The sequence below is a fragment of the Macrobrachium nipponense genome, chromosome 48 (genome assembly GCF_015104395.2).
Source record: "Macrobrachium nipponense isolate FS-2020 chromosome 48, ASM1510439v2, whole genome shotgun sequence".
Classification (NCBI taxonomy): domain Eukaryota; kingdom Metazoa; phylum Arthropoda; class Malacostraca; order Decapoda; family Palaemonidae; genus Macrobrachium; species Macrobrachium nipponense.
This window is the reverse complement of record NC_087223.1, coordinates 7,972,391-8,040,705: the sequence shown is the minus strand read 5'-3', so window position 1 is coordinate 8,040,705 and position 68,315 is coordinate 7,972,391. Positions and strand designations below refer to the sequence as shown.

The window sequence follows — 68,315 nt, the reverse complement described above, 5'->3', positions numbered from 1 at the left end:
TTATACTTATCAGCATTTCTTTGTTGTAATTTCAGGTGAGTGAAAGCCAAAGAGGCTTGTGTTACAGTATAAAATACTGTCTCACGTAGGTCATGCTAAGTGGGAAGTAAAATGCAGAATGAAATACAAATCATCCTGTTGCTGAATAACCACTGGTTCCATGCAACGGAAAAAGACCATACAAACAAACAAAATATGCAAGTCATGCTGAAGTAGACAGAAGAGGGATGCAGGAAAGGATCTCCGCTGTTGTCATGAAGATTTATGTTTGTTGTTTTGCCATTTTTATGAAGTCTACCAAACCATACACCGGAGTTTTCCTCGTATGACAGTTGCATGCTTACCTAACCACCCTGGGCAAGATTATTCTCCAGTTATGGTGAGTGAAGTGAAGTTTGTTCCGACACGGCATACAAACCTTCGGTCCTTTTACAATAGGAAGATACTAGCGGCAGCTGGATAGGTCGTAAGCTTTCGAACAAGGGGTTCGGTAGTTAACTGCTTGTCCGACAGGCGCGCGCGCGCGACTGGGAGGTAAACAAATCACTTTTGCTTTCGGCCTCACAGTGGATGGACGTGTGTGTTCGCTCTCTGCCCGCTGCTCGTCGTTTGCTTTCTTGTTTGTTTGTAATTGTGTATGAAAGATTGTAAGTACAGTATTCTCTCTTTTCATATTAATTACGCTGAATTCATTAATGATGGAATCTCCGCGCCTCGCTACCCCAAGGAGACTTTGCCCGGGTACCGAAGGGCGCAAATGTGGGAAATTCAGATCTTTCCCCGAGATAGACCCTCATGTTTTGTGTGCTCGGTGCCGGGGGCGCGAATGCACCCGGGCCGAGCCCTGTGATGTTTGTATGAACTGGTCGGAAGGCGCAGTGGACATTGTATGAGGGCAGGAAGAAGCGAAGGCCTGCAAAGGAGTCGTCGGAAAGCTCTCCCGCGACTCCTTTGGTGACGGACACTTCGTCTTCTTTCCTGCCGCCCGCTCAACTTCCACGTCTCGCGCCTTCCCCTTCGGGGGCGGTGTCTAGGTCCTTCTCCCTCTCCCGATGTGTTCATTGGTGGAGGAGCGGCGCTAGATACCCCGACGTAGAGTTGTACTCTGGGTCCTCTATCCGCTCGTCTTCGCGCGAGCGGGTAGAGGATCCTCCTAATCACCCGACTTTGCCTCCTCAGGTGCGGTTGCCGTGAAGGATGACCTCGGACAGGTGTGGGCGTCGTTGGGACTGCAGGGCGTGCCGAGTGTCCAGGGGGCTGCTCTATCATCTCGCTGGCTCCGTGGCGGTTACGCACGCTACGGTCACAACCACCACCACGACCCTGACAACACCTGGCTACGCGTCACCTCTCACCTGGTGTACACCCAGCACGCGGTCTCTGTGACACCCACAACATCGGTGCAGGGGCCAGTCGCCGTAACTCGGGGGAGTGTGATGCCGCCACCTGGGTTTGCCGTGTTGCCACGACCGGACTTCATGTGCCCGAAGAGCTCGCCCCTGGACCTCCCACCGGTGCCGATGATGTCTGTGCCGCTGGTTAGACCATCTGTACCGTCCACACAGCCTGCCGTACCTGCCGTGACCACCGCTGCTGTTCCTGTTCCTGCTCCTGCCGTCTCGACTGCCGTTCCTGTGATGCTCACACCTGCTGATGTTGTCCCTGTTCCTGGCGCTCGCTGCTCCCGATGCTGGTCTGTTCGGACAGGTACGTCCGGTGGGCCCTGTTGCTTCGGCAACAGCAGCCCTGGCTCCGTCCTGGATGACAGATCTGGACGTCGGTCCTGGAGGAGGTTGACGAAGAAGAAGAAGAAGAGGAGGAAGGTGTCGCGTCGTCTTCATCGTCTTCTTCGTCGTCGTCGTCGTCTGCCGCCTCTTCCCCTTCTTCTTCTAAGGCTCCCCCGCCACTAAGAAGAAGAAGGTCGCCTCCCCCCCCCCTAAGAGTCTCCTTCGGGAGCTTCTAAGGGCCCGTCTCGCTCTGGTGCGGAACGGGGGGTTCTTCCGCTGGTCGCCCACTGCTCCTTTGGGAGGCAAAAGGAAGGCCTTCTGGAGCAGGACCCGTTCCCTTATTCTCCCCGCAAGGTAAGAAGACCTACGGGGGCCAGAGGGGTGCCGGCTAACACCGGCACTTCCTCACCTGCTGTTAGTGGTTCGGCCACCGGCAGCAGGATCCGTCTCGGCCGCTCGTTCGCGAGAGGTACCGAGTGTACGGTCGCCTACCAGCGACCGTGCAGCCAGGAACCAGACCTCTGAGTCCGCTCAGCGTCAGGTTCACGGCACGGAGCGGAAGACTGGTGACAGCCGCTCACGCGACTCTCACCAGACCAGCTCTCGCTCTCACGGCGAGCGGCTGGCTACCCGGGCGGACGTGACGGTCCACGACCGGCCACGGGACTGGGAGGAGGCTGGGAAGAGGTCCCCCCGTTCGCCGGCACCAGCCACGGCTGGTACCAGCGAACTGACGCACCGTGAGGATATGCACCGGTCTCACCGTGACAGTGGAGCTCGCCGGTCGCCTGACCGTCGCTCTCACAGAGAGCGATCGGGTACGGCGACCAGCACCAGCTCCTCTGACACACGAGACCGGGGCCGCTGTTCTCGGTCCAGCCGTTCTCCACAGAGAGACGGCTCGACTAGGTCTGCAGCTCGATCGCCACCGCGGGTTGGCGATCGCCTGCAGTCCTCCAAGCCCGCTGGTTCTGCCAGTGAGCGAGGTGGAGAGAGCGTCAGGTCTGCCTCATACCCAATACCTTCACCTCCTCGGGTTACAACCGGGAGGGGCGATGGTATTGAGGAGTGATCGTGAGGGGTGCGCCCCTCAGGATCCCCCGCCACGTCGTCGTACGTACCAGGCTCGGTTCTCGGACCAGCCAGGTCGTACGCACAGGTGGTTGGAGGAGACCCAGAGGGGGCTGTCGCTGCTCCTCTCCTTGAGGGAGGAGGGTCTCGGGCGGTACTCCTGTTCGAGGGACTGGACGGTCCGACTCCACAGGATGCTATCACACCCGAGATCCAGAGGAACTTTGCCGAGGTTATTGCGCTGATTCGTCAGCACAACGACCTCGGGGGGAAGGATCGCCGCTCCCACCATCCGAGCCCACGTCCCGGCTCGAGTCGTTCTGGGGCCCGAAGAGGGAACCCAGACCGACGGTGGGTTTGCCGCGTTCCGAGCTTGCGGACTCAGTGCTGGACCAGGTTGAATCGCTTGTCTCCGGACAAGACGGTTCGCTCAAGTCTGGCAGGTCGAGCAAGCTGCTTCCACCTCCTCTGCTACGACAGCGGCGGTTTTACGTGCCATCTGAAGACCCGATGCCGCCCAAACAGGTGAACCCGGAGTTAGCTAGGCTGACTCCGGGTGTGTCTCTGCAACAGCTTCCTGTCCGAGAACCTGTGGTTCTCGCAGCAAGAGGCACGGCGGCCTGGATCTACCGCCATGGCAGCTTTCCAGGCCGTCTCCTGGCTAGATCGTGGTCCCTCACAGTATCTAAGGTCGCAGCCAACTCCGGGGGAATTTCTCCCGAAGAGGACTCGGCCTTCAGGAGACTTTGCCAGTCTGGGGGAAGAGCCATCTCCTTCCTTGCCCACCAGACGGTGAACCTGTGGGCCAACCTGGTTCTCCGACGAAGGGACGCGTGTCCTTACTCGGGTTTCCAGGGCGCCGGGCGTGAGGCGGCGTTGGGGCTTCGAAACGGACCTCTACGGAGTTCCAAGTCTCTCTTCCCAGGAGAGATGGTGGACGCTGCGGTGGACAGACGGCGCACTGAAGACAGTGACCGTCTGGTTCACCAGGCAGTCTCGAAGGCTTCTGGGCAGCCTCGGACTGCGGCCAAGTCTAAGAGCTCGGCTAGCGCTTCCTCGGCTGCTAAGACGGTTGCTGCGTCGAAGCCCCGAGAATGACTCTGTCTTCTTCAACTTCTGGCAAGGGGGGCCGTAACCAGCCCTCCTCCCAGCCCTCCTCATCCCGTGGAGGCTCTGGGAAGAAGTCGAAGAAAGGGGGGAAACGCTAGGGACGGCGTTCCCCCTCACCTGCTGCCGGAAGTGGGGGGGGGGGTGCCTGGCCAGCCATTGGGCAACTTGGCAGCGCTACGGCGCCGAGACCTGGATTGTAGACTGTCCTTCGGGAGGGATATCTATTACCCTTCGAATCTCGGCCACCCCTCACCTCCAACCCGGTCCCCACAGCAGTCGTACGTCCCCGGGTCACCGAAGGGACGTAGCACTCAGACAGGAGATCAAGACCATGCCTGAGCAAGAGAGCTGTAGAGATCGTCACGGATCAGTCACCGGGCTTTTACAGTCGACTCTTCCTGGTGGAAAAGTCTACGGGAGGCTGGCGCCCGGTGTGATGATCTCTCTCCCCTGAACCGGTTTGTTCGCCAGACCCGGTTCACGATGGAGACGGCACGCTCAGTGCTCGACTCCATCAGGGAGAACGATTTCATGCTTTCAGTGGACTTGAAGGATGCGTATTTCCATACCCATTCATCAGTCCTCCAGAAAGTACCTCCGCTTCATCCTCGACGGGACGGTGTACCAGTTCAGGGCACTGTGCTTCGGTCTCTCAACCGCCCCACAGGTGTTCACGCGAGTGTTCACTCTGGTGTCTGCTTGGGCCCATTCGCACGGGATATACGTCTGATGATATCTCGACGATTGGTTAGGTCCTGGCGAGCTCCCGCTCGCAGTTGCTACAGGACAGGGATCGACTGCTCGAGTCTGTCGCGATCTGGGGATCGTTGTGAACTTCGAGAAGTCCGATCTCGAGCCCAAGCAGAGGATGAAGTACCTGGGTATGCTGATCGACACGGTAGCAGGGCGAGTCTTCCCCGCGGACTCGCGGATCAGCAGATTCAGAGAGGCAGCCAACCAGTTCCTGTCTCGGCAGAACAGGTAGCTCAGCGATGGCAAGTCGTGATCGGACACCTGTCGTCACTCGAGAAGTTAGTCCCTCACGGGCGTCTTCACCTGCGGTCTCTTCAATGGAGACTAAAGGAGAGTTTGGTCACAGCGACGGATCCCCCCAAGCTTTCCAGTGTCACTGACACAGGAGGTGAGGCAGGACCTAGCCTGGTGGCTCGACGACAGGAACCTCTTAAGAGGAGTGCCTCTGCGCACTCCCCCCCCGGACATGCAGCTGTTCTCAGACGCATCGACCGAGGGATGGGGCGCACACCTGGAGGAGTTGCTGACTTCAGGAGTGTGGGACGAGAACGACAAGCACCTTCACATCAATGTACTGGAACTCAAGGCAGCGTTCCTCGCTCTCCAAGAGTTTCAGGACCGCTTGATGGGACACTCAGTGGTGTTGATGTGCGACAACACCACGGTGGTGGCTTACGTCAACAAACAGGGGGGCCTAGGTGTCTCTCCCGTTGTACCAGTTGACACGGCAGGTGCACGAGTGGGCTCAGGCACACTCAATAGAGCTGTCGGCACGCTACATTCCAGGGAAGAGGAATGTAGTAGCAGACACGCTCAGCCGTCGGGATCAGGTGATAGGGACCGAATGGTCTCTTACACAGGACGTGGCGGAAAGGCTCTTCGACCTGTGGGGGCGACCAGTCGTGGATCTGTTCGCCACCCGGCACAACAGGAAGCTCCAGGTGTTCTTCTCGGCCGTGACCGGACCCATGGGCAGCTGCAGAGGACGCTCTTCAACACCCGTGGGACAACCTCTTCGTCTATGCCTTTCCCCCGTTCAGCCTGATTCGCAAGGTGATCAGTCGAGCGCTGGTCACCGAATCTCAGGATGATCCTGGTGGCTCCCAAATGCCACAGGCCATTTGGTATCCGGACCTGCTGGCTCTTCTCGCAGGAGAACCGAGAGAGATTCCCCTTGGCACAACCTTCTCGCCCAGCCACACGTCGAGCGGTACCACCGAGCAGTCCAGTCCCTACGTCTTCACGGCTGGCTGTTATCCACCATCTCTTGCGAACGAGAGGCTTTTTCTCGTAGGCGCAGCAACAGAGATGGCTGGAAAACGTCCGTCAGTCCTCTGCAGCTGTGTACCAGGGGAAGTGGGGCCGTCTTCTGTGGTTGGTGTCGTAGACGGGGTCTAATCTCCTCTCAGAGCCACTTCTTCAGCAGGTAGCGGATTTCCTCGTTTTTCTTCGCCGAGAGAAGCTCCTATCAGTCCCCACAGTGAAAGGATACAGAGCCGCCTTGGCGCTCGTCCTGAAACTGAGGGGGTTGGACATCTCGAACTCGTTCGAGATCTCCTTGCTGATGAGGAGCTTCGAGAGGTCTTGCCCACCCAGGGAACTCAGGCCCCCTGCGTGGGACGTGACTCTCGTCCTTAGGAGTCTGACTCGAAACACCGTTCGAGCCACTCAGAGAGTCGTCAGACAGGGATCTGACCCTCAAGACCCTCTTCTTGACTGGCCCTGGCATCGGCGAAGAGAGTAGGGGAACTTCATGGTTTTCCTCATATGTGTACGACACTCCAGGGGCGGGGATGGGGATCCGTGACGCTCGATTTCGTCCCGAACTTCGTTGCGAAGACTCAGAAACCGTCAGTCCCTGATGACAGGTTCGAGTCATTCACGATTCCCTCCCCATATTGGACTTCACGATAATGATGCGGATGAGATGCTGCTTTGTCCTGTGAGGGCGCTACGGCGCTATCTGAAGAGAACTCGTCACCTCAGGCCTGAGTGTCGACGCCTCTTCGTTAGCACCGGGTCACCAAGAAAGAAGTATCCAGAACACTCTTTCATTCTGGCTGCGTGAGGTCATCAGGAGGGCGTATGAGGCTGATGGTAGTGACGACATCCGTACGTCCCGTCCGAGAGCTCACGAAGTCAGAAGTATTGGCCCCTCGTTGGCGTTTCGCAAGAACTTCTCCGTGGCGCAGGTCCTGAAGGCAGGGGTCTGGTCTAACCAGACGACCTTTACGTCCTTTCTTACCTTCGGGATATGCCCCACAGGTCCTTGGATACCTTTTCCTTGGGACCCGTGGTGGCTGCTCAACAAGTTGTGTAGCTAACCCAGACCCTCGCAGGCTGAACAGCATCGAGTCCTGGTGTGACTGTGTGGATGGATGTGTGAGTGAGTGAGTGACTGGCTCTCTCTTCCCATCTTTTCCTTCCCCTCTACCTGTGGGCAGAGGGCCATGGTCGTCACTACGCTGGATGAGGACGAGATGCAGGTGAGCTATATGACAGAGCCCCATCCTATCCCTTTCACTAGGGATAGGCAGCAGAATATCCACCACTTCCTTCTGCAAGGGGGGAAGTGGATGCCTACAAGAGTCAAACCCATGACTTTATATTTGCTCCTGTACAGGAACAAGTTTCTTGCATTGCTGGTACGAAGAGATGCGCATGCCCCTCTCTTAGTACTCGGTCCAGAGGTCTGACCATTGATCCTGCGGTGCACACCCCGATCAATCGGACAGAGGCTTGGATCCCTCCCTCGCTCTTACGACCAGGGAGGCTTCCAAGGTTGGGCGAACACCAGTCTGTTCACAAAAGACTCAGATTCCACCCACCAAGAAGTGAGTCTTCCTATTGTAAAAGGACCGAAGGTTTGTATGCCGTGTCGGAACAAATGACAATTTGTCCAAAATTGCATTTTTCCTAACTATACAAACCTGAGGTCCTTTAACAATAGCCCCTCCCACCTCATGCCACCCCTCACTCTGCAGTTTTGCTTGGGCCAAAAGCAAAAGTGATTTGGTTTACCTCCCAGTCGCGCGCGCGCGCCTGTCGGACAAGCAGTTAACTACCGAACCCCTTGTTCGAAAGCTTACGACCTATCCAGCTGCCGCTAGTATCTTCCTATTGTAAAAGGACCTCAGGTTTGTATAGTTAGGAAAAATGCAATTTTGGACAAATTGTCATTTTTGTTTTTTGTGTTGTTTTTTCCCTTTGTATTGCACCAAACTTAAAAGATAGGATGGTTATACCTGTTTGATGGTAAGTAGAGGCTCCACTTAAGGATGGTGTACTTTTCAATAAGACAGTTAGCTAGATCCCATACGATAGTCTGATTTATGAAATATATATATTGTGGTTATCATTTATCATAACTATTTTCATTGCATAACTTCAACCTAGTCCTGTGTTATGTTCATAGAACTCTCATATGCCTGACATAAAGGAATCAGTTTTTAAATGAGTGTTGTGGAAAGGGGATGAATAATTTTGGAGAAGCTCGATATCCTGGTGAGAATAGAGCAAAGAAAATGCTGTTATTCTTAAGCCATCTGTTCTAACCTCACATGGTGTGTTATACGCATTGAAAAAGAATACAGGACAAAAAAAGCCTCAGTAATTTTTCTTAGACAGTGACTCCCAAGGTTTGTGGCATGTTTAGTACAAGCCCGTTGGGGATCTTTTTTTTTTTTTTTTTTTTTTTTACCGTATGTATCTACCTTTGTGGAGTGCTAATAGTACAAGCTCGTGTTGGGATTACTGTAAATGCATAAACAAAAGACTGTAAATATCATAAAAATAATGACCCCTCAGAAATATTGTAACATTTTTCCTTGTGGCTTTACGTCACCATAAATTTATCTTTTTGTCCCAGCCAAAACCGTGACCTTTTTCATTTTCCCTCCTTGTGACATATTTCCGACCCATTGAAAAATGGTGTTTGCATCGACCAATTTCGGCTTATATCTCCCCCGACATTTTAGTGCTTTATTTTACGTCAATTCATGCTTATTTTCCTCCATTTTCTGTTCAACCTTTCCTACTAATACTTCCAAGAACTACCTTCTCGTTTTCTGGCTCATCATCTTGCTGTTTTCACTGCCAATACTTGACACTGAACGGAATATATATTTGATCTGACCCCCATTACCCTATGAATTCCCTGTGGTTGGTTTAAACTGATAAGAAGAACCAAAATTCGAAGATAATAACCAAATATTTTCAGTGCCAGGTCATCTGACCAAATTTTTGAGAGTCAATTCAAAGTTCCATTTTTAGCCGGGACAGGAGACCTTTCATCCAAAAGCTTCGTGGTTATCGTGGATTTAGAACCGTGCATTATTTTATGAATGGCATTAACCACTGGACTCGGGAATTTGAAAGAAAAATATAATTCTAATGATACTATGGCCGTTCGTCAGTAAGATAAATACAAGAGTTCCATCAAATTAGGTTTTCTAATACAGTTTTCTTAATAGAAAACGAACGAAAGTGGTATTTGATGAGTAACTCTTATATCTTGATAAACTAGCCAGTCTCATCTTTAAAAGTTATTGGAAAAGGAGTGTTGATTATTTAAGAGTAATGACGAATATTGCGAGTCTTTATTCAGTAAATAGTTATAATTATGAATTCTGAGCCATTTATGAGTCCTTTAGCGTAGTGACAGTTTATAATTCTGAATTATAAAGGAGTCTTTTAGTTTAGCGAATATCTATAATTACGAGTTCTTAAATATATACGGATTTTTATCTTCGTGACTATTGATAATCGTTAACTCTGAACTATATATATATATATATAATATATATATATAATATATATACTATATATATATCCTTATATATATATATATATATATATATATATATATATATATATATCTATATATATATATATATATATATAACTATATATATATATATATAGATACATATACCTATATATATATATATATATATATATATATATATATAATAATATATAGAGGTATAAGCCCACGAAGGAAAGATACACAACGGAGTAGCTACTCCGTTGTTTATCTTTCCTTTGTGGCTTATACCTTTATTTATGCATTTATCACGTTCCAAACTTTCGTGATTCAGTTATCCCAATACATACATACACACACACACACACACACACACACATATATATATATATATATGAATAATATATCTATATTATATGGTAAATCTGTAGCAATTAGTTTATATTTAAAATTGTGAATTCTGAACTATATATATGAGTCATTTAGCCATTATTGTTTTATTGTCGTTATATTTGTTTCAGTTTTATTTGTTTTCCTGTTAAGTTTCAGAGTACTAGTACATAATATCTTTAATATTTTTTATGGATATTTATAAATATAGACTTAAATGAGAAACTTTCTGACTATTTATAATATATAATTCCGGATCTTAATGAATGTCAAAATGTCACTTATTCCTGATTATAAGATTTATGTGAGTGATAATTCTTCAGGAAATCTATTGCAAGCCTTTATACGGACTATGGTTCAAAATCCACTACAATCTGTGGGGTGTCAATGGCCAAAACTTATTATTTTGAACATAAATTAATAAATCATTTTTTAATTATTTATTTTTAGTAAAAATTTCAGTTATTAAAAATTAATGTTTGTGGTTCAGAACCTACAAGAATCAGGAGGCTCTTGGTATTTGATTGCCCCTTCTGACGGCCTTTAAGAAGAATAACAGGTATAGAACTAATTTATTGTACGAGAGAGAGAAGAGAGAGAGAGAGAGAGAGAGAGAGAGAGAGAGAGAGCTTTTATTAGGAGGGACAGAAGCTCACACACACACATAGAGAGAGAGAGAGAGAGAGAGCTTTTATTAGTGGAGACAGAAGCACAAGAGAGAGAGAGAGAGAGAGAGAGAGAGAGAGTTTTTATTAGTAGAGACAGAAGCACAGAGAAACTACACACAGAGAGAGAGAGAGAGAGAGAGAGAGAGAGACCGACGAGAGTAGAGAGACGAGAGAGAGAGAGAGATGGAGAGAAGAAGAGAGGAGGAGGCTTTTTATTAGTAGAGACAGAAGCACAGAGAAACTACAGAGAGAGGGGAGGGCGAGAGAGGATGGAAAAGGAAAAAGAGAGAGCGAGAGAGAGAGAGAGAGAGAGAGAGAGAGAGAAAGCTTTAAGGAGGGAAAGAAGACAGAGGGAGAAAAACTACAGGAGATGGGGAAAAAGGGAAGAGAGGAGAGAGGAGAGAGAGCAGAGGAGAGAGAGAGAGAAAGAGACCTTACAGACCTTACGTCTTGTTCGGGTTGCCCCAGGTCCCTCAATGTGAGGCACCTCTAATGTCTACCAGAGAGTTGCTAGTACATCTTCCGGTATATTTTGCATCTTCCAATCTTGGATGGTCTGGGATGCAGCTGAGATATTTGTCAAGCTTATTCTTAAACATATCTATGCTCACTCCTGATATATTCCTCAGATGAGCTGGCAACGCATTGAATAGACGCTGCATTATCAATGCTGGTGCGTAGTGGATTAATGTCCTGTGTGTTTTCCTTAGTTTTCCTGGTATAGTTTTGGGCACTATTAATCTACCTCTGGTTGCTCTTTCTGATATTTTTAGCTCCATGATGTTTTCGGCAATTCCTTCTTTCTGTTTCTATGTCTGAATTATCATGTAGCGTTTTCTTCTCCTTTCTAGACTATATAATTGAAAAAATTGTAGTCTTCCCAGTAGTCAAGGTCCTTAATTTCTTCTATTCTAGCTGTAAAGGACCTTTGTACACTCTCTATTTGTGCAATATCCTTTTGGTAGTGTGGGTACCATATCATATTGCAATATTCAATTGAACTACGTACATACGTTTTATAAAGCATTATCATGTGTTCAGCTTTTCTTGTTTTGAAGTGCTGTAGCAACATACCCATTTTTGCTTTGCATTTTGCCAATAGAATTGCCATTTGATCATTGCATAACATGTTCCTATTCAACATCACACCAAGGTCTTTAACTGTTTCCTTATTTGTGATTGTCTCATTATTAGGTCCCCTATATGCATATAGCTTTCCTTCTCTGTCTCCATAATTTATTGATTCAAATTTATCAGAGTTAAATACCATCCTATTTACCTCTGCCGAATCATATACTTTGTTAAGGTCTCTTTGTAGCGCGTTCCTATCATCATCACAAGTAATTTCTCTACTTATTCTTGTGTCATCGGCGAAACTACTCACTACCGAGTCCTTAACATTACTGTCTATGTCTGCAATCATAATAACAAACAGTAATGCAGCTAACACCGTACCTTGTGGCACACTGGATATTACCTTAGCTTCATCCTATTTCTCATCGTTTGCAATAACTATCTGTTTTCTGTTGTGTAAAAATTTTTTTATCCATCTTCCTGCTTTGTCCACTATATTATGTTGTCTAATTTTCTTCGCTAATATATTACGGTCTACCTCGTCAAAAGCTTTTGCAAAGTCTAAGTAAACCACATCTGTTTCTTTTCCGTTTATCATATTTTTATATGTTCTCACGGTGGACTAACAGTTAGGTTTATGTACTTTTTCCAGGAATAAAACCCTATTGTCCAATATTAAACAAATTATTTTTTATTAAATGTTTCATAATATTTTTCTTCATTACCCTTTCATACACTTTCATAATATGTGATGTTAGACTCACAGGCCTATAATTACTTGTCTCTAATCTTGATCCACTTTTGAAAGTAGGGGTAATATATGCTAATTTCTGCTCATCATAAATCTTGCCTGTACCTACACTTTGTCTTAATAATATTGCAAAAAGCTTTGCGATAGAACGAACTACTTTCTTTAACAAAATGGCAGGGACACCATCTGGTCCGGCCGTTGATCCATTTTTAATTTCATTAATAGCCTACACAATATCAGCTTCATTAATAACTATGTCTGATAAATATTCACTATTTTCGTCCCTTATTTCTGTATCATTATTTTCATTATCAATTCTATGGGTAAATTCTCTTATATATCTTTCTGCCAATATATTGCATATTTCCTTCTTTTCATTTGTTAATTTTCCTTCATTTCTTAGAGAGGCTATTTCTATTATTTTTTTATTCATCTTTTTCGCATATGAGTACAATAGTTTGGGGGTTTGCTTGATATTTACTAGAGTATTTTCTTCCAAGTCCCGTTTTTCATTTTCTTTTGATTGTATAATCTTTTGTTCTGCATTTTCTATCTTACTTTTTAGTTCCATCAATTTCCATGAATTCTATTCTTTTGCAAAACCTTTTTTCCAATTTCTGATTTTCTGGAAAAAGATCCTTCTGTCTCTTGGTATGCATGACTGATGTTTACTTTTCTTCTTCGGTATATATTTATCCACTATTTTCTCTAATATTTTATATAATATATCCATATTTACCTGTATATCATCACTTACGAATATGTTATCCCAATGTTTGTTTAATTCTTCATTTATTTCTGACCATTTTATATTTTTACTGTAGAAGTTGTATTTTCCATATCCTTCCCACGTTTTCATCTCTTGCTTATCTCTGTTTTCACTTGCTTTGGAATGGACTGTTAATTCTATGACATTAAGGTCTGAAATACCCGCATTATAAACTATTATTTCTTTTACATAATTTACCTCGTTCACAAATACTAGGTCTAAAGTATTTTCTTTTCTTGTTGGCAGGTGATTTATTTGTTGAATGTTGTATTCTAGTAGCATATCTAATAGCTTTTCGAATTGCCTCTTATCTTCTGCACTACTATTACTCTCTTTTTTATATGTATAAATACAACCACATTCTCCTATTCGTTCTTTCCAGTCTACGAAAGGAAAGTTAAAGTCTTCGGATAGGAGAATAGTCCAGTCCTTGTGATTTCTACATATATCATCCAATTTTTCTATTATTGTGTCAAACTCTTTAGTATTAGGGGGTCTATATATTACGATGTTCACTACCTTTTCAGATTCAGATTCTACCGCTATTAGTTCACATTCTGAGTTACTATATTTCTAATATATTTTTCCTTGATTTATGTCTCTCCCACATATAGCGGTCCCCCCTTGATTCCTATTTTTTCTATCTGATCTATAAGTTTGGAACCCCTTTATCTGATCATCATTACCAGTCTCTTGGGAATACCAGGTTTCACTTATATTCAGAGAGAGAGAGAGAGAGAGAGAGAGAGAGAGAGAGAGAGAGAGAGAGAGAGAAGGGGGGTAAGCGAAAGCTTTTATTAGGAGGGATAGCAGCACGCACACACGCAGAGAGAGAGAGAGAGAGAGAGAGAGAGAGAGAGAGAGAGAGAGAGAGGTTCCCAGGTGTGTGTCTGTCAAAACATCTGCTGCTGCTAGCTGACACGTGTTTTCCACCCCTGCGCGTTAAGTAAACTGTTCCAACCGACTCGATCGCCATTTTTTGTCCAAAATCACTGCGAACGAATACAACTGGATCATGAATACTACAGTTGTATTGAAGTCTATTGCATTCACAGATATATTGATTTGAAATGTTATTATGCTTTAAGGTTCAACAACGTATTCGAATCCTAGTGGGGAATACAACTGTAGTATGATGTATTGATGATATATTTTGCATAGATTAATACTGTCAAGTTGTATTATAGCTACAGGAATTTTAAGATTGGTAACTTATAACATATTTATCAGCGTGAGTTCATGTTAAAGACTACAGATAATTTATTTTTAATAAAATATAGTGTATTTATATATTTCAATTTTCGTTGGAGAAAAAACGTGCTATTTGACCATAGGTTTGAGCACGCAGCCTGAGTAAGCTGGAGGTCGGATCACTCCTTTGTAGCCTAAATTGCAAGATTAATTTATAAAATACAGAATGGATTATTTGAAAAAAAATTGCTTTTGTAAAAAAATTTTAGCAAAAGTCTACAAATTTTTCCAGTAGAAAATTCAGTTCGAGTCACAGGGGAAAAATATATAAAAAATCAGTAGAAAACATTTAATTGTTGAGAATAAATTTGAATCTTGTAGACAGGAAACTAGCAGTGACAAGAAGCTGTATAGGCCTAATGTTTCACGAACCAAGTATGTTTATGAAAAATACAAAGAAAAATGACTATATATATATATATATATATATATAATATATATATAGATAATATATATATATATTATATATATATGTGTGTGTGTGTGTGTGTGTGTGTGTGTGTGTGTGTGTGTGTGGTGTGTGTGTGTGTGTGTGTGTATAAATTCTAAATGAAAACTCTGCAATATATTTCAAAACCGTGAAAATGTTACACACGACCACTTGGCTTAAACCATAAACCTTGCATTTTGCAGCTGTGCCCATTCGGGGAGACAAAGGCGTTCAAACCGTGACGCCATGCAAGCGGCCACCTGGTACTATGAATTTTAGTAAGACTTTTAAACGGTAATTAGTACTAGCTGGTAAGGCTAAAGGATAATTTCATTGATTAAGAATGGCAATAAACAGAAAATAAGATGAGATTCTTCAAAATATATCACTATATAACCTCTTTATGAAGACTTAGTCTGACATTGTCCAACAAGAATTTAAACAAAAGCTAGTACTATAGCTAGTTCACTTAAGGTAGATTCTTGGATGAGCCCTATGCTTACGAGACGGTTTGTTTGGCGGCCGCTGATTAGCTGGTACCGGGAGGTAGGCAGCTCCCAGCCAATCAGCGGGCGCCAAACAAACGTCTCTCAGGCATAGGGCTCACTCAAGAATCTACCTTATGCGAACCAGTTATAGTTAGTTAGACTAAAAGACAAGCAATCAATAACACAGGGCAGTAAACAGAACATTAATCGATTCATTAAAATAAATAACTTTTTTACATTTTTTATGGTAATGGTGTCGAGTTTTAGACGTAACTGCTTGCAAAGAACGTTACTAGACTATTAATAAAATTTCGTTCAAAGACTGCAACATTAGTTTTCCTTGCAATATAACTGAAAACCTTAAAATTAACTTATAATGAAAATAATGACGTTGACTATGAACTGTGATAGACCTACAGATGACTACAGAATATTAATTGACGTTTTAGAAACTAATTAAGACAGGAAAAAACTTTTAAAGGCTCACAAGATATTCCGAGAGAACGTTTAAGATAATCAGTAAGAAATAATTAGTGATATTTACCTGATAATAACTGATTATCAAAGAAGTAATTAGAAAGGCAATATTCCTTGCAAGAGCTGATGAAGAATTAGTTAATTAGGCCACACCAATACTATATAGACCTATGTTCAGTGCGTATATTCTTACAGACTGATTGATTGGTTTACTCCGTCTGGCGTGAGAAATGTGGAGAGAAACACAAATAAAAAATAAGCACAGTGTAAATCGATAATTTTGAGGTGGTTCGGGGATTTGGATAAGAATAGAAAAATTATTGGGAGATATATATATATATTATATATATATATATATATATATATATATATATATATATCTGTGTGTGTGTGTGTATGAGCAATAAGTTACCAAACAGCACGTGACAAATATGTACGTAAGTAGCCACATGAAAGGTGAAAAATGAAAGACCAGGTACCAAGCGCTTTCGTGTATTGCGTACACTTCTTTGGGGTACAAAGTAAAATAAATAAATAGAAACACGAAACAAGAAAATTTCACAGAACAAAGATCAAAGCCATTAACAAGCAAATTATCGTTGCAAATTGTCACTACCAAACAAGTAAGAATACTTTAAAAGTGCTTCAGAACTGAAACTGCAGTTAGCATAACAGGCTGTTGATAAAAGGTGACATTGTATTTCCCTACAATTTTATAAACAAGGTAACTACTATCTAATTTAAAAAGACCTGAACTCAGATTCATAAGTTGATCGTTAAAATGCTTAATAAAGGCAGATTCAATTATGTTTCTTTTTACAATATGGTTACAAAATATTACCTCAGACGCATATTTTACCTTTGGCTTCTGACAAAATTTTAAAATTGACAAAATTGTGAGTTACAGATTGTAAGTTTGTTTTTAACGGAAATTATTACCATCAAAAGTTCGGAATGGCTATGGGAAATCCCCTTTCCCAAGTACTTAGCAACCTATATATGGAATTTTTTGAAGCAAAAATATTACCCGGTATTTTGCCTAAGGGGTTATTTGGTTTCGATATGTTGATGACATATTCTGTGTTTGGCCCATGTGCGAATATTTGAACATGTTTTTAGACACGTTAAATAATTTGGTACCTTCTATTAAATTCACCGTTGAAGAAGAAAATAATTGTTCATTACCGTTTTTAGATATTTTGGTTCATAGAAGGGATAGAAGCTTTGTGTTTGATGTTTACAGGAAACCTACCAATGTCTGTTCTTATGTCCACTATTATTCAGACCATCCTGTTAGTGTAAAACTCTCAGTTTTTTGTAGCATGTTTTTAAGGGCACTACGGATATGCAGTCCGGGATTCCTAGATTCCGAGAATTGTAAAATTTATGACGTAGGAAATAGGTTAAAATACCCAAAGTTTTTAATTGACAAATCTTTGCAGAAAGCTAGAAATATTTTTTTATTCCAGTAACAATAGGGAGCCTTTTGTGAGAGAAAATATCTTGACACTGCCATATAATGTAAATCTTTCTTTTATTCATAAATTACTGAAAACTTTCAAGAAGAATGTGGTATACAAAAATTCAGGGACGCTTCAAAATATCATTGTGCGTAATTCCCCAAAACAAACTAGTGGCTGTATTTACACGATTCCTTGTACTTTCTGTAATTACAAATACCTTGGTCAAACTGGTAAAGAACTAGCTTACCGTCTAAAACAACACCGTTACGCAGTTAGAACAGGTCAATCGGCAAGTGCTTTATTTGTACACTTGAATGATTTTAACCATAGTATAGACTGGAAAAATGCATCTGAGGTAATATTTTGTAACCATATTGTAAAAAGAAACATAATTGAATCTGCCTTTATTGAGCATTTTAACGATCAGCTTATGAATCTGAGTTCAGGTCTTTTTAAATTAGATAGTTACCTTGTTTATAAAATTGTAGGGAAATACAATGTCACCTTTTGCAAAGCCTGTTATACTAACTGCAGTTTCAGTTCTTAAGCACTTTTAAAGTATTCTTACTTGTTAGGTAGTGACAATTTGTAACGATAATTTGCTTGTTAATGCCTTTGATCTTTGTTCTGTGAAATTTTCTTGTTTTATGTTTCTATTTATTTATTTTACTTTGTTCCCCGAAGAAGTGTACGCAATACACGAAAGCGATTGGTACCTGGTCTTTCATTTTTCACCTTTCATGTGGCTACTTACATACATATATATTTGTCACGTGCTGTTTGGTGACTTATTGCCGATATGGAAGCCACGCGTGAACTCTACGACTTTGCTGTATACTATCCTTCTTTGGTGGCTGTTGTGACGTCTTTCTGCTCTGCATTGATTAAGGCCAACAAGCTGAAGCTTCGTTACAGATTCCTGAGGAATTGCTTACTGGAACATGTATAGTACCAAAATCGCTCATTCCACAAGATTGCTCAAATTGGCGGACCGACCTTTTGATGACTATCAACGTCTAATCTTGCAGAAATTTATTGAAATTGCGAAAATAGATGTGCCAGAGGCATTTCATAGTTTGAGTGAAAAGCGAATTATGAACTATTGTTATAGGAAGCTGAGAACAGCATGCCGCTGAGTAAATAACAGACTAGGAAGAAAGCTGAAGAGTTTGATCGAAAACAGTGACTGGAATAATCAGGCTAACCCCGATTTTGTGGTAAATTTGTCAAGTAGACCGTTGCAGGAAAATGTCTCAAGTGCTCTAGGTTACGGTTTAAGCTTTAAGTTTTCAAAAGAAAATATTGATTATGTAGATGTTGCTAATTCATTTAATAATCTGGAAAGGAATAGTAGTTTGTCTAGTGATGAGCTTAATAATTGTAAAGGTATTGTTTACGGTGCCATGTCGAAACCAATCCCAACTAGTATTCCTAGACGTTTTATAAAGTGTTACATTGATTTAAAAAAGGATAATGACCTGCATATTACGAAGGCTGATTAATCCCAGGTTCTGGTAATAATGGATAAGGATGAGTATGTTAGAAAAATGTACAATCTTTTGTTAGGTCATGTAACTTATTCAGAACTAAGAAAAAACCACCTTGCCACAGTTAATAGTAATTTCAATAAGATGTTAAATAGTGTCTTAAAAAGAAATGATGTTCTAGTCAAACAGTTTTCCTCGCAAAGTGCAACTTTGCCGTATATGTATATGGTCTTATTAAAACGCACAAGTTTGGTAATCATGTCCTCCCAATAATCAGTTCGGTTGGTAGTGTTTCATATAAACTGTCTAGATGGTTAGTTGGGATTCTTATGCCTATTGTCAGAAACACATCTAAATCACATATAAAGAATAATACAGATTTTGTTGAAAAAATCAGTAATGTTCGCGTAAATTACGACTTTAGAATAATCAGTTTTGATGTTACCTCCTTATTTACCAATGTTCCAGTTGATGATTTATTGAACTTTTTAGCTGACTTATTAACAAAGTATATTTTACCTTTGGCTTCTGACAAAATTTCAGAATTGATAAAATTATGCGTTAAAGATTGTAAGTTTGTTTTTAGCGGAAATTATTACCATCAAAAGTTTGGAATGGCTATGGGAAATCCCCTTTCCTCAGTACTTAGCAACCTATATATGGAATTTTTTGAAGCAAAAATATTACCCGGTAATTTGCTTAAAGGGGTTATTTGGTTTCGATATGTTGATGACATATTCTGTGTTTGGCCCATGTGCGAAAATTTGAACATATTTTTAGACAAGTTAAATAATTTGTTACCTTCTATTAAATTCACCGTTGAAGAAGAAAATAATTGTTCATTGCCGTTTTTAGATGTTTTGGTTCATAGAAGGGATAGAAGCTTTGTGTTTGATGTTTACAGGAAACCTACCAATGTCTGTTCTTAGTCCACTATTATTCAGACCACCCTGTTAATATAAAACTTTTAGTTTTTTTGTAGCATGTTTTTAAGGGCACTACGGATATGCAGTCCGGGATTCCTAGATTACGAGACTTGTAAAATTTATGACGTAGGAAATAGGTTAAAATACCCAAAGTGTTTCATTTACAAATCTTTGCAGAAAGCTAGAAATATTTTGTTATTCCAGTAACAATAGGGAGCCTTTTGTGAGAGAAAATATCTTGACACTGCCATATAATGTAAATCTGTCTTTTATTCAGAAATTACTGAAAACTTTCAAGATAAATGTGGTATACAAAAATTCAGGAACGCTTCAAAATATCATTGTGCGTAATTCCCAAAAACAAAATAGTGCCTATATTTACACGATTCCTTGTGTTGGCTGTAATTACAAATACCTTGGTCAAACTGGTAAAGAACTAGATTACCGTCTGAAACAACACCGTTACGCAGTTAGAACAGGTCAATCGACAAGTGCTTTATTTGTACACATGAATGATTTTAACCATAGTATAGACTGGAAAAATGCATCTGAGGTAATTTTGTAACCATATTGTAAAAAGAAACATAATTGAATCTGCCTTTATTGGGCATTTTAAAGATCAACTTATGAGTCTGAGTTCAGGTCTTTTTGAATTAGATAGTTACCTTGTTTATAAAATTGTAGGGAAATACAATGTCACCTTTTAGCAACAGCCTGTTATACTAACTGCAGTTTCAGTTCTTAACCACTTTTAAAGTATTCTTACTTGTTTGGTAGTGATAATTTGTAATGATAATTTGCTTGTTAATGACTTTGATCTTTGTTCTGTGAAATTTTCTTTGTTTTATGTTTCTATTTATTTATTTTACTTTGTACCCCGAAGTGTACTCAATACACGAAAGCGCTTGGTACCTGGTCTTTCATTTTTCACCTTTCATGCTGCTTACATATATATATATATATATATATATATATATATATATATATATATATATATGCATATAGTTTAGTTCCTATATATATATATATATATATATATATATATATATATATATATATATATATATATATTGTATGTGTATGTAGTTTAGTCTACGTTTTGAATTAGACTTAACTCTTCATGTTTTTTCTTATTTTCCTCTTAAAATGTATATTTCACACATCAACCTATTCATCCTCAATTTAACATTTTATCTATGGCTCTGCCTACGACTGTCTCTGGTCGTAATTTTTCGTAAATAAAATCCATAATTCCTTCACCGGTACACAAAGCCAGAAACATGGTGGTGGTGGTCTCAGCTAGACCCAGCGAGACTAGCATCAGCGGACCACTTCTCTGTCCAACCTTGACCGAGTCAGAGCCAAAATCCATAATAAAAAAGCGTCGCTCTGTTGAACGTGGTCGTTCTAACGTTCAGGTAGAATGACACCTGTGTTTTCCAAGTCTCTGTTTGTACATATATGTGAGAAACATGGCTGAAATATGATGGATATCGAAAATATTGGCCATTGTTTAGAAGCACGACGTTAAACGCCCCTTTCCAGACAGCTCCCTCCCCCCTCCCATTAACCCAATATCTAACGGTGTGGGACACCTTTATTCTATGCAAATTGAATGGAGTGGAATTGAAGTAGAATGCTAAACCTTTTCATTCCTTTTATTATGAATGGGGGATGTTAATGACGGCCATTGGATGGCCATCATCGAAGGTAGAGAGAGAGAGAGAGAGAGGAGACAGAGAGATGACTTTGGGAGGGCGGCCGAGCAGAAGAGGACAACGACTTCCACTGAAGTGGGTACACATTCATGGTGGCCTTTTTCCTCTTTCTCTCTCCATCATAGAATCCGGTTTGGACCCGGAGCCTTCCTCTGGCGTATATGAACGGGAAGAGGAGATAAAACATTTTCTCTTAAATTAAACTAAAGATTATATTTGTTTCTCAATGTCATCCGAAACTCCCATAGGGGCGAATGGTTTGCATCTGTGTGTCAATGTTTGTTTTGATTTGTGTGTTATGATCCTGTGACACTTTTTTGTGAGCTTACGATGGGTTGTCATGGTTTCATCTAGCTTCTTTGTAAACAATTTACGCTTTTGTTTATGATACAAGTTTTTGTTTTTTCACCAGTATTTGTTTAATAGCTTTGATGTGGGTCTTTTTTTGATGAATTAATTGGTTTAAATGTCCATTAAGGGGCGAATGCGAACGTTGAATTGTGATCCCGTAGACTAAACGTACAATTTACGCTTTTGTTTATAGTATAAGTTTTTTTTTAAGCCATTGTTTGTTTATTGGCTTAGATGTCGGTCTTTTCAGATGAATTGGGTATATTCTTGACGAATAAATCGGTTTAAATGCCCAGTATGGGGCGAATGCGAACGCTGAATTGTGATCCCGTAGAATAAACGTCAGCGCCACAACAACAGCGTCGGTCGGTCCCCCGTCCATCGGCTTTGTTGTTCAAAATGGCGATCTCTCGCAAGAGGAGGAGTATATCTCGCAGTGCGTCGGAATAAAGGACAAGCGGGCCCTTCTTCGCGCTACCTAACCCCCATGAGGTGAGTCCTGGACGCATCGTCCGTCGTGTGGGTCGATGAGGTCGAGGGTCAGGTCGACGTAGGTCGAGAAAAGAGGCGAAAAGGTCGAGGTTCTCAGTGTCGGGCTACCGAGAGGTTGGTTGGTCTGTTGGGGGCCTTTGCTTCCCTGGGACGTCGTCGGCCATTTCCCTCCTCTCTCTCTCTCTCTCTCCCTCTCTCCTCCCCGACGGCCGTTCCCGGCGGGTCCTTCGGGCTTCTGGCTGCCCTTCCATCGTCGTTTGAGCGACGGGAATCGCTTCGGAGGAGGAATAAATGAAGGAAGTCTCCGACTTTCGGGTGTTGGCGCTGACGGGAGAGAGAGGAGACGTCAGATGTCACTCGTCCTGCCGTCGTTTCAGGGCCGGTTGACCCCCGATTCGCCGCCTCTTGCTGCTTATTTATCCTCCATTGACGCGTCCTTGGTTTCGAAGCCGAATTCTGTCCGGGTTTCCAAGTCTTTTGAGAGTTTAGGGGGGCGGGGAAATTCCCGAAGGTGTAGTAGGTAGCAAGGTACGGCAGGTCTCCCTTCTTGAGCCAGGTAATGGCTACCCTTAATTTCGAACGAAGATCTTAATTTCCTACGGGATTATCGTAGTCCTCTCTAGTTTTGAGTTTAACCCTGCCTGACACTGCTACTGTTGTGCTTTGTTTTGGGGCAGCTGCTTTACACAGTCATAGAAATTAGGCCTGGATTAAGGAAGGGTATGGTACCCTAAGGCAGAAAGGGGAAATGATGTATTTACTTCAGATGCACAGTGGAAGGGCTACCCTATTTCTTTTGTAAGACTGTGGAATAGTTGTGAAGCCGTAGGCTAAAAGGGAAGTTACGCGCATAGCCTTATCAGTATAAATGTCTTAACCTAGTATCAAGCAGTTGTTCGTGTTGGGTAAGGTGTAAGTAGCCCTTTTTCCATGCAGTCAGACCTGTTGGGATAGACCTGTAACTCTACCTGGTGATATGACTCGCTTTGTAGCTTAGGCTAGGGTTCTATTGGCTTGGGCTTGAGTGTAGTCAGATATGATCAGCATGGCTGTAATACACCTTACCGAGCTAAAGGTTACATTGTAAACCCAGCTTATCCCATTTTGGGGCTCTCTTCCACTTTTCTAGCAATAACATTAAACTCCTTTACACTTTTAACATATTTTACAAACTCACGATTCACATCTTTTGCGCCTCAGTGGTGTGATTGGTATGGTCTTGGCCTGTCACCTTGGTGGCCGCGAGTGTATTCATGGGGCATTTCATTGCGGGGTGATAGAAATGTACTTCTGGGTGATAGAAGTTCACTCTCGACCTGGTTCGGAAGTCATATAAAGCTTTTGGTCCCATTGCTGAATAACCACTGGTTCCATGCAACGTATAAACAACAAACAAAACAATTCACATTTAAAGTTTCTCATTCTAAGTTTATTCTTGCATGATGTAATGTCACAAATATAGAAAATCATCAACTTATCTACACAATCCAAAGCCTCGCATCATGCATGTTGCTGACCATAGAAAAATTAAAAATTTTCAAAACTTGCCAAAATGAATGTAAGTCCTGTGTTCATATATCACCTAGTGTGAATTTGCTGTAGTGAGATATGGGTGAGTGCGTTTTGACTAGTTCTCCTTTGGTTAGACCTTAAACACATGGATTATTAAGAAAATGATCCATAGTAGCTTCAGTTGATTTTGACTTGCGTAAAATAGGTTGTCTTGCCCAATACATTTTACACCAGACTTAGTTTGGTTAAGTTGGTTTTTCATTTGGTCCTTTCTAGTGGATCATAGAGGGACAGATAAATTGTGAGCAAAGCATTCTGTCATTTGTATTATTAGAGAGAGAGATTCCAATTGATTGTAGCCCAAATGATTGTACGTGTTTGTATGCAATTTTTCTTTGGCAGTTGATTGCTTGTAAAAATACTTCATTATTTGTTTTAATCGCTTTAACAGTTTTCTTATCTCTTGTGTTATTTATCATTTAATACAGCTTTGAAAACTCAGAAAAATTAAGAATTTTAAAATCGCTCATTGCAGTGGGTAGTCCTCCTGTCAAAAAGGAAAAATATTAGCATTGTAAAAATAATGTCGGTGAAAGTTTTCCAGATGTTGATCTATCATATAAGGAAAGAATTTGTGACTGACTTGTTATTTTCCAGTTCCACAATTGATCAGATATAGAATATGCATTATATTTGATATATGTAAACTTATTTGTCATGTTTCATTCATATTTTCATTCAAAAGTATATCCTTTTCACATATGTATTTATATAGAAGAAATGTGGAGTACAAGCTTTGCTTGCTAGATAAGCCATTTAATTTTTTTTTTATTAGTATGTATTGCAGCATTTTACTTTTAGAATATACTTACTAGATAAGCTACTGAATGTCTTTATAGTATTGCAGGATTCTAGTTTTAATATGATTATATTAATGTGTTCTTTATGAAATGCTCAGTTGACACATTAATTTGAAGTGTTTATATGTAGAGGGAATATGTATGTTTCTTTAACATTTAAGAATGTTAATAAAGTTCATCATTAATGATACATACTAATTTTATCGTTATTTTAGATATTTTATGACACCATTCTAGTTGTATTAACATCCCCAAAGTTTTGTCAGCCATGTAATTCTCATTGAATTTTTCCCGGCAGGTGTGGTTCTTTTGCTGCCAGACACGGAACGTCATGCACTGACATTGGTGTATAGTAACTGTGATGTTCCTTCTACCTGTAACATGGCAGACGCACTCCATTCTCAGTCCCCACAAGATGGCAATGAGGCAAGGTCCGCTGCCTGTGGTGCGCCGGTCCAACCGGACATTTCCCCTTCCTCAAACATCCTTTCTCCCGGAGACATTCTGCCCCCAACGGCCGAAACCTCTTCGTCAAGGTTCCTCCAGCCTCCCACCTTCAGCTTCACCCCGGCCACCCCTTCGCCTCCGTTGCCAACCCCGCACGAGGGTATTGAAGATGCCGTGATTCGGGGACTGTTGAGTGGCGGCGTGAACTCCCTGAACTCGCCACCGTTAGGCAAAGATGCGTCGATAGAGCCAGATCCTTTGTCGCTTCCTGGTGTCTTGGAAGGTATTCAGAAAGTAGATTCTGGTAGTAATGCTGAACTTCCCGACATGTCGGAAAATTCCCTCGACACATTTTCCAGTATCGTCAACTCGACGAGTTTGAACTTTCGTGAAATTTCTGATTGTTTGGAACAGCCTGGCGATATTCCCGTGTCTTCGGCCAGCATGATGGATTCTCGGAATCGGAATGAAACCCACTCCAAAGATATTGGGAATTCCCCTACTGTTCCCCTGGTTGATTCTCTTGAAAAACAGGTAGATGGAACCTCAGAGCGCATGAGTGATTTGATGAATGCAAATGACGAAGGCCAGAAAGCTGTGGATCCACCTCTGGCAAGTCCTCCTGCCAAAGAGTTTGATGGAGGTGGGTGGAAGCATTCCTTTGCAAGTGGGGAAGGCACGAACTGTTCAAACGGTGTAGTTCAGGATTCAAAAACAAACAGTGTGGGACATTCAATTTTGCAGCCTGAAGATCCTGTAGTCGAGCCAGTGTGTTCCGAGCTGGTAGCAAAGGAATTACCATCTCCACTGTCGGAATTCAGAGCAGAATTTGCTATGGAATCTCAGCCAGAAAATTGCTTGGGGAGTGGTGGTTCAAACAGTGAAAACACCTTGCTAAATCTGTTGCCCTCGGAAATGCAAAATTCATCGGAAGACTCGTTAAGTTTACCAAATTCTACCGTAGCAGATCCTTCAAAAGACACCGTGGCAAATTCCCTGTTGGTGTGTAAAGACGTGAATATGACAGACACTGGCGAAAAGGAAAAGTATTTGTGTGGTGGAACTGTGGCTGCAGACTTGGCCTCGCTGACGGAAAACACGGACTTGCTGTCCCAGATAGAGAACACTTCTAATACTTGTGAAACCGAGGCAATGGACGTGGACGAAGTCAATGATGCTGAAAAGTTGAGTGAATTGGAAAAGACCCTTGAGCGAATGGACGAAGTGCATGATAAGTCTGAGGTGCAAAGTGCTAAGGAGAAGACTCTCCCAGAGACTTCTCTGCCGGAGAACCCTCTGCCAGAGACCTCTCTTCCGGCGGAGAGCTCTCTCCCAGAGTTTGCGACTTCAAAGGATGGGAGCAACAAGACCGAATGTGGCGATGGTAAAGCAGTGAGTGGCGTCGCCAGGAAAGTGAGTTCCGTGTTGCTGAATGATTCGGACGAACCTCTTCAGCCCGTGACAATCGGTGGAAGCTTGCAGCCGCTAGAGGAGGTTCAGGAGGCTTCGATTTTGAATGATCCGTCCTTTACCGCCGACCTGAGTCTCATCGACAGCAGTGCTGACGAAGCCGACAGCATTGGCGGCCTGGTCATCAACAGTGTGATTGGAGCAGCGGACGGCGTGGCAGACTTTCCTCCCGACGACGAGATGGAAGCGGAGAGACAGCTGACGGACATCAGCTCGTCTGCACCTCGGGTGAACCAGGAGAGTTGTGAGGTGGATTCGAGCGAGGACGTCGAGCCCAGTGCCAAGAGGAGGAAGCTGGAGAATGGGGAGAAAGAGGGCGACAAAATGGACGACCCCAGGAGTGTGGTGTTCAAAGTCTTGCCCGTGAAAAACGGCCACGGATTGTGGGACGCGTTGAAGTTGAAGGAGGTGTTGCTCTCGAAAGGGACAATCCACTTGCGCATCCACACGTCTGCGACCGAGTTCGGGAACTTTGAGCCGGAAAAGTGCGAGATCGAGGTCGATTTCACCTGCATCATGGTTTCTGCGTTGGAGGAGGAGTGTAACTCTCCCCTCGGGAATGCCGTGCCGGACCCAGACTCGTGCGATCCTCTGGCAATCGTTGCGAACGCTGGCGCTGTGGAAACCAATTCCCCTCCGCACTACCCACGGCCCTTTGGGGCTCAGACCAGGGGTCGATCCACTGCCCTGCAGCCTGCAATGCCAAGACCCCCATACAGGCATTTGCAGTCTCCTCCTCATGTAAGCATTGGTTTCATTTTTTTTTTCTTTTTCAAATATGTGGAATGAAAGGACAAAAATAATATTGTATCCTGTCATATTTTGTTTTCTTTTTTTTAAATAAATGTGGAATGAGAGGACAAAAATAATATTGTATCCTGTCATAACCTGCCTTAATCCTGTCCTAACCCCTACCGCTGGTACAGTAGACCCCCCCCCCCCCATTCCTTGTAGTGCATCAAATATTATATCTCTTGAAAATTCATCTAGATGAAAGCATCATTAGGATGTATATATCATTAGCGATGGGATTCTTAGTGTATCAGTTCCTAGGTTTTATGTCATTGTAATTTGTAATATTTTCACTAAGTAACATTTTTGGGAATCCAAATTGGTCTGTTTAGAAGCAAATACAAGCTGCTGATAATCTCAAAGCCAGTAGTAATTCTAAATAAAAATAAAATAGCCTTGGTAATGTGTGCTTAACCATTTTCTTTCAATTTAATTAAGAGTCAATCTGTAATAGGCTGAGCGCTGTGTAAATATTTAGTTTGGGTAACAAAATATAAATCGAGATACGTCTTATGGGCTACGCTATTGCGCTGTGAATGTTGTACTGTATGTCGGTCATTGTGACTTCTACAAGTTTTGCAGATTGTTTGATTAACAAACTCTTAAATGAAGAGGATATTTGCAGATAGGAATGGGATTACGTCTTAAGTTGGTGACGGCTTTTCTTATGACATAAATTCGTTTCTATGAATGGATCTCATCCTTCGTTGATTTTCTGTTGCGATTGCTTTGTTTTCCTGTCCCCGTTCCACATTTCTAGATGCTAGTGAGTATTTTAATGTGTGGGAGCTTGCATGTTTTGTAAGAGTTGTGCTTATGTTGAGTATTGATGATCATTTAATTAGGAAATTATTAACTTGAAAGTACTTTGGAAAGGTAGCTTGTTATTGTAACATTCTTACTACCCATATATAGGGTAAACAACCAACTGGACTGGCCAACCCCACTGACTACCGCTTTTGTGGCCACCCTCTGAAAAAGTATATACGTATACATATTACAGCAATTTTATCATTACTGCATTACTATGACAACTAGAATTCATGGAAACAGTTTGTAAATGCATCGGCGTGTGTGTGAAGCTCCACTAGATTGGCAACGATGAGTCATTTTGCCGTCGCGTCGTCTGCTCGTAAGTACTTCAGAAATATGTGTAATTTTTCAGGGTTAATTTGGTTGCAAAAAAGGGATAATAGACATGAATTAAATTAACATTTTGAAGTAACAAAGTAAAGTTAAACTAAATAATGTGTAAAGTAAACAATTAAGGGAATAAAGCTTTGCACCTCATAAACCGTGTACTCGTGTGCTGCCTGTAACTGTGTTTGTGGAGTGCGCGCTTAGGAACCAGGAACCGCAGCATGGTTCAAGTGCAATTTGGAGTGAATTAAGACCAAAATGTGTATAATCAAATAAGCACAGTGGAGTTTCAGTTGTGATAGCAGTGAGGATAAAACCACCGATTACAAGGTAAAAATGAATTTCAGTTCAAACCATGACCCCGGGAATAAAAAGTTTCATACTTTCACTAATACAGGCAACAAAATGTTGTTTTATTGTGCTGATTACAACTGCAATCTTGAGTAAGATCAATAAATGTTACATAGATACGCTAACATTGTTCAAATGAGTGCTGGGAAGGCTGCTCATGCTTATTTTAGTTCGTATGGCGCTTTCATATATCACATTATGTTGATGAAACTTCAGTCATTTGAATGGTATGCTTAAAGATGTAGTTGTATTCTTGTTTCACCAATTAAATATAGAGTGAATAAGGCCGAGCCACGCGATGACGATGGATCGACTGCGGTTGTTTACCCTATGTTTAAGAAGTATTGAAGTATAACATTGCTGTGTTTTAAATGATTATGTTGAGTTTAGTGTCCCTCTTGGGAGATTTGTTTAGGGAACTTGGCTCAACAGATGACAGGAGAATGCTTAGGTCAGATGAGATTACTTAACCATGACTTGCTTAGTTTCCTACTTCCTTTCTCTCAACATGGAATAAACTGCCTCCAGAAGTTGTAAACAGCAACAGTGTGAAAGAGTTTAAAAGAAAGCTAGACAAAGTCATTAGGACATGGCATGAACAGTAAAACCTTCTCCAAGAGATAAGTGAGCACATGAAGTCTCCTCACATGGGCTAATAATTCTTTGAGAATCCTAATCTTTGTAACTCGTATATTTCCCTATTCCAATCATCTCTACCACAGACAGCAGCAGCCTTTGGGGGAGATTGGTTTAGATATTTTACACGAGTACTGTTATGGGATCAGGGTTGAAAAAGTGGTTGTCAGCAGGGCCCACTATATCATTTTGACAAAATTGTTGCATGTACCTTTCTTTTTGACAGTGGTACATAAGTCTTTAATGTCTGTGCTTCTAAAAGTTGCCATGTGTTCTTTGCTCTATTGACAAGGATCTACAGCCCAGAAAAATGCTTTCAGTCGCAATATTCACTCATTTGGACCCTGATTTCGATGCCCGTTTTGCAATGCGCACAAAAGGGATTGTGACATTAGCTGTCTGTTTGTGGCGTGTAATGAGAAGACTGGTTTTGGTATTAATGCTGATGTTTGAATTTGAGAGATGTATTATAACCTCAAAGTGTGATGTGGACAGTGGTTTTGAGTTAAATTGACATTATCTTTATAGGCTATAATTATATTCATTCATCTAATTTCTTTGTTTGTTCTCTATTTTTGTCCTTTTATCTTTTTTTTTTCTCTCCTTTGCTATGTTTTTATCATTTTCCTTGTTACCATCTTGGATATATTTATATCTTTTAATGTTACTCTCTGATACATTTTGACGTTTAGACAAAATGGTGTTACAATTAATGTGAGTGAGCGTTTGCATATTTAGGTTAAATTCACATTTATTACCAATTAATCAAAAGAGAAGTTGTTGAAAATAATTTGATCAGATGGCGATAAATTATAGCAGATCAAATCTTAGTACTGTCGTATGCAGTAATTTTTTAGAAATTTTTTTTATTTTGTTAAGCATCCAATGACTAGATCTCCACCTGCTTTTAACGTTTTAATAAGTTGTGTTATTCCTCTTGTTCATGGAGTCTTGTCATTTCACGTTTGAAAGTGTTTTTCTAGATTCTTGAAGTATAGATACTTCATAGCTTCATCATTTTCATCATTTCAGTTGTTTCTCTTTTGTATTTTCATCCACTTTGCAATTCCAGACTTTTCTGTCTTTTTGTAGTGTCAGGATTTTAAAACCATTCCTTCTACATGCTCACTCTCTGCCTGCCTCTTTGTCTCCTTCCTTGTCTTCTTGTAGTTTTCTGTCTTGTCCCAGAGTCCTCCTACCAGAATGTAAGTGGTGCCCTTTGTGCTTTTTCATTATGTTGCCATGTCTCTCTACCAACAGGCTACAATATATCCTTTCTAAATTTCAATCCACGTCGTTGGTTTTCCCCCTTTTAAATGCCTTATTATATCATGTTCCTTAATTTTGTTTCCCTTTAATTACCTTAATTTTTTTTCTTTTTAATTACTGACACCCTTTCTTTGTAATTTAATGAAGACAATCATATTTTTATTTCCCACTTTGTTCTTTTTATTCTTTTGAATATTTCTTCCTTTGTCACCTCCTCTCATCACATCCCAGCTCATAAATTCATCATGAAATCATTGAAGCACAAACTACGAAAAAAAAGCAGTCATTACTCTTTCTCTTTCTTCCGTCCAGGCCTATAATAAAAACGAAGTCTTGGGGCTGCCCCAGGGGATAGAATTTGAGGAGCCGCAGAACGCAACAGAGTGGTCAGGTAGGTGAACACACTTGACGATTTTGACAGTTTTCCTCCTTGTTACCGTCTCAGCATGATCTTTTAATCCGAGTAGATTTCAAGTCCTGATTTTGCCTAGTTTTAACATTTGTGTTGTCTTGTTCCATTGGCATATTTCTTAGGAAATTGGAAGGGACTTGGCAAACCTGAATGGTGGCTTGTAGAGATTGCTGGGAGGCCATAGAGCTGCTAGAAAAGATGGGGAATTTTTTCTTGGAGGGGTTAATGAGTTTGGTTTGTCAGCTGTGTTTATACAGTATTTATTTCTTAGAATTGTAGTTTTCCTCCATGCACTCCTATCCTTGAAAGCTTCGGGATGTACATGCAAGGTGAATTCATTTTGGAGGGCTTGGAATAGACTTGGGTTGGGATTTGTACTGCATTACTACCCAATAACACTGTGAAAGGAAAAGAAGGATATGGGTCCTTTGTTTTTCTCTGCTTTACCTGTGCGGTGGTTTTTCCTGTAACATGATGCAAAGCTTCTTGTTAGGGCTCTCTCTCTCTCTCTCTCTCTCTCTCTCTCTCTCTCTCTCTCTCTCTCTCTCTCTCTCTCTCTCTCTCTCTCTCTCTCTCTCTCTCTCTCAACACTGCTGTAATCTACCTATCAAGTGTTCCAAGTTGGCCGAGTGCATATCGCGCTCGGCTACAACCCTGTGATCCGAAGTTCGAATCTCGGCTCAACCAACACGGAACCAGAGGAATTTATTTCTGGTGATAGAAATTCATTTCTCGATACAATGTGGTTTGGATCTCACAACAAGCTGTAGGTCCCGTTGCTAGGTAACCAGTTGGTTCCTAGTCACGTAAAGATATCTAATCCTTCGGGCCAGCCCTGGGAGAGCAGTTAATCAGCTCAGTGGTCTGGTAAAACTAAGATATATACTTAACCTATCTCAAGTCTAAATCATGGGAACTTAATTTTGCTAGAAGACATGAGACATTTCTCCTAATTAGACAACAGTAGACAGTGTAATTAATATGCCAAGTAATTACAGGAAGTCCCCGGTTGTCTAGCTATGACACCATGGGATTTTTGGTGCATACATATACCAATCCCTACTTAACAGCAGTGCCGATAGTCAAAGAGCGCCGCTGTTATTGCCAGAATATCGCCAAATTTTTGGTTATCGTCGTGCCGTCTGGAGCAGAACCCCATCCAATAACCAGTGACTGACTGTAGAGTGGTCCCCACGTATTTTCGGGGGATGCGTTCCAGACCCCCACGTGAATAGTTAGAACCCACGGATAGTTGGAACCCCTATAAAAATGCTGAAAAAACAGCCTATTTTGTTTGTTAAAACTCAAGAAAAACCCACTGAAAATTTTTATACTTGTGAAAGTGGATTTTATGATGAAATTGATAAAAAGAACAGGAATTTGTGGATATTTCTCATAGAAAAATACTGCAAATATGCAGATTTTCCGCGAATAATGTGGGGAACATTCCCGAGAGAAATCCGCAAATCCGGAGAATGCGAATATTGGGGGTCCACTGTACTATGGTACTTCAAACATTGTGCAATAAACGGGGTCACATTCTTACATTTGACAGACCAGTTGTTTTTTTAAGGCTAGCCCAAAGAATGTGTTTGCAAATGAGGAAGTAAAAATGTAATGAAGCGATAAGTGAAGTTGGACAACTTTTGTTGGGGAAGGAAAAGAAGCAATTCAAAAGTTCAAGATCAGCCAGCACTCAAACTTGTCTGAATGACCAAAGTCTGCCTCACTTGCGTTTGATCAGAAACTTATGATAGTTTAGAGTGGGATCCAGCGATATTTAACTTGAGGTAATTTTGAATGTTTATAAGGTAGTCTGGGTCTTATGATTTTTTGGGGGGGCGGGGTGTGGAGAAAAAAAATTTTTTTGTTTGTGCAAATATTGATTTTAGTTTTTTGTAGCGCATATGCTACACAGATCGAGATCTTGGGTCACCTGCCTCTTGAAAAGAAAAGTTTGAAGTTGCCAGTTAGGCTGTATTTCTCTCATATTTGGGCATTAGACATTGCTTTTATCAAATAGCAGATAGTAGTCTTTTATTTATTTACACTAGTTAAGAATTATTTGTATGCATTTTCATATAAAGCCTGCATTTTTCTGCATACTATTCAAAAGTCTTCACGGGGAAAAAGCATGTGGGGTAAACATGGAATAAATGATAATAGTAATATTTGATTGAATACATACTTTTGCATCTAAGAAAGCTTAGTCAATTTTCTTTGCTGTCATTATTTAAAACTTTTTAGCTGGAATGGCAAATGTTTGTTAATAGGAAACAAATTTTAAATGAGTTACTAGTTTAGTGTTATAAGTTTAATGGTGGATTCCATTGTTCGAGGTAAACTATAGATGAGTAAAACTGACCATTTGAAGTCGTCACCTAATTTGATTAGTGGATCTGGCCTTTTGATCTTTTGTTTCATCATAGAAATTATAGTACATACATATAAACAATTAACCATGATTTACTCTTAGAAAAGTACCCCAAAACTCCCCCTTGGCATTCAATATAAAATCAATTCGTATATTAATATTCCCCTTTCCATCAAGTAAATAAAAATAAACATTGTTTACGCAAATATAGATTCTGTTTGTTTCTCTGCAAAGCAAATTTACAGTTCTGTTGGTCTTGGTTTAAGTAAAGGTAACCATTCCCCCCTTTTTTTAGGACAATTTTATTTAGTTACTCATTACTTTTCTGTGTTGTGTAATTTGTACCCATTTTTGTTTTACTACTCTTATCATTCTGAGGGTTTTAGGATCAGTCTTACCAGTTCTGTTGCTGGGGTATTTTGAATACTCTACCCCCTCTTTTTGGGGGTTAGTTTTGATAGGGTGAAGTGACAGAGCACTTAAGGGCTGGCATATCTGAGGTCTAGGGATTTAATCCCCACTTTCTGCTTGCTTGGTAGACCCAGCTGTGAGTGAGAAAGAAGGAAGCAGCCAACCACTGTAATCCACAACTCCATCTAGTAAACACTTTTCAGTGGTCTGGGGATGAACTTTAAAAGTGAAAATGAATAAAATCGGGCAAACTAAAACCGGTTTTAAAATAGATAGAAAGTAATCACGTCCTATCTTAAAGGCGGTAGGAAGTAACTGGCTGGTCACGGGACGCCGAGGGCATTCTGGGTACTACATGCCCCGTGACCTGGTGTAGATGCCAATAGTCCCTAGATCTCACAAGTTTAATTTTAATTCTACCAGTTTCCAGCTTGGCGCTAGTATTATCCTAATGTTAGACCTCAGGTTTGTTAGTTATGAAAAATACAATTGTTCATGTACGAAACAAACCTTCGGTCTTAAGATTAGGATAAATACTTAGCGCCAGCTGGAAACCGGTAAAGTTTAAAATAATTGTGTGCGCAAGGGACTATTGGCATCTGTGCTTGGTCACGAGACATGTGGAGCCATTCACATACCCCTCTTTAACTTGTGACCCCGTTTGTTATTTTCTTACCGCCTTTAAGAGAGAAATTGGTTAAAAATTTTTCATGTTTACTCTTCGAACCCATCTTCCCACTACAGTAGTACGGAGTCATATTTATTGCCTATTCATATCCTTTTAGTGGACTACAGCATACGTTCGTTTGTGGATTCTTGCAGCTTTCAGCTGGGCACCAGCAGGATACGTGACTACCTTATACTTGGGGTCTCGCACTGTCTAGCTGTTCAGTTCTTAACCACTACTGTAATATTCATTTTTTTTTTTTTTTTTTTTTTTTTTTGAACGAATCTTTCAGGTTAACCCTCTTTAAGTCCAGATTGTCATGTTGCGATTACTATACTCTGTTTTTTTCCATCTGTCCATCCGCCTGTGGTGTTTGTGCATGGTAACACTACGTCCCGGGGTTTGAATAATATCCTATTTCGAATATTAACGGTGTAATTCGCATTCAGTAAATTATTAAAACACTTTTCAGTTGCAAATGTACGCCCAGATGTCCTTTTATTTACCTAAAACATACACGTAGCGTAACTATTTAAAGCCCGGGAAAGCCCGAGACGCAGTGTTACCATGTGAAAATACCACAGGTGGATGGACAGAGGGAAAAAAAACAGAGTATAGTTACTTTAACATGACTGCGGACTTGGAAATTAATTTGTAAATATTTTTGTCAATAGATTAGCCTGATCAGTAACAGTATTGAGAATAATAATAGTAATGATCATCTTCCTCAGTCATTTTTGTCTTCACATGTCAGCTTGTTTGTGTACAAGGTATGTACATGTTAGATTTGTGATGGTCTTCCTTCTCCTATTTTGTGGTGTTTATTCTGTCAAGGATTTTTGTCAGTATCACACAAATTTTTTGTACTGTATCTATTGGCTGTTAATTGTTAAAAGATACTTTAAAGTACAGTGTCATTTGGCATGACAATATTGCCAGTGTCACCAGCAGCAAAATTTGTTATTGTTTTTTCTTGCAGAACTCATTCTCTGTTTTTATTCGCTACTTGGTCCTTTGAAAGTCCAGCGGTTATAAAAGTCCACTTTGGAGGCTGGAGATACTTGCAGACTAGATAAATCCTGGTAGAGCTTTATGTTCATTTGTACCATATTTAGGGTGAGAAATTATGTTTTTAAGAAAATTTGTGTAGATGGGGGTTAATGTTACATTCTATGGCATAACAAAAGGTCATAAATTCAACTCATTTTGAAGTCTGATCAATTTATTGAACACTAAAGGTATCTTTTGCAAGAATGTTATAATTTGGTAGTCTGTGTGGTATTAAACACTAAAGAATCTTTTGCAAGAATATAAAAGTTCCGGGGTCTTTCTGGTAAAATGCAGTTCGATTTTTTGCTTTTTTCGTGGTGAACTCTTGTCTTGAAGCCGAAGTGCTGTTTAGACCTGTGTAGGTAAAGTTATAGTTGTGTTATTGACAAAAATAATATAAAACCTGTAATTATGATTATACATTGGTCACACACACACACACACACACACACACACACACACACACACACACACACACACCCCCCCCCCCCGTACTCACGGGGATGTGTACCTGACACCCCCCGCGTATAGTTGGAACCCCAGTAAAACGCTTAAAACGGCGTATATTTTGTTAGTTAAAACTCCAGAAAACCCATTAGAGATTTTTATACTAGTGTTTTTTAATAATTTTATCACAAAAGTGCATTTTATGATGAAATTGATAAAAAAAACCAGGAATTTATGGATATTTCTCATAGAAAAATACTGCAAATCTGGAGAGCACAAATAAGGGAGGCCCCAATGTCATTTATTGGTATCCATATACAAATTGGTATTTATATATAAGTGATTCAGGTCTTATTCACCTTCTGCCCATGAGTAATTGTTAGGTAATTGGTACCTATATATTAGCTGCCACTGGAGCAAGAACAGTAACCTATTTCATAGCTTATTCTTGTAGCAATGCATGTGCGTAGTAGATCCCTAAAGTCTAATCACCACTGCCTATTTACACATTTTACTGTGCTTTTAAGTCTCCTAACTTGATTTGAACTCATTTCTGTTATGTAGAAGCTGTGTTGTCTCAGATGCATGAGTCTGATAAGCTGCATGCAATTTACAATGTAAAATTCATAGGCTAAGATGTTTTTTGAGCTATATTATGAAGTAACTTTTCTCAATATGTCCTGAAAATTGTATTTGAGGGTAAGATCTTCCTAAGATAATTGGATGATGAGTAAATGTGATTATGTTACTCAAGGTTTGTTTGTGTGAAGTTGTGTTAATTAGACTAAACAAATTTGGACCTCATGGATCTTTTCAAATCATGGCAAAATAGGGCAGCCTGCACAGAATTGAGACTTTTTGTTATTGTTTCACAATTCAAAGGTAGGCTAATGGGTGTTTCTCTATATTTATAGGTTTTGGTAATTTGGCTGTACTATATATTGGAAATTGGTGATTTGTTTTAGGTGAAGAATTCCATTTCAAAGGACCAACATTCTTTGGTTACACACAATTTTCACTTGTAATGAAGAAAGCTGGTAAAATGTTGCCATTTGGAAGTTCTTCAGGAGACTTGTCTGATTTATGAATTGTTTAGGATGCTGATAATTAAGAAGGAGAGGAAAGGCTTAAAACAATCGGCTTGCAAAGAGGACGGGTGCTTTTGTTGTTCTGTTAGGTGTGTCTGATAAACAGGTGGTTTTACTACATCTAGATTTGTAGATTGTATCTGGTCATAGCATCTGCAGGTTTGATTTGATGGTTTATATAGGTGCAGTAAGCTGAAGTGTTCAGATTGTCATCTGTCTTCAGTATACTTTTATTTGTGAGGTAACTGACACCACTTTCTGTGATGCCTTTGAAGTGACAGCATTCAATCTTTTTAGATGTCGATGACTTGGGGGCGACTGAGGAGCTTAATGGTGACAGAAATAGTGCTGTGGTATACTGGTGTTTACCTCTGGACAGGAGGTCGTCACTTTTTACGGCAATAAATTCTTAGTAACTGAGTTTAGAAGGACCACCATACAGTGTTTGAGAGAAGTGGTGAGTCGATTTGGGAAGTTCCGTGAACAAGTGCCTTGCATTGTGTTGCCACTGACAGCTTGAGTTTTTCTGCTTGTGTACAACAAGCTATGCAGAGCGTAATTGAATTCCTTGACAAGATGGGTATCCAAGCAGAAATACATTAGACAGATGATAATGAGAGTGATGTCATATCCTGTCTAATCTTGTAGAGAGAAATCCTACATACAAACTGATGATATAAGCAGCGTACAGATACCATGGTCTTTTCAGCAGTATCCTTCATGTCCTTTTCTGTACATTCAACATTGCACCCTATAATGGTTGTCGTCTCATTTCTTCTAAAATTCTGAATTACAGACTAATGATATTAGTAGAACCCTCCATTCTGTCTAATGTTCAAGCCACTCAAAAATACCATATCCATTCTGTCACCTGCAGTAGCCATTTTATCTTGTCTTCAGATATCTTTACATACCACCATATAAGTTCATGGCAAGCCTTTGTGCTGTGCAAACAGGTCTTGTCAACAGATTTAGCCATAGTGAAGTTTTATCTCAGCAGTTCGTCTTGTATTCAATATACTATCCAATCTTGGTTTCCATAGACACTCCAGGTATCTTTCCAGTCTTCAGCTTTGCTTATTCTTTGACTTGCTTCTCTTTGTCTACCATAATTTTTTACCTATAGAAATCAGCCACTTCATTATTCCATCATCCATATTAGCATTCATTACTGTTATCTTCCTGATTTCCATAGCACTGTTTCATCAAAATCTATCTGTTGCTCACAGCAGCCTTCAGCTTTCTCCTTTCGTATTATCCCTAATGAACACTCAACATTTTTCTCAACTTTGCTTCTACAGCCAATGTTCTGTTTTGACTTCTTTCATATTCTCTCTCCTTTCCAATCTCTTTTAACAATTTCTTCATACTGCAAATGCAAGGTTTTCCTCTTATTTCACCTTTTAAACCTCTTGCTTGCAGTTTTCCTTGCAGCGCTGAATGACTTAATAGGTCACAGGGTTTGGCTTTCGACCAAAATATTATATTCTACCTTATTTTTATTTTTTTTTACTTCTTGCAATCATGTATTTGGAAAGATAATAAAACAGCCATGGTTTCGTAACATACCTTTGTCTCAGACCAACTTTTGCATAAAACTTTACTCTCATGTTAATTTTTTAACTAGTAAATCATTGCATTTTCAATATCCTTTGTATTGCCTATCTGTTGATTATGAATGACCTATGCTGCAAAATCTTGTTTACATTTACAGTACACTAAAATCTCTAGTAAGTTCCATAATAAACAATTGATTCTTCTTCTAAACCCAACACAGTTCTTTCCCTGTCAATACTCATAACGTTTCATTTTGCAATTCAAAGTCCTGCCCCCTTATGCCTTGTCTAGTATACTAATTAACATTTATGCCCCTGTAATTCTTAGTCTCTTCTTTATCTATGCAAAAACAACAAGATATCTGTTGTTTCTTGACATTTGCAAAGGAGGTTCATATTTCAATGTTCAGAACTTCTGAAAAATTAAATTCGGCAAACTTAAATTATATAGGTTCAGTTCACTGTTCAGTGGCCAATTTTAAGATTTTGCATTTGTTTATTTATTGTCATATATTTTATTTAACATTTTTATTATCATAACTTTATGTAGGACAATCTTGTATGGCCACTTTTGATTATTCCTTTAAGTTTGTAATGTTTTTTTTATTGATATTAATTTGATCAAAAACTATCTAGACATTCTTGGGTTTAAATATCCACAGCCATGTATTGATATATATTGTATATGTAAGTGCTTCACGCGGCCCTTTTTGTAAGTGCAAAACCTACTAAGCAATTACAGATTTTATACATGGATATGTGACTGTGTATTTTGAGTAATAGTAATATAGTAATAATATTTATTATTATTATTATTATTATTATTATTATTATTATGATTTATTTTTTTTTTAAATTTTTATTGCTCTACTGATGTTTTCATAATTTTCTCTGAATATGCCATGTGCGTGACGTGGAGAACAATTTTGTCTTTAAGTATGAGAGCTTTTAGTTCATCTCTTGTTATATGTTTCAGTATGAGTGTATTTAAGATTTTGCATTGACAATTAAAGGGTGACGAAGCGTTACAATGTTCAATTTTTAACTGGGAATTTTTTTGTAGACTGGTGGCTTTTGTCATTTTCACAAACTAGATTCAGAGAAAGTAGTCTTTACAGTTTATGGAGATGACAGAGGAACCATTTCATTCAAAGACCAGAAAATATCACAGCTGTGTCCTCTAGTTTAAGCCTTAAATGGACTTAACGAGAAATGTCCCAGAGTGTAAAATTGATGACACTGGAGAGACCTCACTGTGGACACATCTTTGTGATTTTTTTTATTTTTTTCATAATGTACATAGCAAATATTTAAAAGAGTGCAGTGTAAGACCAAAATCCCCCATCGGGTAGTACATAGTGCAAAAAACAGGTAATGAAGTTGGGTAGGTAACTTTGAATTATTCCAATTTCCTTAGCGCTAGTTTTATTGAATCCTGGGTTGCATGCACGGTGCAGTGTATCAAAATCTTTGAAGTAACTTCAGGTAAGACTCCTATGTGTGATGCTTAAGTTGCCTAAGTATCTGTATAAAAGATTCTTTGATGTTCAGTTTTATATTGTATAAAAGATTCTTTGATGTTCAGTTTTATATATAATTTTTTTCTAAGTAATGTGCTAAGTCTTTGTTATAAGGCCTTTCAAATTGTAGAACCTTCATATTGATATTTATTTTTTTTAAGAGCAAATCTAGTTGATTGATTTAATTTCAAAAGTTGAAATGACAAGTGTCCTTAGTCTACAGTATATTCTTGCAGAAAATATAAAAAAGTATTTGAAAGACTTCCAATTTTCTATTCAGGTGACTGATGTTCCATTGACAATAGGATTTGCATAAGAGTGGCTGTTGCTACATAAGAGTGCCTGTTCTTATAGTTTATAAGTGCAACCATTCAAGCTTGAAGATCTTTTCATAATGGTAGAATGGGAATCGGGAGAAATCACTTTTCTAATGTTCTTGTCATGAAATGAGATCTTGACTATATTTTATATAATACATATCTGCTGAAAAAAAAGATGAGCAAATGTCGTAGAGGTGACAATAACGTTGTGGAAAAGGTGGCCTTGAAGCTGTCAAAATTTGAAGCAATAATAGTATTAGCCATGTCAAGTGTGGTTCTAAAAGGTGGCACAATTGTAGAAGTCCTCTCCCAAACGGCTTCTCTTCTTCCCCATTCTACTTGTATGAACTTCAGTTGAAGAGGAACACTTCCATGAACAGTTGGTAATGCTTGACTTGTTTCTCCAGGGAAAGAATACTACGCTGGACTCCTGCTACCGAGGAAGGCCCTCCCAATCTCCCACCATTACCCTGCCTTCCCAGCTCAGCTGCTGCCAGCCAGGGGACGAAAGAGGGGCCGCCCTCCCCTCTCCGGACGGAGGGGATTCTCTCCCGGTGGGGGCTCGCCCAGAAGTAGTCCCTCAAAAGGCAGGTTGCAAGGGAAGAACCTCCCCGACCCCATCAAGTTCCGACCTCCGACGCCTCCCCAGCACCTTCTCATATCCTCACTGTTGAAGCTAAACAAATCTCCCGCTGGGAATAACAAAACCGATCATAAGAAATCCAAAGGGACGGCAGACGCCGCCAAGACAGACTACAGGAGCGGGAAGGCACGGGACGTAGTCGCTAACGACGACGACGAAGAGATAGTCACTATATCTCAGCCTCATTACACAAACAATGACGACTCCAACGACACTGACAGTTCAGTCAAACGGCTTCTTCTAAAGTTAGTCTGTGAGTTTTGCAACACTGTTTTTAGGAAGAAGGCCTCCCTGAACGCCCACATCAAACACACGCACCGCACCGAGCAGATCTGTCCCATCTGCAATGTCAGCGTCAAGGTGAAGAGTAAGTACGGAATGAGATTCCACATCCTCAGAGCGCACAGAGACCAGCCGAATTTCCATTGCGTCAAGTGCGGGGAGACTTTCAGGTTGAAACACCACCTCATGAACCACGTGCGCATGAAACACGAGTATTCGGACAGCGAAGAGGAGAATGAAGAGCAGAGGAAAGAGAGAGAGGAGAAGGAACGGGAGATGGAGAAACAGCTGAGAGAGGCCATTGAGGCTGAGGAGAAGAAGGTGAGGGAGAACATAGAGAGGGAGAGGCTTGAAAGATTGAGAGAGATGGGGATCATTGAGAATGGGGAGAAGGAGGAGGGGAAAGACAATGCCGGTGAAGTGGACGTTGTTGAAAGTGCTGGTGTTGGTCATTCTCAGACAAGTACTGGGGACTCTGGCAAGTGTAGAGAGAGTGATAAATGCAAGGTGATACCAAATGTTAGTGATAGCAAAGAAAAAGTAAAACCAGAAGAGTCCAGTAAAAGCATAGTCAGTAGTGTCGTAGCGAGTGATAAAAATAGGAACGTGAAGCCGGTGTTGCGAGGCAAAGTCATGAATGTCAGGCCACCCGACAAGTCGTCCCAGCCGAAATCTAAAAGTGCGGCGAAGCGTCCCGTGCGAAGAATGACCCGTAGCTGTTCGAAGACTGAGGCTGAGAGTGACAATGAGTTGAACACTAGTGGCAGTGACAACGAGGATGGCGAAAGTAGTTCTTCTTCGTCGGGTGAGGAGGAAGTGGTCAGAAAGAACGGCCATAACTGTGATATTTGTGGTAAGGAATTTAGTCATGTATTTAAGCTCAAACATCACTTGAAAAGTGAACATTCCATAACTGCAAAACCTGGGAAACCCAAGAGAGCTGTCAAAGAGAAAGCCTCGCGCAATGAGGCCGAGGAGGAAGAGGTCGCGATGGCAGAAGAGGCGGCAGATGGAGACGAAGATTTGGAAGAGGAGGAGGAGGAGGAGGACGATGAGGACGAGGAGGATGAGGATGAGCTTGAGGTGCGAAAGGAAAAGAAAGAGAAGGAGAGGCGGGAGAAGGAAATCTCTCTCACCTGCAGTACCTGCAATAAGGTTTGCAGGAGTGAGTACCAGCTGAAGCTGCACTTGCCAATTCACACTGTAGTTAAGAAAAAGAAGTTGGGAAGAAAGCCTCTCGTTGGTAGGAAGTCTTCCGTGACGAAGTCCAAGCGAGAGGAGAGAATGGAGGACATTGCAGAGAAGCCCAGGGACAGGGAATCGTCGAGAGTATTACGCAGCACTCCCATACTTGGCAAAAAGAGTGGGAAGGCTCTTGGTCGACCAAAATTGTTAGACCAAAGGCGGGAGTCTCATTCGAGGGGGAGGCACAGCACCACTAAACTAGAATCGTCGAGCGTATTGCCAAAGGAAAAGTCGGAAAAGTCGGAGAAGTCAGATGTGGTCCAGAGGAGAGGAGGTGGGGAAGGCACCAACTCTAGATCTGATAAGGGAGAGAGACCTTCGTTCATTTTGAAAGTGGGTCATCTTTTCCGGTGTACAAAATGTAATATAACCTTCAATAAAGAGAAGTCTATGACCTACCACCTGAAAAAGATTCACGAAACGTTATATCCGTTCAAGGCCTGCGAGCACTGTGGCCGAGTTTTCCGGAGCTGTGGTCCATACAACAGGCACCTACTACAACACAAGGTTTACCACTGTCCAGAGGGCACTTGTAAGGCTAAGTTCCGAAAGATGCTTCGCTTGAAACAGCACCAGAAAAATGCCCACCCTAACAAAAAGCATAGGTGTCCTAAGTGTGTGTTGTTATTCAGTAAGAAAGCCGATCTGGACCGTCACTACGATGGAGACCATCCAAAGCAGCAGACTGATGAAGAGGAAAGCTCGGAAGAGGAGGAAGAGTCACATAAGAAAGATGCCAAGGAGAGAGGAGGAGGAGGAGGAGGAGGAGGAGGCGGAGAGGAGGCGAGGGGAGGAGGAGGAGGGGTGGAGGAGGAGGAGTGGAGAGGAAGAGGAAAGGGAAGAGGCAGGAGGAAGAAGGAGGAGGTCGGAGGAGGAAGGAGGAAGGGGAAGAGGAAGAGGAAGAGGAGGTCGTGGAGGAAAAGAAAAAGAAAAAGGACGCCGGCGTCGCGAGAAAAAAAGAGAGCGTCATCGACAGGAAAAGAGAGAATGATGATGAAAAGGAGGCCAGTGAGAAGAAGAAGAGAGGCATTCCATCAAAGAAAGAGAAGGCAGTTGAATCGAAGACGGATGAAGTAACATTTCCTCTGAAGAGGAAAGCGAGGTGTATTCCTATATCGTACAAAGAGCCAGAAGATGAAGAAGACCTGGGGTCCATCTGCAAGGGTTCCACTGCCAAGCCGTTCCGTGATACCAGAAACAGTCGTGAGAGGTGTTCCATTACCAGTGAAGTGAAGTCTATATTTGAGAAGAAAGTTCCTGAAATCAAGACTGAAATTAAGACCGAGGTGCAGTCGCCCCCCGTTCAAGACACACCTAGACGCACAAGGCTAAAAGACTTTGAAGAGAAGAAGGGTACAAGTGAAACTAGCAAAATTCCACAAGACAAAATGTTGAAGAAAAAGAGTGCTATTAATATAAGAAGAGGGGACACTACTAGCATTAAGGGTAAGCTAAGTAAGATCTTGTCGACCAGGAAAAATGACCGAGCTTTGAAGTTCAGGTTAAACCCTAGAGTCGCCTGCAGAGTCAGCCATGCAAAGCATAAAAGCAAGAAAACTAAGGTCACTCTGAGCTGGACTGCCGCCCTCAAGGCCCAGATACGAGCGGCCGAGTCCGGCTCAAAAAATGTGGTCAAAAAGAAAAAGAAACCACCCCCTGAAAAGGGGGGGGCGGCGGCCAAACCGGCAACAAAGGCCGCGCCCAAACAGTCTGCAAAGTCGAACCCCAAGTCGTCGTCGACCGCGAAATCAAAGGCTAGGTCTATTGCGGGGTCTGGGATCAGCAGTCTAAACATGGCCCACGACTTCATGCACCACACGGACACGCTTTCGTATCCTGGGTGCCTGGTGGGCGACGATTCCATGTTCAGCCTGGACGACAGCTCGCAGATGGACCTGATAGGCGACTACTACGGCTCCCACTACCCGCCCAGCGAGGAGATAAGCGACTTTGTGCCGGATGACGACGAGAGCGGTCCTGCGAAGATCATCGGCTTCGACTCGTTTTAACGGCAATTTCTTTAGCCCCGTCATTAATACCTCAAGGAATGCGGAGTTTGTTATTTTGTGCAATACTGGTTCTTGTAAATACAAGTGTGAATGTAGTCTGATACATGTGTCATATGGACTTGTTTGTTACAAGTTAGGAAAATATGACAACAAATGACAAAAACTATTTTGGCAAACTTTAAAAAAACTTATATAAAGTTTGAGATTTGCAATGTTGAAACCTTGAGACATTGTCGTGTACAGATATGTTTATTATATCGATTGTACAGTCTTCAAATGAATACTATCATGATTTTTCAGATACTTACAAATATATGTAGATGATACTTGTATTATTGATCACTTGGGATGTAGTTACTGAAGTATTTGTTGAAATGTTTTAAGTTACAGTGTACTGGTTGGCAACTGTGCAAGACTATCCAATGCTGCAAGGCATTCTTTTTTTTTTCCCCACTGGGAACGGTTCTTTCACGTCTATAAATTTGAATTTGGTAGAGAGGCTGACAGAATTGGAATTTTCGACGTGCTTTCTTCATTTGTTCGTTGTTTTTCATGCACATTTGAGCTTTAGATTGAAGTCTTTTTGAGTAATAAGTACTACCTCCTTTTTGGTGATGTTTGGTCCTCGTGAGCTCGATGCTTTTCCTGTGTAGTGTGTAGGGTACTTAGAAGTTTCAGTAGATACTATGTTGAGTTCACGAGCATATGTCTAGGTAGGGCAAGCCTGGATTTTAAATTAATGGTGTAAACGATAACCTGCTCTGACTATATTAAGTATTTTCAGGTATATAATATACTCGTTTAAAAAGTTTCATGGTAGAAACACCCATTTTAATTGTCATTAGATTTGCATTTAAAAATATATTGATTTGTTGAAATATAGACACTGGGAAATGGGAAAAGATTTGGTGTTGTGGGGAAGTGGAGGTTTCCTCGTAGTCTTTTCTGATACTTATGTTGCCTGCAGGCGCGGGAAGTCGCCGTGTGACGCCTCGGGTGCAAGCAGAACCCCACCAACCGTCCCGGGCCAGAACCCATCTGCTCCCTCAACCTTCCACCAGTGTGCAATTGGATTCTGGGAAGAAAATGGATCAGGTGGATTCGGAGAAGGGACCGAATAGGAAGGCAAAGGAGAAGGAGAAGGAGAAGGAGGTGGAGGGGGAGGAGGAGGAGGAGGAGGAGGAGGAGGAGGAGGCGGAGGAAGGAGGGGGAGGAGGAGGAGGAGGAGGAGGAGGAGGAGGAAGTAGGGTGGAAGGTATGTGTGCATTGTGGTTGGGTCTTTAGCGAATTGCTGTATCCATATCATGTTCTTACCCACAAGCCCTGGCTGAAGTGTCAGCAGTGCAGCTTCGCCACCAAGAGCTGCGACAGATTCAAAGCCCACGAAGACGCTCACAAGGAGGGGAAGCTTGCCGTAGTGTGTAAGCTCTGCAGGGGTCAATATTTGAATGAAACCACCCTGAAGGTTCACTGTCGGAGAGTGCACGGCATAATAATATGCAGGGATTGTTCGGAGGGGTTCCCCAGTGAGGCAGCATATGCTTCCCATCGCGATGAAGTGCATAATGACCCAACCTTGAAGATCAAGTGCATTAGACCCAGTGGGTCTCTGGGTGTATTGCCTGTTGTCTCTCGGTGTTCGAAGAGAAGTGAGTATGTCTGCCAGTTGTGTAATAAAGAGAGCAGAAACAAATTCCAGTTGAAAATCCACATTGCCCAGCATTTAGGAGTCAGCAGCGCTGATATCAGTGATGAGTTCTTGGCTGGCCAGGGTGTGGAGTACTTCCAAAACAAAGAGCTCTTAATCTCTCTGAAGCGAAGCAGGAATAAGAATACCCTTGCAGTTCTTAATGCTTTAGTCAAGAGTAAAACAATAGAACAAGATCCTGTTTTCGAAGTGGGTGGAAGCAGTAGTGGTCTGGTTGGGGCAGACATTTTAGATGCTCCAGGTGGAAGAAGAACCCTTGATCCACTTCCGGACCCTCTGGCAGGAACATCAACTGAGGAGATTCCATTTGTTTCAGTCGTCAAAGAAGAAGAGCCAATAGACACGTGTGCCCCTGACGTTCAAAATTTTGAGGACAATCCATCTGGGGAATCTGTTATTCATGACTATGTAGGTAGTATGTCACATATACAGGAGAATGTTACAAGGGAACGGATTCTCAATGAGGAAAATTTGCAGCAAGAAGAGTTTCAGTTTTCTTCAACCTGCCCCGAGTGCAAAGAGAGTTTTCCAAATGTCATGGAACTGGAAACCCATCGTAAACAAGCTCACAAGAAGCCAGAGGAGATTTTAAACAGAGTAAGGAAAGACAAAAAGAAATGCAAAACAGGTAACCCCAGTTCTTCCATGAAAAGGGACAGCAAGGCACCTGGACCATTTAAAAATCCAAGACCCCAACAGGAGCACACACCAATTAAACCCACCTCTTCTATGGGAGATATCGCCAAGTTGCAGGAAGCCTTTAAGAATCCCACCAGAGGGCAGAATGCTCAAATTGAAAGAGAACTGCTTGATCCACTGGAAGACCCACTAGCAGTTACGGCAGTTTACGATTTGTCGAGTCAATCAACACACTGTGCCGTGGATACATTTGTAGGTTCAAGTATGACGGAAAAGACTCAGATTATGAGTTCTCTTGCATCGCCATACGTCCACGACGTATTTGCAGGTGATTCTGATGTTGATGATAATTTTAGAATGGGGAAAGTTAGAATGGCCAGAGAGAGGAAACCCAAGATTGCAATGTATTGTGATGAATGTCCTGAAGTATTTTTTTCCCAGAGTGCTTTGCACAGACATCAAGAGAGGCACAGAAGGGAGGACTTGCGGAAGTGCTTCACCTGTCCTGCGTGTGACATGACCTTCCTCACTGCTGTAAAGCTGGTCAGGCATTTTAAAGTCGCCCACAAGGAAAAGTTCCGTTGCCGTTACAAGTGTGCTCTTCTGTTTGAGTCCAAAGAGGAAGTCCTTAAGCATTACCAAGAGTTTCACAAAGTTGAGACGGCGTTCGCTTGTCCGTATTGTGGTTTAGAGTACCAGTTTCATGGATACCTTCTAAATCACTTGGAACGTTGCACAAAGTGTCCACCAGAAGAGAGGCCTTCGCACGTGTGTGGGAATTGTGAGGCGGTCTTGAAAAGCCGCCGCGATTACAACCTCCACAAGTGTTCATCTTTGAAAGATTCAGAGAATAACAGTGGGGACAAAAAAAGAGGCCAGCCATTAACCACCAGAGATTTAATTCCACGACACCCGTACTCGTGTAAATTTTGTAACCAGAAATTTGAAGAAATGGAGGCAGCGACAGAACACTGCTTCTCTTTTCACTTAGTCTTGCTCAAAGAGATGACTGGAGAACACCATACATGCAGGGTTTGTAAAAAAAACATGTTATCAGAGTTAGAGTTATGTAGACATCTCATGAGTCACTACCTTGGTTCAGGCAGATGGGATGACCTTTTACCGCGAAACCTCATGGAGACCGAATATGCAATATATGCAAAGAATTATTGTTGGATATGTCAAGCCAGCATCCAGGAGGATGTATCTCAGCACCTCTTCCAGCGAAACAAAAACGTCTCGCTCTCCCTCGCACATTACAAGGAGACCACCGTTTCGGTGCCGTTCGAGTGTACACCCTGTCTCAAACATTTCCAGACGAGGACAGAGTATTGGGACCACGTAGAGGCACATCTAGACGAGCTCTCATTTGAAAGTGATGGGTCTGACTTGGGTGGTTCTTGTTACAAAGAATGCAGCATCTGCCTCTTGATGTGTGCAGGCACGGAGGAGTATCACCGTCACTTGGCCACTCACGCTGTCGTGGTTTGTGATGGTGAAAAGGTGGGGGGGGAGGTGGTGGATAGTGACTAATTGATGAAAGGAGATTGAGGCGATACTGGGTGCTTAGAAAAATGTTGTTGAAAATTCTTCAGTAGACTCATTGGCATCTGATAACAAGAAGAAAGTTGAGGTTCAAGGCTGACTCATAATTTGCAGGTACCTGAAGAAAAGAAAGAGGAGAATGAATCTGCTGAGTTTGTTCACCCAAGTTCCATAGAATAGGTCCTGTCTATGGAGAAAAATTATTTTGAGTCACACAGTGCATTGTTTTATGTGATTTTCTAGATGTAAGCCACTAATCAATGGTGCATCTGGATCATTACTATAGTCTTTGAAAATAATGAACCAGAAACCTTTTTGGTTGTAACCAGAGAGGATGTCAATTTTTCACTCAAAAGTCTTTAAAGAGATTATAGCTTGTTTACTTTGATAACGATTATTGACTGGTGTCTTTTAGCGTGAGCTATAAATAAAACTGTTTGTGAAGAGTCAGTTAGTCCGCCAAAGTCAAGATGTGACTTGTACCGAAGATAGTAGTTTGTTAAAGTTAATCATGATGACCTACATTAATTAGACCTTGCAGTAATCTTACCAAACTATCAAGAGCTCAAGGCATGTGTTTTGTTGCTAACAAATTCAGGAGTGTTTTCCTGTCAGTAACGAGATTTCATGTCCTTGTGGCTATTTAGATTGGCTTCAAGTTTCAAAATAAATTTGTTCCAAGCAGAAATACTGGTTTATCTTCGAGCCTCTTTTAATTTGAAGTCAGCTACAGAAATGCCATTTGATTGTCATTAGAATTTTTTTTTATTTTGTTCCTGGTTCTCACTGAATTCTGTTTGCCGAAGTTGTTTGTGTACAGTTTGTGGTGGAGTTATCAGAATTATTTAAGAATTCCTTAAAATGAAGACCCATGAACCCAAATTCAAATTCTGGAAATTCTGTATATTATTCAACATTGGTTTTTGTGAGGAATGTAGTCATGTGATGCTTATTTTTTTAAAATTTATTTACTGTTCTTGAACAGTATCAAAAGTAATGTTCTGTTAAGTGCGCTGTATAGTAGTATTATTACCAGGCAAGCCACCTAGCTAACTTGTTTAATTTTATGTCACAAAGATTTCAAAAGTTTTAAATTATGTTTACAGGCCACTTTGGTTTTGGTTACAGGTACTATTGAACAACAGTTTCCATGTTTCAGTATTTTTCTAGAGCCACTACGCAATATCTCTTAAACCATGGGATTAAGGTTGTGGTTGTTGTAAAGATCACCCAGCCTAGTCTTGTAGACGGTGTGTCTTGCATAGTTCCTGACCAGTGAGGGAAGTATACGAAAGACCTTAGTTCTTTCTTTCTGCTAACAGTTTTCACATGTATGCAGCCAATCATATTACTACAACAGTGCAATTTTCAACTAGTGCAATTGGAAAACTTTAAATTCAGTGTAGTGCAATCAGCCAAATGTTCAGTGTTGCTGGTCCCCGGGGGTTATATTTGTACATTGACTTAAAACAAAATCCTACGGGCCAGCCATGCGAGAGTTGAGAATCGCAACTTGGTGGTGTGGTTAATAATTTTGTATCAGAAAATTTCGTTTACGAAAGATGTTGCACAAGTCGATCTACAGAGCATTTCGATTGGAGTGTAGATGATGATCATCATTTTGGTAACTTCTTCAAGACTCTTATTAGCTTTTGAAGTTGATATTTTGCCAACCGGTAGGCTAGGAAGAAAAAAAAAAAAAACATCTTCTGGATTACAATGCACCCCCAACCTTGTAATGTAATTGATCTCACTGCCAGAGATATGGTGTCAGTGGCTGAATCCTGACTGAAATCTCTTCTTTGAGTAATTTGCACCGTGTTTGTAAAGTAAAATATAAAACGTCATCCTTCAAATTACAAGTATTTTGTGATCTTAAAAAAAAAAAGTTAAAAGCACTTGTATGGTGTACCAGTAGTGTGTGAATCTAAATTTTTGTGTTCGTCTGCAGTCATTTGCTGCTGTGGAAAGGATGTCGAACTCTTAAGTACTGTTTTAGCTCGGTAATCTAGTTGTCGTAGTGTTTGCTAACAAGTTATGTAAGAAGTGCGAAGCAGCAACCGTTGAGAAGGAAGGAGGTTTGTCTCAAAAGTGACGTCTTGTGGGTGAGTTCAGTTACTCGGGATATTTTTGGTGTGAACCCAGATTCTGTAATATAGAGTTGTAAATTTAAATGAGGAGAAATTTATGACTGTACTTGTAACCTTGATGTTTTTAGGGGAGTCAAGTGTCTTGTACCGTAATATTGACAATTTTTTAAGCTTTAATTTTTCTTCAAACCTAGGTATTTATTACTGATGGCAAACCGTCTCTTGCGAGATTTATGGAAACTTGTATATTATTTTCCGTTGAATTCATCCAAGTTTTATATCATGTAGGACACATGCCATTGTCATGGGTGCGTATTTATTTTGCCATTGAGTGTACATGTTCATTTTGCGTATGTACTGCTTTAGGTTATGAGATTACACACGAGCTGCTTCGAAATTGTAATGCCTGTGATGTTTTGAAGGCAACATTCCAGTTTTGAGGGGTGAATTTCATATAAACAAAAAAAAAAAACTTTCTTTTTTTAGGTGTTACAGTAGATGGTGAGATGTGAGTTAGGTTAGTGTTAGCTGAAGTTAGCCTTAGCTCTCTTACAGTGACTTTGAATTGCCTCATTTCTCTTTTGAACTTTTGTACAAATAACCAAAGACAAAGCTTAGGCTAGTTTAGCTCAGATTAGATGCCCAGTTACCTTTCATTTTTATGGATTTTTTTCTTTTCTTTTTTTATACCAGAACGTGCTGTTGTGTATTCTCATAAACTAGAATGTGCGTACTGTAATTGCAAGGATGTCTGTTTGTTTATTTGTGTACCTGACGGGAAAAAATCTTTGCAGTTTTTTATCATGTATAGGTATCTTTCAAAATGACCTGAGGGAGAAAACATGATTTGCACTTGTTTCAAATGACGTGTTATGTTCATGATCAGAAGTCGTCCTTTAAACTAAGAAGTGGTTGATTGGCTACAAGTTTGATTGGTTTAATTGTAATCATCCTTGACCGATTTCCATTTCAAAATCTGTTTTGTCAACTTTCCCAAAGTATTTGCTTCAAAATCTGATTTGTCAACTTTCCCAAAGTATTTGCTGCAATGAAAAAGAACAATTATTTATTTATTTTTAATTAGTGAAATCACTGCTACACATAGTGTGCCCTTCTTTCTTGGTTTACGTACGTTTTGTAGGTTTTAAGGAGGTAGGAAGTCTGCGGTTCTCCAATGCATCCTCTGCACTGTTACCAGTGAAGCATTTTTTTGTAATTTATTATACAAAAGTTGTTTTTTCTGTTTAATGTTTTTTAAAGTTTATACATATTGCAGGTAGTGTATTTAGTTTGACTTTGGTAGAAACTTGATAAGTTTAGCTCAAGTTCCAAGTACTTGAATTCCTTTTTGAATTAAATGAAGGAGTTAGATTTAAAGTAATGACAGGGAGGTTTTTTTTTAATTCCTCGTTTTTCAAAGTCTTGATACATTGTATTGTCATCACCGTAGAGGAAAGTGGATCACTTGATTTTTCTGAGGTATTTTTTACTGTTTTCATCGTACTGATTTAGAAATGTCCATTTCAGAAGGGCTATGGTTAGCACAGTAATCTCACTTACAATCCTGCAGTATTTCAAAAACTTTTACATTGTATTAACATTCTCAAGATGTCATATGGCTGAATTAAACTTGACAGGGCTCAACACAGACACACTTATACATACTCTACTACATGCATTACATACAAAGACTACATATATTACATTATCAATGCATTTGTCATTTACCATTTATAAAGTCTAGAGTTTGAATGTAAACCTTGTTTAAATATATTATTAGAAGGTGGAAATGTTTGACAAAATGTAGTTCTTTAAGCGAAATTGATTTACCAATATCTCGGCAAAACATCTTGGTCTTAATTTTCATGATTATGCCTAATTAAGATTCCTAAAACTTTATTGAAGAGTTTTTGTTTGTAAATTGTATTTTAGTAAATCAGTGTAACTCACCAAACCTCTCAATTCCAAAGTGTCAACATCTCACACTTACATGGTCTCTCGAAGACTGCCCCCACGCACACACCTAAACTCTCAGCCTCTTCTGTCTGACCACAGCCGAAAGATTCCACAAAAGGCATCGCAACTGCGTCAAAGGAAAAGAAACAAAAAATATCTCGAGAGTGAAATCTGTCAAAACAATAATAATGTATAGCGTAACTTGTCAGTCATTAAAATTTGAAGTACGTGTAGAGCCTTTTGTAGGTAGTCTGCTCTCAGTGGTGTCTCCATGAATGTAAATTTTTAATAAAACATATTTATATATTGTGGCTGTTTCTCTTCTCAATCCTCTCAAATGCTGTCATTTTTCTAGCTATAATTCAGGACTTGCCCCCAAAAAATTCATGCTGTAACTGTGGGTCTAATATTTGAAGATTATCTACTTCCTTTCCAAGAAATGTAATTTCTCTCTCTCACTGAATAGAATCAAATGAGCTTTGACCATACTACACAGTGAATGTCAAGTAAACTAGCTGTAATGAAGACACTAAGAAGCACAGCTCCTTACCAAATTGAAAATAACCACCACTTATGTGTCAGTCAATTTTTGTACAGGTTGAGTTACGAGTGCAAATGCGACTTCAGCTGGAATACAATAATGTACAGTATTAACTTGTCTTTGTAAATATAATTATCATTCCTTTCATCTAGGAAGTTAGACTTGTAATGATTAGTTCCCTTCCCTCTTCTGCCTTGTTCAGTTCTTGCCCGAATTCCTGTTATTCTAGGTCTTAACTCTGCCCATTCTCTTGTTCATAGTTATTTGCACATGTACTATGCTTTCTAAACAGCGCCTCATTCATGTTATATTGTCAAGGTATTTGTTCTCAAGAAAAATGACGAATTACTCTACCAATTATCTTATTTTAAACATGGACAAACTGGGAGGAGTTGGTGTCAGGAAGCGCATTTGCCTTAAGACATCTGTCAATACAAAGTATGAAAAAGAGTTGTAAAATAATGTTAGAAATACGTAAAATAATGTTAGAAATGCATAGAGAAGTGACCCCAACTATGGATTAAGTCAGGAAGACATTTTTTTTCTCCCCGGCTGTAAAGTTATTAAATTCCTTCAGTTTCCTGTGAATTATTATATTAGCCATGAAGTCTTAGAAATATGACATAGTAGGCGGTCCCCGGCTTACGACGTTCCGAGGTTACGACGCTTTTTCTTAAATATTCATTGAAAAATCCGCCCTGGGTTACGACGCTTGTTCCGAGGTTACGACGCTCCGAGTTAACGATGCTTTTAAAAAACTCATACTATGATAAGAATCCTTTATAGTTTAGCACAGTTTCTCTCTCTCTCTCTCTCTCTCTCTCTCTCTCTCTCTCTCTCTCTCTCTCTCTCTCTCTCTCTCTGTATTTTCCGACAAAAATAATCACTAATTAGTGTATTTTGATGTTTATTTTCATGACTAAATACATTTTTATAATACAAAAATGATTTACTAATTTTCAAATATTAATTTTGATTAATACTGTATTAGTAAGTTTAATAAGTTGAAATGATATCACATAAAAATAATAATTCTCTCTCTCTCTCTCTCTCTCTCTCTCTCTCTCTACTACAAAGATGTATGTTTTTTTGTATGATAAGTGATTTACTATTTTCAAATATTGATATTAATTTATACAGCAATAATATCAATTCATTAAAGAAAATACCATAGTGAATTAGTAAGATTTTAGCTTATATTTAAAAAATTATGGAAGAATGGAGGAAATCCCAGTCTTCTTCCAGTAACCTTTTCTCGAAATCCAGGTACTAAAACTGTCAGATATATCAAGTTCTGTGACAGCCAGGAGGGGGAAGAGCTGCAGTGTTGCAATCATATGTTCATGACATTCCCACCCCCCCCCCCCCCTCTCTCTCTCTCTCTCTCGTCTCTCTCTCTCTCATCTCTCTCTCTCTCTCTCTCTCTCTCTCTCTCTCTCTCATTTACTGAGACTCGAGATTTTTTATTTTGTACTTTTACTATTTGTTTTTTAATACTTTCAAATAATAATAATAATAATAATAACTGTAATTACAAAATTCATATGTGATAGTATTTTAAAGAAATACAATACGTACTAATCTATCCATGTCACTTTTAATTAAGGTTAACTCTCTCTCTCTCTCTCTCTCTCTCTCTCTCTCTCTTCATCTCTCCTCTCTCTCTCTCTCTCTCTCTCTCTCTCTCTCACCGAGATGAAAGAATTTTTATGTATAGTATGTAAAATGTTTATTGATAATTTCAGTTATTTAATAATAATAATAATAATAATAATAAAATAATAAAACTTTAAATTACAAAATTCATAATGGTCGTATTTTAAAGAGATGAAAATGACCTTTCCATTTCACTTGTAAGGATAATTCCTCTTTCTTACTGAGATGAGAGAATTTTTATGGTAGATGCACGTGTTTATTATATTTTCAAATAATAATAATAGAAGTAGTAATAATACGATAACTAATTTCAAAAGGAAATTCTTCCCTTCGTCTTTTTCTGTATCAATTTCCCTACCTCACAACTCCAGTGACACTCGGAGCTTAACAATGCCATACAATGGTCAACGAATTTAATGGTTTTATGTAATCTCTCTCTCTCTCTCTCTCTTCTCTCTCTCTCTCTCTCTCTTGTATGTTAATGAAAATATACAGTAATTTGTGAATACACAGTGTTGCACATGAAAAAAGTAAATTAGTGATAATTTTAGAGATACGGCCCTAAGAAAAATTGCAAATTAGTGAAATTTTCCCTGTGGACATGTTTTCAAGAACGTCGTTCCGGCTTACGACGATTTTCGGGTTACGACGCGTCTTAAGAACGGAACCCCCGTCGTAACCCGGGAACTGCCTGTACCCTCATTTCCTACTGTTTCTTCATTTTATTAATAACACTTTTATCATACTCTCTTCCTGCCTTGCTGGTTAATTGTATGACTCAATAGAAGTATGAATGCCCAGGCAAAGCTTACAAAGTGTATGGAAGTGTTCCTTTTTTTTAATAAGGTAACGAAGCCCTATAGTGTAATGTAGAGCACAAGTGTACACTATCAAAACGTTACATTGCCATATAAGTCATCCTCTTGATTTTAACAGAAGGTCACATAAAGACATTGGAAAACTACCTGAAAAAAAGACATTAGTATTAACTACCTACTTTGGTGTGGAGTTCAGGCAGAAAGTTTACAAGGTGAAAAACTGGTAGAACTGATTCCATGTTTTAGCCCTGTGAAAAGATAACTTGAAAAATCAACCTAAATCATGTTATGTGCTTTTCTGATTAGGTAGTTCCATCAGTATGTCTAATCAAAAATAAAATCTTGGAAGATATTTATAAAAGGACAAATATTGATTAAGCCCCCAGTGCCTGGGCTTTTGCCCTAAAACTCGTACATCCATCCATCCAAATATTGAATAAATTACTATCTGGTACCTAAAAGATAACCGATTGTGCAATGTTACTACTGTAAAATTCAGAAGGAAACTTAAGTCAGTATAAGAACTTTCAAGAATTGGGATGTTGCACTTACTTTTCTTGACAGGGTTGCAAGATGAACCTCCCCACCTCTCATGCCATCCTCATGACTATAAAAAATGGCACATCACTAAAACCTGTAAGACAAGGCGTAAAGCTTCACTTTGCCTCTTTTGAGTTCAGAAATGCTAATACAGGCAGTCCCAGGGTTACGACGGGGTTCCGTTCTTGAGACACGTCGTAAGCCGGAACATCGTCAAAAATCCTAAGAAAACCTTACTTTTAATGCTTTGGGTGCATTCAGAACTATGTAAACTGCCTTTCTATTGCATTTTTCATCAAAAAAACCTTTAAATATTGATTAGTTTACATTTTTGGTGTCATATTTCATCTGCCAGATCAGCTTTTGTAGGCGTCGTAACTCTGGAGCATGCGTCGTAACCCTGGAAATAATTTCTGATGAATATAACTGAAAAGCATCGTAACCTCGGAACGTCCTAAGCCGAGACCGTCGTAACCCGGGGACTGCCTGAATGTAGGATGAAAACTAGAATGTGTGTGTCTAGGCTGTCAAAAGAAGGCTTTTAATCTCTATGCTGTCTCAAGGCATGCTTAAATCATTTGTTCTGGGTACTTTTGAATCTAAAGCACCCCCACGGCATGTGGATAATCCCTGACAACTTTTTTTTTTCTAGAGGTATGCTCTTAATGATTGTAATTGTACCATATGAAATTGCATATTGTTCTGTGGTTGGAAGGATAAAAGCAGATAATTTACCATACCAGTTCCTTGGAGCTGCCATTATATAGTGAATAGTGTATAACTGAATCACGAAAGTTTTGAACGTGGTAAATCCATAAATAAAGGTATAAGCCACGAAGGAAAAATAAACAACTGAGTTTCTGCAAGATTTTTCGACTCAACGTCCTTTACTTAGCAAACAAACTGCTAAGTAAAGGCTTTGAGTCAAAAGATCTTGCAGAAACTCTGTTGTTTATTTTTCCTCTGTGGTAGTGTTTAACACTCGCCCCAGTTTTATACCGACACCTTTTATATAGGTGAGCGAGTCAGAAGCTTCTGACATGTCCAATTTAGCAGTTCTCTGGTATTATAGCAATATTTTACTAGAAACAATGCTAAAGCAGACATATTTCACTGGGCGACACGGCTTCCTCACCCAGAAATAGATTTTTCCTACGTCAAAATCCCTTTTATAGTGAATAGTAGGAAGTTTGCATCATTTATGAGTATGTTCTAGTGAATTATTTTTAGTTTTGTGTGATTAATCAGTTAGAAGGGGATACATAACTTTTAGTCATGAAATCAGGGTTAAGTCGTTTGCCTCAAGTTTGGAAAGGAAGGGAAATATTCATGAGTCTCTTCTCTATAGAGTAGTTCTATAGCAGGTGAGTTGGTTTGTTTATTTTTCCAGTTGAGTTGGTGTAAAACAAAAAGGTTGTAAGACTGCAGTAGGCTTGCATCTGATTTTAATTAAAGAGCCAGTAGGAAATGAAAATGCAGCAATTTTGTATTTCAAATCTACGTATGTATCTATCTCTAGGGTATAAAACAACAGATGTGTATGTATTGTAGAATACAGCCCAGTACACTTTAGTGTCAGATATTTTGATTTTTACAGACTCTTTCTGTAAATGAACTACTTTGCAATGCATGTGCTTAATAAACCACTGGCTTTCTTTTAACTGAATGCAGTTGTTTGTCTGTAATTTATAATGATTAGCAGAAGTGTTGCATGTTATCAAGTTTCGTTTTGTGTGACGTTCTTTTAGTGTAAGCTAATTTGTCCTAGGTATGTCATGCTTGTTGATGGTTTCTTGGCTGGTTGCTTGGCTGTTACTTTAAACACTGATCAAAGTTGGATAGTCCCTTGAGAACAGCATTGCAGTTTCATTTTGAAGCTCAAGAAAGGCTGGAATTTTCATCATTGCAACATTTATGTGTAAGGGTTAGACATGAGATATATACCCTCAACTCTTGTGTACTTCTGCCTTAATTCTTTTCTGGTCCATGTCATGATGATGTATGCCCTTTCTTCATGATTTTCTGGCCTTTTACCTCCGTATATCTCAGCTTATTGGAGGAGCTATGGAAGTCTGTCTTTTGTGGTGTCGGGGAGAACTTGGTGATGGAGCTGGGGTATTTATTTTACCTCTGCAGGTCAAATGTACCTTCATTGACAGTTCAGATTACATTGAAAGTAGTAGACCTCTGATGGTCCTAATTTATTTCAGTTCTAACCTCTTGGTACTTTGAGTCATTTCTCATTGTCAGTCAGCAGTAAAAAGAAAATGGTGTAGCAAGGTGGAACTTTATGCCAATCCTTGCCTCTGTGTTTTGTACAGTCTTGACAGACAACAACCCCAAAGGTACTGAAGGTAATATTAGTAGTCAGGTGCAGTGGTAATTATGCTCAAGATATTGTGATGATTGTGATTAAAGTCAAAGTACAACAAAAGAACGATGATGAAGTCAAAATACAAAACAACATGATTATGGATAACCTTCAGCCATCAGTCTAAAGGTCCTGGCTTTATTACTTGTGAACCATGCAAGTAAAAGGCCCTTTCTTTCGTGATAATTGGTGATGATTCTTGTTACAAAAATCCAACGAAAGGTAAATCTGCAGATTTAGATAGTTAATTAATGATGCAATACACTACAGAGGGAGTAACGTTCTAATTGATAGGAACAAACGTGGCTGATTGAAAGATGCACAAAAAACCCATCTGTGTTCTTCCAAGATGAATTTATACAGATAGCTTGAAGTCAAGTGAGGGAGTGGGTTTAGCTGTGGTCACAGTATATGCAGCTGAACTCTCAATTCTTTTGTGATATATTCAGACTCAAAGTGCTCTGGAAAGCCTGGACAATTATAATCCCATCCTTTAGTACTGAAAGCTCAGGTGTGGCTTTCACATTTTGTGTAGGCATAAAACAGTATGGTTTTATTTGATTCTTGGTCATGTTGGGATCCTAGGGAATGAAGAAGCAGACGGAGAAGCAAAGAATGCCTGTACCCAAGGAGAATTAATATTAAGTTGAGAGCCTCACTTCGATATGAAAATTTCTATTCGTAATTATATACTAAGTAAGTGGCAGGAGCGATGGGCATCTCCCCTTCTTGCTAATTGTAAGTTAAAAACTATGTTAGACCTCAAACAGGATTCTGGTAATAATCTTATCAATGCAACAGGAGGACCACCAAAGTTATTTTAACAAGGCTGAGGATTGGTCACTGCTGACTGACAGTTTTCTTCTTGATGGTAGTAGTGCTCCAGTGTGTGTGTGCTTTGTGATAGCCCTTTTGACAGTTTAGCACATTCTGGTTCACTGCACCAGGTTTGTAAATGAGAGGCAGATGTAACATCTACATAGTAAAACCACAACTGAAATTTTAGGAGACAACATTGATGTTGGCCCTGGTTTGAGTTGTAAAGGCCTGTGGATTTTATAAGAATATCTTGTAATTTTATATAGGTGTAATGTTTTTTATCTTATTTATGACAGTTGTTTATTTCATTAGAAATAAAAATTCTTGTTTTTACCGTTTTAAACATCAATCATTAAGGTATCAATTTTAAATTCATTATTTATATCATTTCCATTAAACTCATTATTTATATTTCCATTTTCATTCATTGTCATCAGCGCTGAGCGGCTCTGTGGGTCCCAGTGCTTGGTGTTATGCTATCACAAGATATGAATGAAATGAGTTTATATTATACTAACAGCTTTCCCCACTAAACTACACCTTAGGAACTGCAATTCTTCCTGTAAACCACAAAGATGAAAATTTCCAGGTAAGTGAGAGCAGTAGATCAATGTCCTTGGCCCTGAGGTTCATGAAAAGTGAAATGACGTTAAAAGTTGGCAGGATAAAATTTGTAAAACAAAAATTACATTCTAAGATAAGATAGTATTATTCTACAGAGTGGAGTTGCATCAACCCAAGATATATAAACTCTTGTTGTGATCAGACACATCAGGCTTCATTAAATATGATTCAGAATTGAAAATACTGAAGAGGAAAGTTAGTAGTATTCAGCTACAGAGACTAAACTTCAAAAGAAATCTCAGGATTCCTCAACACAGCAAAAAATCCCCTCATGAGAAACTTCTGAATTTAAAAGAGTACTCTGACAAAAAGCGAAATGTGCATTGCAATAAAAGCAGTACATATTGGCGGGGGGGGGGGGGGGGGGGGGGGGGGGGGGGGGGGGGGGGGTTCCATTCCTGGGTGGTGTGCCGATAAGCGAAAACTGCCATTCACTGAAACTTGGCAATTTATAAATACCCTTATGGCGTACAAGCGCCTCAGTGGCGTGGTTGGTATGGTGTTTGCGTTCCACCTGGGTGGTTGCGGGTTCGATTCTCGGCCATTTCATTGAGGAGTGAGAGATGTGTATTTCTGGTGATAGAAGTTCACTCTCGGAAGTCACGTAAAGCCGTTGGTCCCGTTGCTGAATAACCACTGGTTCCATGCAACGTAAAAGCACCATACAAACAAACCTTATGGCGTACCATAAGCACCTTATGGCACCCATGTTAGGTATGTTATGGTGCCATAACTCTATTATTGGTGCGTATGATGCCGATAACTGGAACTTGCCGATTTTATGGCATTAGACAAGCGTCAAAAAACTGGATCGCCGATAACTGAGTCCGTCAATAACTGGGGACTGCTTATATTAAAATGGTGCAGGTTTTGAGTCAGCAGCCAGGTTGCATGTGAGTGTGAGGTAGCAGCATACAATAGAAACCATCAGCCCAAAATTGCAAAGACTTCGGTGTATTTGTCAGTGATTTAAAATCCCATGGTCCCATTTTGGACTACATTTGTTGATCCTCGGATCATTCTGGGACGCTAATTGAGCAACTCGTGGCCTCGGACGAAAGCAGTCTTTTAGATATCAATCTGTTTCCAGCCTCTGAACCAGAGGTAAAAGTAATTTAAACTGCTGTGTCAATTTTCCCTGATTTTTAAATTTTGTTGTGCTTTCCATCCACTACATTGTCTGTTAAATTTACTCCTAGATTTCTCTTCAGTTAGATGTACTACTTCATTGTATTCTGCGGGGAAAGACAGTTAATTAATTGCACCTCAGTGTTATGTCATACATGCATAAATCTGAAGTAGTATAGTGGTAGCAACAATGGTAATGAAATATAAGTTAGATTAATTCTGCCAAATAAAAGGAACACAGATTTCTTAATTTTCTGCTAGTGAAGATGTATCATGTTTTCATTTCAGTATCTTCTTTTTCTTTACAGATTTGTCATCCATACGCTCACCATCCTGTGACAAACCTGACTTCCCGGAAGATTCGAACTCTAGTTCCACGCCTAATCTAGACCAAGATCAAACAAAGGTAAACTCATCCACTTCCAAAGTCAAGGTATGTGAGCATTGCGGCAGGACATTTGAAAAGACGCCGGCGTATTTACAGCACATAATATCACACAGACCAGTTCAGCAGTGTAAGTGGTGTACCTTCAAAAGCAAAGATGAAAAACGATTTGCGCAACACATGAAGAGCCACTTGGAAGTTCAGTGCAACATCTGCCTTGGACTGTTTGCAACTCCAAGGACAAAGAGAGTTCACAAGAAAAGGATACACAAGTTGTACGAGTGTAAAACTTGCTCGGCAGATTTTAATACGGAAGAAGAACATGCGGACCACTTAATTCAGGAACACAGTGGGTTAGAGAATAGGATCAAAGTGGAACCAACAGAGAATATTACGGAGAAAGAAATAATTGGCGGTGCCCCATCCGACATTCAGAATGGACCAGTAACAGAAGTGAGAGAACTTATCAAGTGTAAAGACGAGAAACAGCTACTTGAAAATGTTAAAGAAAAGCTGAATGAGGCAGTTAATGAGCAGAGCTCTTTCACTTGCTATTTATGCAACAAGGAGACGAAGAATAAGTGTGAGCTGAAGATCCACATTGCTCAACACCTTGGGGTACCCAGCAGCAAGATCACAGATGAAGACTTGCTCATGGGAGACATGAAACCTTACAGTTGGAATAGTGGGTTTTCTATGTATGGGGCCAAAGATGATGATGTAGAAGTCCTTGGTTCTGACAATCCCATGCAGTCAATGTTGCAGGATTTAGTAACGAGTAACAAATCCAAGGCTCCTTTCTCAAATCTTACTTCTCCCTTTTCATTGAATATAATCCCCCCATCATTACCAGCAGCTGTTCGGCCTCAGGATAGTTTAGTAGATTCCATGCCGTCAACATCTGTGTCGGACGACTTGTCTGTGAGAGAAATACGCTCGATAAAAACTGAAAGAATGGACGATGACCTGAGCGAAGACATCAAAATGGCAGGTAGAAGAACAACCAGATATAGCTATGTGAGGAGAATTCCATGTGACCAGTGTGGAGCTGTGTTTAAGTCCTACAATAAACTTCGTCAGCATGAAAAGCAGAAGCACAGGGAGAAACCTACCTGTCCATTGTGTAATACCACCAGGACTAATATTAAGAAAGTGTTTCAACATCAGATAGCAGCACACAAGAACAAGTTACGGTGTCACTACCTGTGCTTGGCATTGTTCGACACAAAAGAAGAACAGTCCGCTCATCACTTGCAGGTTCACAATAAAGACGACTCAAAGTTGACGTGCCGTTACTGTAAAGAGTCGTATCCTAGAGCGACATTTATGGATCATTTAATCATGTGTGAAGAGCAACATGTGCGGAAGGAGAGTCCGGTCAATTCACACGAGTGCGGTTTCTGCGAGTCATCTTTCCAGACTTTAGAGGAGTATAGCAATCACATCAAATTTTGTGGCCCTTGGAATAAAAAGGGGAAGGAAATTGTGCTCGACGAAAACACAACTCCGGAAACTCCGATGGTTTTACGTGAGAGAAACCCAACCATTGATAATACAGAAATTACTGATGATTATTCAGAAGAAAATAGTGTGGATAAAGGTATATTGAATGATGTTATCCCAGTCCAAGTCAAAACAGAAATTTGCCAGGATGTGGAAATAACTCACACTTCTGAGTTTATCAAGCAGGAAGAAGGTATGAAACACAAATGTAAACATTGTTCGTTAACATTCAAATACCAGGAAGATGGTATCAATCACGTTCTCACACACCACAAAACAACATTAACAGCTATGACAAGAGAGCCTCAGATGTGCCACGTTTGTGGCAAAACCTTTTTGTCCAGTTTAGCATTTTGTAAACACATTCTTAATCACTATAGCGAGCTGGGAATGTGGGACTCACTTATACCTCCTGATATTGATATGGAAACCATTAGGAATACTTGTTGGATATGCAAGACGGGTGGTATGACTAACCACAGGTACCATGCAGCAAGGAGGGACAATGCAATAGAGAACCTCCTAGCCACATCGTCCACAGACCCAGATGGAGAACCATTCAACTGTTCCATGTGTGACGAAACCTTTCCGGACAGGTTAATGTTCTGGAAGCATATCAAACTACATCTTTCAAAGTCGCACTTCAAGAATGTGGAGGGAGGTAAGCGGCTGAAGTGCAGCAAGTGTCCAATGAAGTTTAAGAAGAAATCGGAGCTTCACCAGCACTTGGCTGCGCATCTTATTCATTCAGACGTAGAGGAGATAGTCAGCGAGTCGGAAAACAGCGACAATGATTCTGACTCGGCTTTGAACAGCAGTAGGAAGAGGCCTCGGCGAGACAGCAGTAAAAGAACTCCATGTTCAGTTAACGCTCGACTGTCGTCTAGTAACGAACCCCCCATGAAAAGACATTTCCAGAAGTGCAAACGGTGCCGTAAGAAGTTTGCGAATAAGGAGGAGGCCATAAATCATGTACAGAAGTATCATAAGTCCGTTCTAGAAAATATGGTCGCCGAAACTCAGATCTGTCACATATGTGACAAAGCTTTTAGGAAGCCTATGCTCCTTTGCCGACATCTCTTACACCATTACCATGAGTTGGGCATGTGGGATGACCTTGTACCTCGAAATATTTTAGATGTCTCTCAGGACCGGAGGTTTTGTTGGATATGCAATAATATGCTTGGAAGGAAAGCCAGCAGGCATCTGAATATGAGAAATACTCAGATTGAACAAATCTTAACAAGTAATTCAAAGAAGCTGAGAGAGGAACCTGAGTTTAGTTGTACATTGTGTGATGCTGTTTGTAGTGACAGACATGCATTCTGGAAACATATTAACCTTCATTTGTATAAATATCCCAAAAAGAAACCAGCGATTGAACAGCCTGTTTATGTAAGCGCAGAGAACCTGGACTGCAGTGAATGCATGCTCAAATTTAAAGACAAGACTGATCTTAATAAGCACATGGCCTCGCATTTCCTCCTGCCAGTTGTGCAGGAGAAAGAATTCAAAGAAGAAATCTGCAAGCCCAATGAAGAGAGTGAGGATGAGGACGAGGAAGAGGAAGATGTTGAGGAATCCCCTGTGAAAGCCGACCCGACAGAAGTGTCTTCTTTGCTTCGGAAGAATAACCCTCAGGAAATGGTGAGATGCACACGCTGTTTGAAAGTCTTCCAGAAGAGCTTTGAGGCTGTCCAACATGTAGTTTCATCTCACAAGTTCTTTTTAATGAGGAAATTGGACACAAGCGAAATGTGTCACTTGTGCGGCTGCATCTTTAAGAGTCAGTGGTGCTTGTGCAAGCATGTTTGTAAACATTATTGCAACCTTGAAATGTGGGACGCTCTCGTACCAAGAGACCTACTAGAAAAATTTGATTATAGGAAATTTTGCTGGATTTGTAAATGCAAACTAGATAGGAGATATGCTCATCACATAGGAAAGAGGAATTTCAACATAGAAAAGATCTTATTGGCAGCAAGGTCAGAAGACCAGGAGAAGGACTTTCTGTGTACAACTTGTAAAATTCGGTTTCCAAATAGGTTAGACTTTTGGATGCATATAAAAACCCACATTTGTAGACCTCCATTGAATGTTGGAAGGCTGACAAAATCTTCTGCATCAAGTGAACCAAATTGTCAGCTAAAGGTCCTGGAGTGTAGCGAGTGTACTGAGAAATTCTTTGAAGAGCACGAATTGTACAAGCACTTGGCAGGTCATTACATCAAGCCTGTGAGCCAGAATTCTGAGGAGGATGAGGAGAGCAAACTTGAAGAGGTTAAGAGTCAAAACAATGATGTGGAGGAAGATAAAGAACTGAGAGTCACAAGGTTCAAGAAGAGAAGTAGTGTGCCTGAAAAGGGGAGTATGGATAATCAGGAGGAAGTGCTCAAAGATGGTCGGAAGGACAAGGCTGATAAAGCCTTCTCCGACACATCTTTGAGCGAGGAGGAATGGGTGCCGTCAAATGAGGAAGTGGAGGAGGAAGATGAAGAGGGAGAGAGAGGAGAGGGAGAAATCCTGGCCGCAGTTGGAGAAGTGAGTGAAAAATCTGTTCTTAACAAAGATGATGGGAATGAGGGTTATCGTAAGGAAGCTGTGGTTGAAGATGTGGAGGACGGAGAAGGTGAGGAGGAGGACGATGATGAGGGGGAGGAAGAGGAGGAGGAGGAGGAGGAGGAGGAAGGAAGAAGAAGAAGAGGAGGAGGAGGAGATGACATGAACGAAGACATGGAAGACGAGGAACTCTTGGGAGACGAAATAGAAGAGGAGGAAGAGGATGCAGACGATGAGCTGGAAGATACCGGAGAGGACGCAGAAACAGACGAAGAGGACGACGAAGAAGATTCAGATTACTAATTGTTTAGTAATTGATAATTTGACCAGATGTGGCCAGAGACTGTATATAAAGCACTATGTACAGTAGTTTAGTGTATAAAGTAACTCAGTACCTTAATATTCCTAGGAAAATATTTTTAAAATATGGAACCACATTCAATTTGGGTCAGCCTATCAAGTCAGGTACCTGTCACAGAGGACTTACATATATATACAGTATAGGGCACTGATGTATATACAATAGATCTGGAGTTAAGAATGATGTTATTTATGAAAAAGAATCTTTAGGCTTTTTGAAACTATGCCTGAATGGTTTGTACATTCTTTCAGAGGCAAGTTATTACTTGTATGTAATCACTTCGCTCTTAACCATCTGTATTGCATTCAGTTTCATATTTTTCTTGCATTTAAAGGTGAGTTTACACTAGGCTTCAACAGCACGCTGCATACTTAAGACTCATCACCAACTCCTCCCCAATTCGCATTAGCCAAACTTACTGGACTGCTCACTAGGAGTCATGTGTCACGCCGCACCACTAACTCATCAAGGCAAGCTTGATGGCTGAAGTCTGACCCAGACAATCCGCCGACGACAAATCATTAATAACCTTTCAACTGTCATCCCGTTTTCTATTATACTACAAATTTTCATGGAGAAGAGATCCATTGTTTGACTGAGTATTATCAGCATCATCCATGTTTATGGAATGTAAAATTAACATCATATAAAAATAGAGATGTACGTAGCTGTCAGGAGATAATGCTACCGGTCACAGCACTCGCGTAGTAGTGTAGAGGCAATATGCGCTATACCAGCACGTGACGTCACCCAGGTGGGCGGGCAGAGGTGACTTGTGAAGCGCGCTGTGAAGCGTAGTATAAAATCACCTTAAGGGCCATAACCAGAAAGAGCCAAAGAAATATTTCTTCTCTTTTCCTTTCTTTTTTGCCGTACGATTTATCTTCGAATTGTGGTACATTGATACATTTTTTTATATTGACTGCTTACAATAATTGCTCCAATCTCTTGATGATTATTGCAGAGGTAGTGAGAGGGAATTTATGTATGAAAAGGTGCCATATGTTTTGAGTGTGTGCTCTGAGTCACGTGTGTGTGTGTTTACTGTTACTGTACGTATTAACAGGTACCGTGCGTATGCAAAGTGCGTCAGATGATTGCTTTTGTATCTGAAGTGAAGCATTTATTTCTCTTATAGGGTTATTAATTTAGAGTAATATTTTCCAGAGCCTGTTTGTCCTCAACTGAGAGAGAAAAGTTGTGTACAGAAAGAGCTTCCTTGGAGCCTGTTTTTCCACTCAGTAACTTCTGGTCAATAAGAAGTGACTCACATTCCTGCGTAAATATTCGTGTGGATAACAGCGTGACTGTTAATTTCGGGGCAAGGAAGCTCAAGGTTGAAAATGGTTGCTGTGCAGCCCACGAATTTGGTTTGATGCAGTACATATTTCATTTTTTTATATAGATTGTGTTTAATGTTCATAACTCTGCTGTGAAAGACATTGGGTATATGTACACTGAAACATACTGTTTGATAAAGAAAAGTGAAAGAATTCTTGGCTGACAGCAAAAAGGCTTTTCAGTCAGTTTATCTCAGTTCTAAATCACCTGTACATAAGATCGTTAGTTGTTAATTGGGCATTATAAACTAAAGGGCAGTGAATTAGTTGATATTTCTCAGGTTGTATTCGGATTAGGGTCTTGGCTGATTAATTTGATAGAATCAGGTGTTAGTCAAGTTTCACTATCAGTATTTTTATTGCACTTTAGTATTTCACTTTCTTCATAGGGTCCTGTAGATATGTTAGTCTACCTTTTTTCATTCACATAAGCTTATTTTGTATTTTTTCAGAGTTGGGCCTATTCCCTCCCCATGAAGCCTTTGAATATTACAAAATTATACTTAAAAAAATGCAGACAGCAAAAAAATAAACCTTAATAATACAATGATACTCATTCTTTTTTTTTTTTTTTTTTTGGAAAGCTAAAGAGTACTACTCGGGAAGATATCCCGCAAACTTATAGGAGTAGTACTGTTTTCCAAATTGAAACTGTTTAGCAATGGTGGGAGAAGTTCATTTTGTGAGATCTCTGCAAACTTGTTACATGGGAATGGGACCCTATTTCCTCCTTGCTTTTGAATAATTGTACTTCTGCACAACCTAAGTTTTGGTCCTATTGTGAGATTGGTGCCTTTTCAATAGTTAATTGTTGGCTGATCTAGTTTTGCTAGTAAATCATGAGTTGCAACATCTATAAATGTCTGGCAATACTCTGGTATCAGGGTTTGATCATCTTCATTAACTTGAGAGTCATGTCCTTTATAGAATATGATATGTGCGTTGCATGACAAAGAGTTTTAAGTGTTTATGTATTGCACATCAGGTCCAAGAAAGATTTTATTGCAAGGTGTATAAATATTCTTTGGTGCATCAAGACTAAGTAGTGTATCTTTATAGTTTATGAGATG

General features: G+C 40.4%; 1 protein-coding gene across 1 annotated transcript; it reads left to right on the top strand.

The window, feature by feature from the left end:
- Positions 1 to 22,029: 22,029 nt before the first annotated feature.
- LOC135204995 (uncharacterized) lies at positions 22,030 to 67,306 on the top strand. Its single transcript, XM_064235224.1, has 7 exons — positions 22,030 to 22,161; positions 24,832 to 27,191; positions 30,951 to 31,029; positions 40,891 to 43,457; positions 43,745 to 44,655; positions 45,758 to 48,534; positions 61,406 to 67,306. Exons 2-7 carry the CDS (start codon positions 24,915 to 24,917, stop codon positions 65,845 to 65,847), a joined length of 13,053 nt encoding a protein of 4,350 aa, XP_064091294.1. The 5' UTR covers positions 22,030 to 22,161; positions 24,832 to 24,914; the 3' UTR covers positions 65,848 to 67,306.
- Positions 67,307 to 68,315: the final 1,009 nt, after the last annotated feature.

Coding starts and splice junctions, on each gene's coding strand:
- LOC135204995 (XM_064235224.1), top strand. CDS start 24,915: ATGGCAGACGCACTCCATTCTCAGTCCCCACAAGATGGCAATGAGGCA. Junction 43,458..43,744: donor CGAGGGGAGGAGGAGGAGGG/GTGGAGGAGGAG, acceptor TTTCCTCTGAAG/AGGAAAGCGAGGTGTATTCC. Junction 48,535..61,405: donor GGGGGGGGAGGTGGTGGATA/GTGACTAATTGA, acceptor TTTTCTTTACAG/ATTTGTCATCCATACGCTCA.